We start from the raw sequence: 72,089 nt of genomic DNA on the forward strand, positions 1-72,089 counted from the left end.
AAATTCTACATTGCAGACAAGAAAGGAGGGAGTTGAGAAAATGAACCACCCAAATTTTTTGTGCAGTTCAACTGAAATGGAGCATCCCTGGCGTGCAAACTGATTAAGTGCCAGATGAATATACGCGTCAACCAACTTGTCTGGAATCTCTAGACTCCATGCCATACAGTTCGCTACCATATCTGCCGATAACCAAAAGGCACATGTTCGGACCAAAGACTGGACTGTGTTCTTCTGGGCTATGCGCCAAGCAATATTTTTGGCGTTCACTCTCCTAATACTTGGGAGAATATAGGCACTTCTTGTCAACTAGTTGACGCCGGTTGATACTCGAATGAATATAGGCACTTCTTGTCAACATCGTTGCTTATCTGAGTGAACTTTGGAGTACATGGCAGCAACATAAGTATTTGTCCATCTGATCATTTTGTGCAGTTCTACTGAAATCACCCATTGCAATGATTTGCCTGCGAGTTCAGGCTCCAAGTTACTCCTTTATAAAATTGGCAAACAGTAGTACAATACCAAATTACCAATACATGACAAGCACAATAATCACGATAAAGCCCAGTACCAACCTGTGTGAGGTAGCATATCAATTACTATTTCCTTTCACTGGAAGTCGAGATAAGCGACTGACAGGAAACGAAGGAAGCAAGCAAGCCGAGACAAAGCGACTGACATGAAGGGAAGGAAGCGGTCGAGGCAATGAAGCACCCAAAGTTTTTGTGCAGTTCCACCAAAATTGAGCATCCCTGTCGGCACATATATTGAGAGAGTGAGATTACTGTAATAGTGGGACTAGTTGATGAAACATACACTAACAAACAGAAGCACCCTCATTATCTTAATGGGTAAAGTTAGCAACATAGTAGTCTTGCTTAAAGAGAGGTATTAGTTTATTTAATCAGTGCCAATTAGCTCAACACTCAAAACATTGCCATGTATCATAGGTTGCAAAACTTTAACATGCAAAGATAAAGAAGTTTCTCATGACAGTAGCAACACAGTAGCACAATACATATATAGGTACAACAAACTAATATGGCTGAAGGCCTTAGGCTGGTACCAACCTGAGCAAAATATGCTTATTCAAGTAATTCCAGAAGAGATGATAAAGCACTCACTGGAATCACTCAATAGTATTTATTTTTGTGCACTTCAAATGTATGGTTGAAATAACTCTTGTTTACCAGTGGTGAGATTATATCGAAAGATTATCAAGAACTTCTAACAGAGTTAAAGCACTTGCTGGGATACAGTTCATTGTATTCTCTAGTGCAGTTCCACTAAAATGTACGATTGGCACAACATGATCCCTGTTTGCACAAGTAGGAAAAAGGTGAAACCTTCATTAGATTAGTGAGAAAGGATAGAAAGACAATAGCATTATTATGTCATGACACTACCAAGATTCCCTCCTTGCTCCACCACATGATTCACCTCCAGATACATATATATACACATACATGATTCAGCATAGGGTGCTACTAAAGATTTGTTTAACTCTGACGGGAAAATTAGGCAGCAATAAATTAGAGCTACTTAAGTACTCCTGATTAATTAAGTGACCTTGCAGGAGAGACGACAGAAGTGGAAGGGCTCCCTGGAGGATCGTCTCACATGTAAGGGAGACATTGCCGGATCCCTTGAATGGCCTCGACTGAGGCCTCGGCTTCAGCAAGATCAACTTGGCACTGGTTATCGTGTAGATCTGGGTCACACATGCATCGAGAATCCGGTTAATTAGTATGATGTGTCGTTAAGCCAAGTACTACTATGTTGCATTTCTCTATCTATCTCTACTCTATTATCTATTACTCTTATACTCTTACAAAAAATAGATTTGGTGATCTTGTTGTTAAGTGCATCTCGATGTTACGTGCAACGAACGAGCATCTTGCTAGTCTTCCAAGTAAATTAAGACTAGTAGCAACACAGCAATACAACACCACTAGCAAGATGTCAGGATAACATAGGACGGTACCATCGTGTGATCTTCTTCATTTCCTCCTCCTCCTCCTCCTCCTCCTTCTTCTTCCTCTTCATGCTCTGTTTCTCTTTCTCCTCACCAGTTGGTGAAACCAAGTACATGATTGGCCTTCTTGTTCAGAATTGGTTTTGTCAATGAGGGAGTACAAGTGTACTAGTAAAAAAATAGCATTATTTTCTCATGGCAGTCAGAAAATAGAGATGAACACATGCATTAAATATCATTCTTACCTAAAGGAAGGTTATGGCGCCAATATGGATGATGAGGATTGGAACACAGATCTCCCTTTGTGTAGTTCCACCGAAATGAACCAACTATTCCATTCTGACATTCCAGTTAAACAGCACAAAAGTCACTTCTTTTAAGAAGAGTTTTGTGTAGTGCACCAAAAGGTCACAACAGCAACCAGGTGAATTGGATATCCCTGTTTGCACAAAAAGGTACAGAGGAAACACTCAGAGTCTCAAACAATTACAGGCAAAAACATTTGGCTAAACTTGTCGTGGCTTATAACAGTGGCATGGCTTCATTTTTACCAGGGACATTAGATTAAGAACAACTAAATATTTGGTACAAGGGCATGGGACAGTGGATGCACCAGCAGTCCAGCACCATGTACGTAAATAGGGGCATAAAGTGGTGATTCATAGTTTGTTCCCCCGAGAAACAAACATCCAAGAAACATATCTGGGTTGGTCCCATTTTTGTTCACTCTAGCCACCTACTCCTATGTGTGGATAGCAAATCTAGTCCTGGTCATACCACTGTGTACAGCATTACCCCTATATTTCCCTTTTCGACCAACATACCGGTTGGATGACCAGTCTGTACTACTTTCACCGCCTTTCCTTCCTGTTTGTACCAAGTCCGATGTACATACTAAATTCCCCCACCCCCACTTTATTTCTTGTTTGAACCAAGTACTCCCTCCGTCCGGAATTACTTGTCATCAAAATGGATGTGTCTAGAACTAAAATACATCTAGATACATCCATTTCAATGACAAGTATTTTCGGACGGAGGGAGTACAAGATTCGACTCCATGAAGTAGCTTTACCTCTAACAATAGAAAAAAAAAATACTAGGTGACATTGGACCATCCGATTGAGAGGGGCTGAGAGGTAGAAAATGATGCACATGTAGCGACGTAGCAAGCTGGGGAGGTAGAGCTAAGGCGGTTTCAAATGAAGATATACCTGAAGGTCATCGGGGTGTGGATAGGTGGGCGGCGGGAGGCCGGATCCGCCCACAGGCAATGACGAAGGGATCGGAGGACCTCCCGTGCCGGCGCTCGGCCAGAGATAACGGTGCGGCTGGCAGTGTGTCTCCTCCCTCGCTGTCAATGATGGCCTAAACGCTTCCCCTCCTCCCCTTCACCGGTGGAGGGGGATACGGTCGGATCTGTAATCAGCGGTGAGGATAGAAAGCCAGTGTTTTTTGAAGGGAGAAAGACAATGCTACTACCCCTATCATGTTTAGATCTAGAGAGGATGAGAGTGTGTGAATAGAGCAACCCTAGCAAGCAAGCATGGAGGCTCCGGCCTCTATATACGTAGTGGGGTAGTTTTCCTTTTTCACTCCATCAAAACAATCGTTTAAAATTGTGTACTACTACATGCCAGGTCGCCATTTTTTTAGTTGTTGATTGTTTTTTGAGATAGCTACCCGCTTGTTCCAAGTGGTGTTATGGTGTGCTAGGTCGCACTTTGTATCGTTCAAGTCTGGTACTACAAGTCCCTCCATTAAATGAACAACCACCCCCTCGTAAAAATTGTGAACAAGCCCACGGCTAAAATTAGCGGAAACGTACGTGGGTTGCCCCAACATGCATTATTATTTATATTTTCTACTCCACATGTCATAGACACAAAATAATGTATCATAGACACAAAAATTCTGGCAAGATTCCCTTAGGCAAGCCAAAGTGTGTCTAACAATTTGAGCAACTTAGGTTAGGCAAGTGTAGGAAAAATAATGTGGCAACATAAGACAAACATAGTCACAATTCAAACAGCCCCGTAATTTTTTGTGACATGCATGAAAATTTGGTTAGTTAAATTTATAGTCAAAATTTGGCAAGGTGCATCAAATCAACACATGCAAGTATCAAAAGGAAAGTCACGACATGCATGCATGTGTTGTACTCCCTCCGTTTCCAAATATAAGTCTTTTTAGAGATTGCAACAAGTGACTACATATGAAGCAGAATATGTCTACATACGAAGTAGTCCATTTGAAATGTGTAAAAAGACTTAGGCTGGCCATAGTGGGGGTAACAAAAGTAGTATCATGCACTTCAGACTCGCATGCTTATGTGGCAGGCAATTAAAGAAGAGAGAGATGGTTATAGTAACATAGGTAGATACCGTAACAAAAAAAATGTGATGCTACTATGTGTCATGCATGTCAATAAATGAGACCACCTATGATACTAATCTATGATACTATGCACTATAGAGATAAGTAACATAGACTAGTAACATATGCATGTTACTAGTCTAAGTTACTCCCCACTATGACCAGCCTTATATCGAGTGCAGTGCTTTGATGTGTCGCGTTAACTCGTACAAGACTGAGAAATTTGATTACTACAACGCCCTCTCCCTCGCAGACTGAGCTCCAGTGCCTTAACTGCACCTGCCTTTGGCTGCATGATAGGAGGGCCAACCACCTATTGGGCCCACCAGTCATAGACGCAAAGGCAGGAGCAATAAGTAGAAGCTTTCGCTACATGCTATCCCTCCCGCATGAGGTGGACGGACATGCAACAGTGGATTCGATACTGTAGAAGCAGGAGTAACATCATTGTTCGTCTTCTCGAAGAGGCGAAGAGCCAAGTGCAACCCGAACGTGGCAGTTGCGAACGCTCGCGTGGTGCGGTGCCTTGGAGCACGCATATAGTAGCCAGGCTCTTGCATGAGACAAAATTGCTATTGTTTAAAAATTAAACTCCATCATCCATTGGTTGATACTCATTCTGGATAGGTCCACGCGCTTAGCACTGTTTCCTCCTGGGGTCACCAATGTTTATTTGCTAATTAATAGCATTGCTTGCAATGAACTAGCCATTGCAAGTCATTAAAAGCATGCACACCTCTCATCTCTTATTGGTTGATATGTCAAGAAACAAGAAACAAGGTCGAAGTTAATGCACCGCGCCTAAGTGTTTTGGGACTATTTGGTTTTGGTAAGATGACTTACACACCTAGACGGAGGGAGTAGTATAGCCCTGTAAACCAGAAAGGAGTATTTTCCTTTCTAGAGATTTCAACAAGTGACTAGACTACACCGCGTGCAGCCATGCAGTACTCCCTCCCTTCCGGTTTATAGGGCTCAAATCTCAAATCTCATGAACCAAGGCATTTTACGATTGGAGGAATGTACTACCTCCGTCTAGGTGAATAAGTCATTCACATAGTTCCAGGTTGACGATTTAACTATCTAAATATGTACTATATGTGACAAAAAATATATACTACATCCGTGTAGAAATCTAGTGATATACTTTTCATGACATATAACACATATTTAATTCCTCAAATTGATGACCTAGAACTACGTGAATGACTTATTCATCTAGACGGAGGTAGTATCTCGTACTACTTTACAAAACTACCCTAATTAAACTCATGCATTAATTACATAGTTCTCTCGTTTTCCTCTCCGCCTTGGTCGTGGTGCACAATATTGAGCACTCCTATATGACTAGCCGCTCTATCTACATGCGGGACATTTGAAAGAATCCGGGCCCGCGTGCCATCCACCAAATCATAGCGAGGTGCTACAGTCGAGACTCACCTGTCACCCCAGTGTGGCCGTCATGACCCGTCATATCACAAAACCCACACCTTTACCAGCAGTGGTAAGGTGGCCTCCAAGTTGGACTGGACGAAGCAACCATCATTTCATTGGAACGCTCGTTCAAGCCCTTTCTTCCCTTTCTTGAAAAAACCTCACTCCAGGCTACTCACTTCTGCCATTTTTCTTCTGTACCGACGAAGGAAAGGTGGGCGAATCAGTTATGCTACTATATTTTCATTCCAAGAATCTTCCTTTTGTGAAGCGCTGGCCGATTCTCACATCCTATTATTTTCACGTTTTCATTGTGATTGTGGTTTCCTTTCGATTGCTTTTTGTTTGTCAGTTCATTGATGGATCCTGGAGCACTAGGCAAAGAGTTGCCGGCGGACAACCTACTAGAGACAACGATCTCCAGGAAGCAAGCACCGACCAATGAGTTGACCATGTTGGCGGGCCAACCCATGGAGACGAAGAACTCCAAGAAACAAGCACTGGCCAAAGAGTTGAGGATGTTGGCGGACGAACTCCTCAAAGAAAGGTGGAAGAACAGCAAGGGCCCCACCATGCCTACCCCAGGAACTCTGTTTGCCACCTATGTGAGGCTCAAGACCGAGTTTGAGGAGATAGTCGCCGTTGAGAAGCAGTATTCCACTGTCAAGGTGATGGCCCCCATCGAGGACGAGGAGATGGCCCTCGGAGGGATGAGATTCCCCGATGAGTTGCACAAGGTAAAAATCATGGCTTATTACCATAGTTGTGGTTTTTGATTATTTGCAATGTGCTTGCTAATATGCTAGGGTTGTGCAGGTGCCGGTGGACGTCCTTGATGATTCCGATGTCGTGGCCCGTCCTGTTGGCATCGCCCTGGAGATTGATTCAAATGCCGTTGTCCATCCTTTGGACATCGCCCCAGAGATCGATTCTGATGTCGCGGTTAGTCCTGTGGACATCGCCCCAGAAATCGATTCCCATGCCGCTGTCCGTGCTGTGGTCATTGCCCGAGAGATCGATAACAAGAAATAGTTGGTCGCACTAATCCTTTAGGGTAGTTTGCATTGCCCTGTGTTTAGTTACCAGAACGATGCGTGTTATCAAACCATCTTAGGGCTAGTGCACTGTCTTGTGTGGGCGGATCTTGCTACTTTTGTTTGATAGTGAATCATGCGATGAATCATGCGAACCCTCTCTAAGTTATGGAAATAGATGTATCCTAACCAGCTTTTGATGTAATATATGGCATGCTTAGATGTAAGTTTGAACTGTTTATCATATCAGAAGGGCTTGTTTGATGATTCTTGGTGCTAGTAGGCTAGCTACTGTGCAAGCTATAGTACTTGCAAAACACTCACCGAAGAGAAACGTTGGGGCTGATGAGCTCGTGGTACGCTTATACTTATCCCCCGTCGATCGACCAATAGCCCTAGCTCCTAAAATTGTAGGCTTAGCGATCGATCAGACAATAGTCGACACAGATACATTCAGGCCTCATTTGGTTCATAGGGTAGGAAAATCGTAGCAAAAGTACAGATAACGTGCAACACAAAATCATAGCAGTGCAGAGACGTACTCCCTGCATTCTAAAATAGATGACCTAGGCGGGCTAGTTTGGCCTAGTGGGTTTCAGTGATATGACGTGGTACAGTGCTGTCCAGTCTTCGCGTGTGGTAGTAGTATTGCGGGTACAGTAAGTTTTCTTGAAGAAGCGGAATTCAACAAAGTCATGATGGTTCCTTCGTCTGAACAACTTACAGTGGGAAAGGTTGGGCCTGCGATATGACCAGGGTAGACCAGGATAATTTTGTGCATGGCAGGTGGACCAGGATGGTCGACGTCCCACATGTTAGCGAATGAAAGTATTCTTTCCTTTATAGAGGATGAGCAACGAGTATTCATTGTTTATTTTTTATGAAAGCTATTGTCTCCACTGTTACTCCTTGACTTTGTCAATGCCTCTCTCTCCTCCACATAAGCGGGGACTACTTGCTATGCATGCGACGGGCAGCTGGCGTCTTGAGGGGCCAGGGCGGTCAGAGCAGGCTACGGAAGCGGTCCGGACTCCGGCATGGCCCACCTCACATTATCACCATATATTTATTGGAGTTCGTGCGCGGCGGGCAGGCGATCGCTTCTCCCTCTCCCGTTTCTCTCTTCTTAGCCGACACCCGCCGAGCGATTAGATTTCGACTATCGCCGGTTTATTCAAGTACAGTCCCACATGTCAGTAAAATTCCAAGACAACGCGTGTCCCCTGTGGTGAGCGGCATGCGAGCCGGACTGTCGGGGGTGCGATGCGTACGAGTCGTAAGTGTGCCCCCCTTTTCCTTTAGAACTTGCGAAGCATAACATTTTCGCGCGATCGATCGATAAAATGAGGAGGGCGGTGCTTTCCCGCTTGTTAGGCAGGCTAGTTCGAGTGATATGACGTGCTACAGTGCCATCCATTTGCTCCATTTTTATGTAAGCAAGATAAAAATGGAGGACTGTTAGTGATTATAGCATGATAGTTAGGGCATCTCCAGCGCTGGCCCACAAATTTACACCGGCATCTATATGAACTAACCGGACGAAATTCGTGCAAACAAAGCAAATTTCAAATTAACCGGATGAAATTCATTACATTTCGAAAACTTTTCCTACAAACTAGATGAAATTCATTACATATTTCACACAAACCGTACTAAAACCTACTGTAAACCTAATCTAAAAGATCGCCGGCGCCCGACCACCATGTCCGGCCATGAACCCGAGAAAGCCGGCCATTGCCTTTGCCTCCTCCTCATCCGCCTCGATAACCTCCTCCTCCTGAGCACAAGGTTCTAAAGATTTCCGCCTCCACGTCTCCGTCAAGCGGCTAATTGGCCGCTGATGTTTACCCCACCAAGCTTGGCATCGACTGAGTGGAGTAGCTGTGGCCTTCCCGGGACTAGAGCGGCGGCGATCTACCATGTACTACTCTTCCTCGCTGCCGGCTACGCCCGCGCACGCGCGTCGGTTTTGTGGTCGTGGCGGCGGAGGGAGGCCGGGGGGTGCCGGCGATCTCCTTCGTTTGCTCATGCGAATGTACGTCGAAGAGAGCTTTGGAGCGCGCCCGGAGCAGAGCCGCCGATGTCCCTCGTCTGCTCCTGCGACAGTACATCCAAGAGAGCTTCGGAGCACCAGGAGGCCATGTTTGGAGTGGTGCCGACAGAAGGAAGGGACCGAAGGAGAATAAGTGTGGGTCTTTGGCTATGGCTGGGAGCTGGAGCTCAAGTTAATATAGCGGGCGAATGGCAATGAGCCGCGGCAGACGGATGGACAACTGGCGCCGGAGTAGGTTCGTCGGGCATGAATGCGGACGCTGCTTTAGTGACTTAACTGCAGATGCGTTGGGTTACTGACATGTGGGCCCAACGGGCATCTGGCCCGCATGTCAGTGATACACCAATTGCACCTGCAGTTAAGTCCGGTGAATGCGGCATTGACATTCTGGAGAGACGGTGACCGTTTCAGGAGGGAAGCGCGCGCTAGCGATGGAAGGGGTTTCGGTGTGTAGTGGCACTAAGAATGGTCGCTCACGATAGTACATACTCCGTACCATACTACCATAGTACCCTCTCTAGCTAGGCTGTTTTATAGATTGTCATTGTGATGGACGATATACATGAGCAAGGCGATCCGACTATGACCGTTGGTGCTGAGCCAGGTGAATACATGCTCGACGTTTGCGTAGCCTCCATCAAACGTCTAAACAGTAATGTCAGGCACCGTTGGGGCGCGCAGGTGATGGGCTTGCCGTTTGCGTTGCGCCATGAGCAGGACTTTGGTTTAGAGGGTGACGTGCATGCATTAGCATGCTTTGACAGCGTGAGCGTGAGTGTCTGACGCAAAGTATTTCATTTTCATTTGGCCGACCAGGGTGCGTTGCAGCGAGGAGTCCGTGGTTTGATTCCCCACATACGCATAATTTTGGTTTTTACATTATTTCTTTCTCCATTGATAGGTAGGCCCGCGTAGATAGATAAAGAACAAGAGCTGATGAGGCGCATGCAGACTGTTTGACTGGTCAACCAGACAAATACCGAGCTATATGCTGAGCCAGTGACCGTATAATCACCATATCTCGTATACAATGATCAAAGTGAGCTAGTATAAGACAAGTTCGATGACCGCCAATGCATTTTACTCGGTAATAAATGACCAGGATTGAAGGGGAATCCAAATTTGCTTCGTCTTCTGTCCTTGAGCTCTTGACAAACCAATGCACTATACGGTTGTTCGGCCACTCCACCCCAGAGCTCTCACCAAGCATCGTTCATGCCACCGTGCCACACACTAACCGGTAAGGCAGCGATGGCATCCCGCCGTGCCGAGTTCCTCACCACCCACGATCGCACACAAAATGGTAGGGAAGCGATGGCATCCCACCATGCCGAGTTCATCGCCGCTCGCGACCTCACAACTATGTGGGAGTAATTTGAAGATGCCAAGGCCGAATGTGCGGTAGATCAAGAGGTGGCCAAAGCCGCACAGAGGGAGCGGAAAAGTCAGAAAGCACTCAAGAAAAGAGAGGCCCGCCGCCGCCAGAAAGAAAAGGACGCACGCGCTGCTACGGAGAGGTCGGCGGAGATCCAAGCATGGTGGGGTGTCGCCAACAAAGCCGGGAAGGAGAACGATGATGTCTGGCCAGCATGTGAGAAGTAGTAGTACTAGTAGTCAGTGTGTGTGTCTGTGTCTGAGTACGAGCATGTACCAGTACTACTAGTTACTATTGTAGTTTTTCGAGCAAATTACCAGTACATTAGCCTAGACTAAATGGAAAACATCCTATCCTATGCATCAAATGGCATCTCTTTCTCTATAGGAATTGAGATGCATGTCATCTCACTTCCTATGATTTTCATATTCCTATAAAATTCCTATCCTATGAAAGGAGGCCTCTCTTGGAGTAACTACTGTAGCTAGCAGTACTGCTGGTACAATAGTTTTCTTCAAGAAGCGGAATTCAACGAAGTCATGATTGTTCCTTCGTCCGAGCAACTTCAAAGTGGGAAGTGGGCCTGTGATTTGACGGCTCATTAGTCATTGTTAGTGCGGTGCGACGACCTGGGTGACTCTCCCTTGGAGTTCTGCATGCATTGCAAGTGGACCAGGATGGTCGACGTCCCACATGTTGGCCCTGTTTGGATCCCTAAGTTAGAGTTAGTTTTAGTTAGTTGAGGCTCAAATAACCCAAAAGTATCCAAACATGATGGGTTAGTTTGGGTTAGTTGGATGTAACCCACCCCAAAAAACTAGCCCACACTAGAGGAGCTTATTTGGGTTAGTTCTCCTAGGCCCACTAGAAAAATTAGTAAAAAAAGTTACCCCTCCCATCCAAACAGGATCCAAAGTAGTCAAATGATTGAGAAAGAATTTTTCTTGTCAATCTAACCCTACCATCCAAACAGCTCTTTGGTTAGAGTTAGTTTAAGGTTAGTTCAAGGTTAGAATCTAATTCTAACCTCTAAATGAGTTAGAGTATCCAAATAGGGCCGTTGGCGAACGGAAGTATTCTTTCCAATATCGAGGAGCAATGAAACCGCGTGGTATAGTATCACTGCTGATTGGTTCGCAAAAAAATAGTATCACTGTTGATTTATAATTATTTTTTATTTCTGATGAATGCTAGCATTTCAACTCTTACGATGAAGGGTGCTAAACATGGCGTGTGCTGGATGTCCCACACGTCAATGAAAGGAGTGGGACATGAACAGCATGGTAGAGCCCAGCATCAAAAAACAAATAGCATGGTAGAGCGTCTCCACTTCTTCCACTTCTGCGTCGGAGACCACACGTAGTAGTACTTAGTGGTATGAACGATACAAAGTGCGACCTGGAGAGAAAGACACGTCTAGTTGGAAGGTCTCGGGGCATAGAAGTAAACAAATATAAAAGTTAATATGTGCCTCCAACTAATATAGTAGTAGTAGAGTACTTAGGCACGTATTCCATAACATCACCGTGCATTGCATGTACAACATTTAGTGGTAGTACGTAGTAAGAGATAAATGCCGCCCAAGAGTTCCCTTCTCGACCCACTTTTGGGTGTTTGGTAGAGTGTATGGAGGGTGCATGAGTCCACACTGGTTTAGCACAAATACACTATAAGCATGCATGAAGAGAGCATGCATGAAGAGGGGTGTTGAGTTGAGCATGCATGAAGAGGGGTGTTGAGTTGAGCATGCATGAAGAGGGAACAACTATGCTGAGACGAGAACGCAACCAAACACACCCTATATGCCACGAATGTTCATACCATTTGTGCCTTTCTACTTCACTTACTGCGCTACATTACTCAGGTTTGTACGTCCACTCCTGGGTACATGTCCGTCTCGTAGTTCCAGCCCCATGTGTTCTTCATATAGATGGAATGATCCTTGCATAACACGTGCACCTTGATGCTAGATATCTCGCGTGTTGGCAAAAGGATGAACAAAGCTCACGTAAAAAAAATAGAGTGGAAGAACATAGATTCCGGACGACCGAGAAGGAGCAAGGAACCTCGTGGTGGAGCGTCTGCACTCATAATATTTAATATTATTCAGCGATATAAAATTAACCAATCATCTCCACAGTGGACTGGAAGAGTACGAAACACGGCAGCCCAGTGTAGTTACATCATACTAGTACATGGCTAACCCACGCTGTCACCATATTTCTTGGCTTCCGTGCGACACCTATCTCTAGTAATCCAGCAGCCTGTATCGCTTCTCCCTCCTCGTCTCTATCAAAGTGCAGTGGGCTGGCGTTTTTGCCGTCTATTGAGGTCGGTTAACTCATCACATGTCAGCGACATGCCAAGAGCATTCTAAAAAAATTCCTTTCACGTTCTGTTTTCAAAAATAAAAAATCCTTTCACGTACGAATTTGCATGTATGCTTTGAGCAACTTGCATGTCCTATATTGCTCCTGTTTGATACTCTAACTTAGCTAGAGGTCAGACTAACTCATGACTAAGCCTGAACTAACTCTAGCCAAAGAGGTGTTTGGGTGACAGGGTTAGATTGACAATAAATGCACTTGATGGAGGGAGAAAAGTGATTTTTCAGTGGTCCCAATGAGAACTATCTCCAGTTAGCACCTCTTGGGTGGGATAGTATTTTTTGGTGGGTTTGGTGCATGTTGCTCCAATTTAAACCCTCATGCTTGGATACTTTAGGGCTATTTGAGCCCCAACTAGCTCAAACTAACCCTAACCCATGGATCCAAACAGGGCCTATGGCCAGTCTCGATGCGGAGCAGTCGCGTGCACCGGGAAGCGACGCTCTCTCGGCCGTCGCGCCACTTAAAAGCTGGCGCCAGTGAGAGGTCGCCTCCACTCTGGCCGGGTAATAATGCGGCACTGACGCTCCAGGGCGATGATGACCGTTTCACGCGGGAAGCGCGCGCTGGCAAGGGAGTATAGGTTTTGAACCGTTTCAGGTGTAGTACTGGTAGTTTGCAAAACTACTCAATTGTTGCACTTGGTTTCCTAAGAAATTGTGGTAAAAAACATTACTCCACAACCCGCTTCCCTTCTCCTTCCTCTTACACCGCCCGCGCACGTCCGCGGGAAGCGACCGGTCAACCCTTATATAGGAGTGCTAGCACAAAAAGATGCATGCATGACCACTAAAATTTCCATATTAAAGCGCCGCTCCGGCGGGAGTATGGCGTATGTTGTTACCTTCGGCCGGGCCATGGCTACCAGGAGACAGCGAACAGAGAAGAGGCGGCGGGAGGGGAATGAATGCAACTACTGTTTGGGTTCGCCTTCCGGCTTAAATAAATGCGCAACATCACGTGTACCCGTGGGTGCACAAATTGTAACATACGTGTCTGCTTAAGTGGGCGTCATGTAACTGGTGTGTGTGTGTGAGAGACATTCTGAGAGACAGAGTGCATGTGTGCGACTCTACTCTTCGGACATGTACTCAACCTTTTGCATCGGGATATAAGTATAATGGTATTTACTTTAGCTAGTGATTTACGTGGCTATGTTAACGTGGTTGTGTCATAAAAATGTCACTTCCTGCTCGTGATTTGTGTTATGCATTGCACGGAACATCAATATGTATGTTTTTACAAAACACCTGTTGTGATTGACCCATGCAGGAGTAATCCCATGTGTAAAAACTAATGATATCTCGAGAATTTTATCGGAAAACTGGTATCTCGAGAATTTCATCAAAAAAATGAAAGATGAGAGATAAGGCGAGGAGAAGTGGAGCATGGTGGTGACTGGTGGTCGGAATGGGCGGAGGCATGGGGATGGACGGCGCCGGCAGGCGGCAGCGGCCACCATGCATGCTAGATTGTTCCAGAGACTTATTCCTTTTTTAATTGCTGAGCAATGAGGTTGTGGGAGATAATGATGTGGAGAGAGGTGCGGGTATCTTTGGTAAAATTGTCATAGTTTGCTTTCTATCCGTCAGATATAGATCATACGTTGTGTATTACAAGATGGCAGGCACACCATCATCGCCAACTTGTTTTTTTATAAGGGTACATATGATAAGTTTGCTGACTACTAAAGTAAAGTGGAATTTGTCCAAGTTATGCAAGTAAATAAAGGCGATTCTTTATCATACGGGTAAGGTTGGATGAAGGGTGGTAGGAACAAATGCTCCGCCTAAAGCATGTGTGTGTGAGATGGAGTCTTAGTGTGTGTGTGGGGTGTGTGTGTGAGAGAGAGAGAGATGGAGTCTTAGTTTGTGTGTGGGGGGGGTGTGCGTGCGTGCGTGTGTGTAAGTGTGCATGGCTTCATCATAGAGAGGTGATGTGTATGGCAGAGGCCCGCAACGATGGGGTGCGAGAGAGAAAATGCCCGTAGAGAGGGAAGAGAAGGTGTGTGCGCGTGAGAGGAATCGATATCTAGAGAACGTGTTTGTCCAAGAGACACCGAGGAAGGCTACTATATATTGATGGTGCATGTAGGCGGGAATTAAACAAAGGGATGGTCTTATTGGTTTCGGGGATATATGGGAAGAGTGAGAGGCGGGGGGGGGGGTAGCTAGAAGGAGATTGTTAAGTGTGAGTGTGTGTTTTACCCATCCAGGCGGAAGTTATGTGCACAAAAGAGGAGAACGATTCGATGTGGCGTTAGGATTGAGGGTAATTAACTACGTATGGATACATAGAGACCTTGAATGTGCATGTGTGATAGGTATACATGTATATGTGGGATGTGTGTGTGTGTGCGCGCACATGATCGAGATAAAAGAAAGAAGACATAAGTCATAAGATCAACGACATGGGAGAGGATCGGTATGACAATATGCATGCATGTGAGAATGTAGGGAATAAGGCCCGACAATTGAGCATGTGTTTTTGTCTTTAAGAGATGGTGGCGTGGGCTGGAGCATGCATCTATGGCGAGCAGAGGGAGTGAGGCACAACGATTGTGCAAAAGAGATCAACTTATAAATGCATATGTATGGAGAGACATATATAGTGTGGGTGATAGGAAGCAAGACTCCGTGCGAGAAAGAAATGTTGACGGAGAAACTACAGATAGATACAGAGATGGAGATGCTAGCTAGAGGGACATCCGCTAGTTTGGGTGTTGGAGATGACCGTCGGGTGGTTCAGAGGGTGAAGTTATATATGTGTGTGAGAGGGCACTTGACTGCATGTAGAGAGAAACATATGTAGTGTGTGTGATAGGAATCAAGAGTGAGGGCGAGAAAGAAGGTTGATGGAGAAATAGATAAATAGAAAGATAAAGATGCTAGCTAGTGTGCGTTAGAGATAGGAGTCGAGTGGACCAGAAGGCTGAGTTATGTGTGTGGGTGTGAGAGAGATAGAGAGAGGGTGCATGTGAGTCACATACAAGTAGATATTAGAGAGAAATGAGATCCCGAGAGACGGAGTTTTGTGTCTGCGAGAGAGAAAAATATTTCACAACGAGAGTGATAGCTAGAGAGACATATGAGGGAACGCAAGATATATCTTGGGAGAGAGTGTGTGAGTGAGCGGCATACAAGAGAACAATGGAGAAATATGAGACCCTGGGAGACAGAGTTTGTGTTTGTGTGTGAGAAAGAGACATTTAAGAGGACGAGTCGTAGGTTCTCATATCTAAGGAGCGAAAGACATCTCTGTATGAGGGGTGTGTGAGTGGCACACATGGGAATAGAAGAGAGAAATGAGACCCCGGGAGACAAAGTTTTGTGTTTGTGTGAGAGAAAGAGATTCCACATGGAGAATCATAGTTAGAGACACATAGCAGGGAGCGAGATATACTTAGAGAGAGATAGAGTGATGAAGGTCGAGGGAGAGAGTACCGTCAGTGTGTTACGAAGATAAAATATCATTGTCGACATACAGGTAGCACGAGAGATACCTAAGAGACGATGAACGCGTATAGGTCCAGAGAGATAGTCCTATATAAGCATGAGTGATAGCTATATGATACGAATATCTGGATTAAAGGCGATTCAAATATTTAAACTGGAGATCAGGACATCGATAATATCATAACGCAAATTGGTGTATCAGACATGCATATTCATTTGAATCTGGGCACACGTGTAATGTTATATAGTTTATCAATATTGGTGATCCATAGATTCTTTAATTACAAACAATGCATGGTTTATATGCAAATAATGTCTAAACAGGATTACACTATATGTTGCGTGTGTGAAACACATTATACATGTTTGAGAAGTAAAAAAAACCCGCATGAAACACATTAATTGGAGACAATTAGCGAGGATTGCATACTTTGGATTTCAACATAAAGTGGTTTCAAATATTTGAAAATCCAAATTGATGGATACAACCTTATGAATCTGAGATCATGCCATTTGTAAACCATATTTTTGTATAAATGGTGTTGTTCTTTTGAAAGTATATATAAAAAATGATGTATATAGAATGTAATTCCAATTGAAAATGGATCCCGCCCGAAAAAAATAGAATACAAACGGGATTTGAATTGAGTTGGCATGAGCGTAAACGTGCACTGTGAAAAATTTGAACGAAGCGGGGAAAGTCACAGTAACCGCCCGAAACCAAAATCTGCGAGATGGAAATTACTACTGCCTATCCCTTCCACGCAAAGCCTATCTGCTGGATTTCTATAGGTTTCGACAGGGGTAGGTTTGTAATTTCACCCAAATGTGACGTAACCGCCTCTCACCCGGATTCATACACGACGGGCGCCAAAACACAATGTGTCCTCTGCCGAAATCGACTCCCTCCCTGATTCATATTCATATACACGGTGGGCGCCAAAAACAAATTCTCGTCGACAAATATTCGGTGTATGCGAGATTACCGTCCTATCCCCTACCGACTAATGTTGCTGTGATGTAGTAGAAATTTGAAAAGGGGGCTAAGTTTGTAAATTTCCTCGCATTTGAGACAAGCGCGCCCTGAATACATGTTTCCCCCTTCCTCTCTACCTCCCTTTTCCCCATTCGTACTCCGTGGGCGCCAAAACACCCTCTCCACCACACCCTCCTCCGTCCGCCGCCGCCCGCCACCCCATCCACCGCCGTCCTCATCCACCATACCGGAGCTGATACGCCGACACCGCCGTCCATTACAAGAGATCGACCTCTCTCATCCACGACTTCGGACCGGGATCCTTGCATCCTGCCCTCTCGCTTCATCCCCGCCGTCGTCCACCATGCCGGTGCCGCTCCTACGACCGTCTCATCCACCGCGCCCCGCCTCCACCGTCTACCCTCCTAGATATGGTTCCACGCCGCCGACAGCCATCGCTACTGCAACACCATCAAATTCTCAGCAGATGTGTACACGGTGCCGCACCAGAGGCGGTACTCTTTCGTATCTGCTCAACTTATTTATCGCAGCAAGAACATAGATCGCCACTGCTTTACTCTGATTTCTTGTCTTGGTTGCAAAGTTGCCTTTGTCCGGTTTGCACCTTCAGATCCGCCATGGCACGCTCAACACTATACTCCCAATGCTTATGGTTTCCCCCTTTTATATTCCACACTAGTTAAATCACAGTAGACTAAAATTTTCAGAGCTCACCGGAGTTCGCCGGTGCGAACGAAGGGGCTCGGGTTGTTGTGGGGCCTCACCGAATGAAGAAAACTCGACGCGGGTGGGGGTTGGGGAGGGGGTGGGGGTGGGGGTGGCAGAGGAACACGGGCGGCGGGTGCCGGTGGTCCGGTCGGCGGCCCGTGCGGTGTTCTGTATGGGAAGAATCAGAGACGAGGAAGAAGATGGGTTAGGAGATGTTGGATCTTCATCCAACCGCCTGAAATGGTCGAGAGACAGCTGGGAGTTGCATTCTTAATGCGCTCTGGTTCATCATGTGTGGGCACTGCGCAACCAACATTTTATTATCCAAAATCTGCTTGCTCTTCTTTACCATGTTCGTCTTCCGTTCTTCTTTAATATGTACTCTCTCCGTTCCTAAATACAAGTCTTTGTAAAGATTCCACCATGGACTACATATGGAGCAAAATGAGTGAATCTACACTCTAAAATGTATCTGGATACACCTGTATGTGATCCATAGTGGAAATCTCTACCAAGACTTATATTTTGGAACGGAGGGAGTTTGATAGTAGTACAGTATGTTCCTTGTACTGAAGATGAGCATGGACATTTGCAGTGTAGAGGTCTGTACGGTCGTTTGTGATGGACATTTGAGCCTCTTTGATTCGTAGGATCTTGTAAACATAGGAATAGGATTTGTAGTGGCCTGCCCACTTGAATCCTATAAGAACAACAAGGAAATGCGGGGAGCTGTGTCGCCTTTGAGAGTTACACTGATATTAACAGTACCGCACCTTCACTTGAAGAGAGCTGGTATCCGAAGCCTTTCTAGCCGTACTGGCAAACTAGCACATATATTCCAGCAAGTTCCACTTTGCTGATTTTACTCTGATGCTTAAGGTTTTCCCGTTATATCTACACTATGATCTGTGTAGCTGCTTTGTGTCGCACTAGCAGCAGTCCACTCTTGAAGCTAAACACTGCAATGACTCACAAAATTGGCACCAAGGCATTGGGTGCCATTCTGGATGCAATGAAACTCATATGCTCCCCACCTGTTGACTCTTGTTCAGAATATGATCCTAATGACTCTTTTTCAAAATTGCCACATATAGAGAGATAGCATGGAATTGCATTTCTTTGGGCGCTATGATTCATCATGAGTGGGCAACCAACATTGTATGCAACAAAGCAGAACTTCAAGAATATGCTTCCTCTTATGTTCTTTAACATGTTCCTCTTTGTTTATTCTGTATTTAGTACATACAGTATGTTCCTTGTCAGGAAGGGGCGCAGGGACATCTGCAGTCAACAGCTGATAGAGCTGGCCTGTACGTGATCGATAGGCTTTCAATTACTAGCAGCAATACAACACCGTATTTTCAAGCCAGTTCCACTTTCCCGATTTATATATCATGGTTATGGTGTACCCCTGTTATGTATACTATGATCTGCCTAGTTGCTCTGTGCTCTTGTTATCATGGTTTGGCAATAAACTCTCTATACAGTATATTATGAACCTGTCATCTGCCAGCTATCCTTACTTCTGGAGCTTGTTTTTTTGTGTACTTGTGCCAGATTATATAAATGCCTGCACCATATTACAGCACACATGAGCTCTCTCATCAGAATCTAGTGATAGCACACAAGTGTTTACAGGGGTGCCCCTATATTAGAATATCATCTGCATTACAAAGATAATCTCACAACTATTTATGTTTTCATGGTTCTCAGATATTATACAAAATTACAGTGAACATCAGAATCCGCGCATCAGAAGAATATTGTGGAACACTGCAATGACTTACAAAATTGGCACCAAGGCATTGAGTGCCATTCTGTAAGCAATGAAACTCATACGCTCCCCAGTTACTCCAGCAAGTAATGACTATTCTAACCTCGAGGAGTCAAAGGCAGATGGCATGTCCTGTTCACCCATCAAGGTGACTATTCTAATTTGGCAAGGTTTTATTGATTGCGCGTATCTTGCATATGTTGTCTTGCATTTCTTCTACTTTGTTGCACCGCCATCTGCTTAGTTTACTCATCATATAACTCGAGATGCTATGCCCATCCATTATCAATACATATTCCATCTGTCATCATATCATGTTTTTCCACTCAAATGCTGTTCTTGTGCATCAGACATCAAAAAGGAAGAGGGTGATTGTCGAACCCGAAGGAGCACCAGCAAAGTCCTTGAAAAACGTGGTGGTGCCGGAGAAATCAGATAGCGCCCCACTTATATTGGCTGTACGACCAATGACACAAAACAAAGGACCGACTCCAGCAGACTGTACCCATACTTCACTGGCCACACCACTAGCCCCACCACACAGGACCTGCACTCCAGCAAAGGGTATACCGATTTCATTTGCCATAGCACCAGCCGCACCACAGAAAAATCCCACTCCAGCAAAAAGTACAGCAAGTCCACCGGCCAAAGACCTATCCCAACTACAGAGACACACAATTCCTGCAGATTGGAACCCCATTCCATTTATTCCCAGATTAAAAGACAATGCTTTCAATGTTGTTAGGGACTATGTGCATATATTCCCATCATGGGAAGATCATAGTGAACACAAACACCATTTTCACATCTTCCTGTCCAACTTACGTGTAAGTGCTATTATTCATGGTTATTATTTTCCTGTTTTCTGCTGATCGAACACATCAATGATTTAGATTATATTGTTTTAACAAGGCGAGGGTCAATCTGGATAGTCCTGACGAGCAAAGCTTGTTTGTGCTTTTCAAGGAAGCATTGCAGCAGTATCAATGTTATCTGAGGAAATCACACTTTGATGGCAAGTCTATAAACGAATTTCCGGTGAACTCTCATGTGCTAAATTTAGAAGACATTGAATGGAAAAACCTTGTTATGCACTGGTCTCATTCCCAGGATGTGGTACTATCTTGAAATCACATGACAATTTGAACTTCTACTTTTCTGCATGTGCCTTACGGATCTTTTTTGCAGGAAATCTGCTCGAAGAAGAATTCCAGTTTGAAAAGAACGACAAGATATCGCAAATATGTTGCCCGCTGCTTTGCTCTTGTTAGTACCTGTTATCCTGTATCACTGTACTTGCATACATACCTGGTTCATTATGTGACAGCAGTATGCATGATAGCTTGCTTATCAATTGTTCACTCCAAATTATCTGATCTGGATGAATGGTTACGTTAGTGTAGAATATATCCTATGCCAATGATTTTTTAGCTCTGCATTGTTCTTGTAAGTACATGCTGTCCTTTATCAGTGTACTTATATTGACAAGTAGTTGTTCATGTACCATCATTCTGCAGCTTATTTTCCTTTGCCCTTAATTTTCTACACATCAGATCTATATTTACTCTTACCATAAGGTTGGTACTGAAGAAGTTTAGCTGTGCATTGCTCTTGGCTGTGCCTTTTGCCTGTATCGCTGCACATACATTTATAGCTACTTGGTTATGTAGCATCACTCTTCATCTTATCTTAAATATTCTCCATTTTTTCGTATATTATCACATCTATATATACTCTTAACAAAATGTAGAATAAAGGCAATGCTTATGAAGAAGATTCTGTGGTAAACTTCTTGAATTGCCCCCATTAGCATGGACAAGGGCTTTAGAGAGCCTATATTCACCAGTAATGTAAGTTTGTCCTTCTCAAGCATTCAAACTTTGTTGTGTATATTTGGTTAGGCATGACTACAACAATTGTTTATTTTTGGTGTTTGCATCAAATTGCATGTTTAAATTTTATTATGTAGTTCATAAACAAAAGTTTGTCCTTCTCAATTTAAGTTTTCAGTTGTATAACCAAGTTCCTTCTTCATACCATGTAAATTAAACTATACAGAGCAAGTGATCTTCTTTTGCACTGCATGTATGCTTCTGTTCTTCATCCGTAATCCAGTGGTGTGGTGAACCTACCCACTACAACACAATGTCATATTCTGCAAAGTCTTAACTATGAACAATGTCATATCATTCTACTATTATTTAAACCGTCTCTTTATTTGCCAATCTGAAATGTGATAAATTGACATCACACTAACCATTGATACTTATGAGTTCTTGATCTGTAATCTAGTGGTGTCGTGAAGCTGCCAACTCCTTCACAATGTCATTTCCTGCCATGTCTTGACGTGGACAATACCATATTGTGTTAATGCATTTTTAAACTGTGTCACTTTATTCCTCAGTAAGAAATGTGATGAATTGTCAGCACTGCTACTTTTATGTGCAAAACTTGTCATCTGTCTGCTTGTTTATCTTTCAGAGTGAGGAAGATATAAGTGTTGAACAAGCGCAGTCTCATCATCTTGCTCAGGTGCTTGCGCTGCAGCTCGCCAGCAGGGCTAACCTTTCTTGAACTCTATTGAAGTGCTGTCGGTTTTGTATATTATTTTGTCGGCGTGTTTATTTGCACTGATGGCGATCTTTGATGCCCAGTGTATGTAATCTGCTGTCTACTTGTGCTTTATTATCATAGTGGCAAACTTTGATGCCCAGTGGATGTAATATGCCGTAAATTCTTTATTGTATAGTCTAGGTTTTTTCTTATTCACGATGCTGTGGTTATTTTACTATATATATATCCTGTCTTCGCAGTAAAGCGGCCAAACCATAAAATTACGGTACATAATCGGGCCGTCATGCAATCACGATGTATGATCCACATCATGGGCCCCATCAAACTGGCCCACTAGTAGATTCGGGCCTTTAATAGGCCGAGTAACCCCCGACCCTCTTTTCGCAAGAAAACTCAATGTGCTTTTAGGAGGCAAAGAAGTAGGTTGGGCCTGAAACGTGTCGAACAGGTCACGGGCCGGCAGCAGCCCAAAATGGACCCCGGCCCATGATTGTGCGAATCAAATCACGGGCTTTTAACATGCCAAAATTGTCTTGGTCCTAGTTTGGATCAATCAGATATCGGCTGTGAGCAGGCCGGATGCAAACCGGGCCATAGTTAGGCCCAACTATATGACGGGCTTTTAACATGCCGAAATTAATATAGGGCCGAAATGTTAAACGGGCCCTTAATAGTCCGAAACTAATATCAGGCCGAATTACTAAATGGGCCTTTTGCAAGTGGGCCCAAAAGCATCGCGTTTGGTTAATGGGCCGAATCTGATATGGGCCATAATTGAGGCCGAAGCCTCTTAAAGGGCCGGACCTGATCTGGGCCGTGATTTGGCCCAAAACGTGGGAGGCTTTTAATGGGCCGGATCTCATATGGGCCATTATTAGGCCCGGAACATGGCAGGCCATTAATGGACCGGATCAAATATGGGCCGGCATTTGGCCCAAAACATGGTAGCCAGTTAATGGGCCGGCCTACTAGGGTCCTCAAAATCTTGTGGGCCTATAGCCGGGCCGGCCCATTAGTGTCGGTGAAATCTCGTGGGCCTTTAGCTGGGCCGACCCATTGTGATCCGCAAGAATGTTGTGGGCCTTTACCTGGGCCGGCCCATTATGGCACACAAAAATCTTGTGGGCCTTTACCTGGGCCGGCCCATTATGGCCCGCGAAATCTTGTGGGCCTTTAGCTGGGCCAACCCATTATGGTCCGCAAAATCTCGTGGGCCTTTAGCTGGGCCGGGCCATTATGGCCCGCAAAATCTTGTGGGCCTTTAGTTGGGCAGGCCCATTTAAACTTGATGGGCCGTGCCACGTGTCGACGTATCATAGGCGCCTTCTGTCCAATGAGTGGATGACATCTGTCCCAACAATGAGCCGACACGTGTTTCCTCCAGCCAATGATGATTTTACATGTGGAAAATCCCCATTGGTCGGGGCTGTTAACGGGTTATCGGATCCAAAACCCGACCCGATAGCTTAACGATGTTTCATTACGGTGGATGCCATGTGTCGGTCACCCTTGACGAAATCACTTCTGTGATGCGTGATTTATCGTCATGGAAGTGGACACTTCCGTGATAATAATTTTGGTAATGTCATGGAACACTTCTACGACAGCACATGTATGACTATCTTGATTCTGTCATAAATTTGTCATGGATGTACATGCGTGACAAAAAACACAACCTACTGTGAGAAACACGTATCATCACGGACGTGTATTTTTTGTAGTGATAGGACCGCGTGGTAGTAGAGGTCGTTGCCGCTGGATGAACAGGACCCCGATCGAGAGGAGTCCGCCAAACACCCGAACCGGTTTGGGCTGGATGAACAGGACCCTATGGAGGGCTAGTGGAACAGGACCCCATATGGATGGCTGGTTGAACAGTAGCCGGTGGAGGCTGGATGAACATGACCCCGTGGTGAACAGTATGTGGTGGAGGCTGGAGGAAGTTGGCGGTGGATGAACAATAGCAGATGGAGGCTGGAGGAAGTCGACGGTGGAGGAACAGTAGCAGGTGGAGGCTGGAGCGAGGCAGTAGACGGTGGATGAATAGTAGCCTGTGGAGTCCCGTTTTGCGGTACGCCACACCCCTCCCGATGAACGGGACCCCGTTTCGACCATAGGCGCTCCAACACAAGTCTTTTTTCTCAGTTTTGCGGTACGCCGCACCCCTCGTGATCAACAGCACCCTGTTTCGACCGTAGGAGCTCGAACACAAGTCTGTTTCCTTGGTTCTGCGGTATGCCAGACCCTTCCCAATGAACAGGACCCTGTTTCGACTGTACACAATCGAACAGAAGGCCGTTTTCCTCCGTTTTGCGGTACTCCAGACCTTGTTCCATCTGTTCCGTCCAAGCCAGTTGGCTCCTGATGAACATGATGCGTTCCGACCCAGTGGCTTCGCTCCCGATGAACAGGACGCCTTCTGACCCAGTGGCTTTGCTACCGATGAATAGACGCGTTTCGACCCAGTCACTTGGCTCTTGATGAAGACGATGTTGTTTCCTCCGTTTCGACCCAGCCGATTAGCTGCCGATAAATAGGACGACGTTGCTACTCTCCGTGGCCTCTCCATGTACACGAGCCCTGGCCGTACATATGTGCGAGTACACGTTTGAGACCCTGCCCGTATGTATGTACGTAGCTGTATTGACTTTCTTGTAGCGTGGCTATACGTACATGTACACGATATAGACGGGACTACCTGAATAGCTACCGCTCCTTACTGGGCCACGGTTCATCGTAGCAGAAAGACCGATGGACCAATATGTACATACACGTTTGTGAACAGAATGACAATGCTACATACGCTTCGACTGGGTGGGTCCCAGCTATCATGGAGGATAAGGAGGCACTTCCTTGTGTGTGAAGATATTGATGGTGGGTCCAAGCTAACAAGGGGATGATTCTTTTTTTTTTGCGTGTAATAAGGAGGCACTTCCTTGCGTGCAAAGATGTGGCTGGTGGGTCCATCTATCAGCCTCACCACGTACAGTCTTCCGATGGCTGTCGTTCATTGACCATGTTGACAACACCGCGCGGAAAGCACCAAGCGGTGGACAATGGTGACGCAGGGAACGACACGGATCCTAGGAACATGCGGAGGATAGTGTGAGGGTTGACTGGTTCTGGTGTGGTGTGAGGCTGCCACCGCCGCAGAATAATAGGGGTGCGGGTGATTAGAGGGATGGCCTGGCCAGCAGTGGGAGTATTAGGGGGCGGTGAGGCCTACGCGGCAGCATAGCTGGCCATGGGAGGCAGTTGCACGCAGTGGTTTGGATGGATGGAGCAAGCATTCAGAGGTTGATGAAGCAAGACGACCATTGGATGTTAACAATCCAACAGTCACTGGTGATAGAATCGTTTGTTGACTAAGTTGACAAAGCCCTGCGTATGCATCAACTTAGTAGGGCCACGAGTCAGCCTCCAAATCTGGTGGGCCCCAGATGTCATGGGGAGCACTCGTTATTTTTCACTTAATAAGGAGGCACTTCATTCCATGCCAAGATATAGCTGGTGGGTCCCAACTGTCATTGGGAGGATTCATTCTCTTTTGGCGTAATAAGGAGGTACTTTCTTGCATGCAGCCATGGACCATGTGGGTTCCAACTGTCAGCCTCTCCATGTATATCCCTCTTCCGATGTTGTTGTTTGTTGACAACGTTGGCCATGCTGTGCTGACAACACCAGCGCGATGGACGACGGCAATACCCAGGAAGGGAATGACCTAGAGGCAGTGAAGCCACAATAGTGGAGGGATGTGGGTGAGTTGAGGGATGGTCTGGCCAGCGGTGCGAGTAGTAGGGGGTGATGAGACCTACGCAGCAGCACAGCCGGCCACGGGAGGCGGGAGCAGGCGGTCCCGCCGGCGCTGGATTTGGCGGCTGGAGCAAGAAGATCAGAGGTTAAAGAAGCATGATGGCCGTAGGATTGACATCCAATGGCCACATCTTCTAGAATCATTTGTTGACGTATATAATAAGTAAAAAAAATCTTGCATACACGTCAACTTAATCTTGCATAAGCACGATAGCTATATGTTTGATCTCTCTCTCTCTCTCATGTTCTTGATATGGCACGTTCTTGATGTACCACGAGCTTTGCTATTATACTTGGATCTTATGATGTTTCTCCCCCTCTACTTCTTGTAATGGATAGAGTTTTCCCTTTGAAGTTATCTTATCAGATTGAGTCTTTAAGGATTTGAGAACACTTGATGTATGTCTTGCATGGGATACCCGCGGTGACAATGGGGTATTCTATTGATTCACTTGATGTATGTTTTGGTGATCAACTTGCGGGTTCCGTGACCTTGGGAATCTATGCATAGGGGTTGGCACACATTTTTGTCTTGACTCTCCAGTAGAAACTTTGGGGCACTCTTTGAAGTTCTTTGTGTTGGTTTGAATAGATGAATCTGAGATTGTGTGATGCATATCATACAATCATAGGCACGAGTACTTGAGGTGACATTGGAGTATCTAGGTGACATTAGGGTTTTGGTTGATGTGTGTCTTAAGGTGTTATTTTACTATGAACTCTAGGGCTGTATGTGACACTTATAGGAATAGCCCAATGGCTTGATCGGAAAGAATAACTTTGAGGTGGTTTCATACCCTACAATAATCTCTTCGTTTGTTCTCCGCTATTAGTGACTTTGGAGTGACTCTTTGTTGCACGTTGAGGGATTGTTATATGATCTAATTATGTTATTATTGTTGAGATAATTTGCACTAGTGAAAGTATAAACCCTAGGACTTGTTTCAAAGCATTGCAATACCGTTTTCGCTCACTTTTATCACTAGTTACCTTGCTGTTTTTATATTTTCAGATTATAAAAACCTATATCTACCATCCATATTGCACTTGTATCACCATCTCTTCGCTGAACTAGTGCACCTATACAATTTACCATTGTATTGGGTGTGTTGGGGACACAAGAGACTCTTTGTTATTTGGTTGCGGGGTTGTTTGAGAGAGACCATCTTCATCCTATGCCTCCCATGGATTGATAAACCTTAGGTCATCCACTTGAGGGAAATTTGCTACTGTCCTACAAACCTCTGCACTTGGAGGCCCAACAACGTCTACAAGAAGAAGGTTGTGTAGTAGACATCAATGTCATATTGAAAACGCAGCATGGACATACGATGACGGTTAGTGTAAAACTTGATAAAGATGGTCACTCCTATTTTAATGCGGGCCTTTGGTGAAAAATGTCAAAGTGTTATGAGCTGAAAGCTGGCAATAAAATTCTAGTGCGTGCACCACAACCTAGCCTAATTAACATGGATGTTTACTTCCCCAACGTCATCAGTCGATCAAAGTATGATCGAGGTTAGTGTCCTTTAAACTTTCTCCATGCTGTCATATTACTTAGCAAAATCAGGGTATTTATTCTGACTAATTGATCACTATTTAAGCAACCAACTGTTATTTCATTTTCTAACTCCGTTCCTAGGCAGTGACAAATTCTATTTACCAAATTATGTGCACTATATATTCTTCTTCCATGTTCGGAATAAATAATACCTTTTCACCTTTTAAGCAGGATATGTTGGATGCATAGTGAATGATCTGTATGTTAGTAAGCATACCAAATTTCACTGGAAGGACTTGAAGCATGTCATAAACTTTGTTGATAATCTGTCAGAGATAGAACAACGTATGAACGCTGGATTTTGGATGGGATTAATTATACCTATGGTGAAAATATTGAACAAGACCAATTGTGTGCACAAAATGCTGGTAAAAAGTCTTATTTTAATGTTGATGCTCATAAACTATATATATATATATCTTCAACGATATGTTACAATTGGTTTTTATTCTACATTTCAACAGAAATTGCCCGATGTAGCAGTTCCTGGTTCGATTTCCCGGCATGGTCTAATTACACTTGTGCCTGCTAATAACGCCAAAGTGACTGCAAGGTACTGCATTTCCCGCAGAAATGGAACCATTCAAATTAACAAGTTCTCACTTGTCGTGGCAATGCATCCATATTGGAAAATTGGAGACACTATTCTACTCATGCTCTACCAAGGAACAGGAGGGCTCTTCCTTTTCATTGACGGATGTCGAGTCGCGGTGATCAAGCTGCTTCCAGCGAATAGTTGTGGTTGTTGGCCCTCAGCCTCTTAAAATGTGCTAGCTGTTACTATGTTAAGTACGTAGATATGGACCATATGATTGTTGGCCATTAGCCTCTTAAAATGTGATAGTTGTTACTATGTTAAGTATCTAGATATGGACCATATGGTTGTCAAAACCGTGTTACGAAGATCCTCCTTTTGGTAAATAGTGTAACCACTATATATATGTTACTCAAATGATGTTAGCTAAGTTCTTAAATTTTCATGGAAAGTATTAGTATCGTACACAGTTCTTTGAGTTTAAGAGTGTGCCCGATGTCCAGAAAGGATTTTCATATTAACTGTCCATATTGCAAATACACACACATGCTAACATAAGGAAACGTATGTGTAACTTACTAATCATCGCACACGAGTACTCATAGACGCATCATGTGTGAAACTCCTAGCCACTGCAAGCAACTAGTTTGCATTTTTCAAAGTTTTTTGTACACGCAGAATCACACACGAACTTACTGTATTAACCGTCTGTGTTCTAATTTCTCATCGCAAACAGTTCATCTGAGTCGGCTATTTGCCACGTATCACACACATCTTGTTTACAGGTCTCATTCTTGTTCTTTTGGCTCATCGCAAATAGTTCATCCATGTGAAATGTTGCCGCATATCACACACATCTTGTTAAGTTGAACCGTTTTTGTTGTGTTTCTTAATCCAAAATAGTTCGTCTGAGTGAACCGTATGCCATATATCATACACACCTTGATTTGGCTAACCGTTTCTGTTGCACTCCCTAATAGAAAATAGTTCATCAGAGTGAACTATGTGCCGTATATCGCATACACATTGATATGGCCGCCCGTTTCTATTGTTTTGCCTCACCGTAAACAGTTCGAATGGACTAACCATGTGCCTACATCGCACACGTAACTAAAATCTGAACTGTGTTTGATAACTCCACCATCGCAAACGTTTTGCATCTTTTTTTACGGTTCTTTTACTCCACCGTCTGCGATTAATGCATCGCACATAGTTTCGTGAAAGGGTCTCTGATCCTAGTGTCACATTAGCAGCATCCTGCAATAGTGATATCTTATTTTCATCAAGATAAACATATTTAAAAGTATCAGGCAATTTCTTAAGGTCAAACACAGGATCACTCTTGTGTGGTAGGGGATCTCCAAGAGTCTCAACAGGCAAATTGTGTTTCAAAACAGGCATTTGTTTAAAGAATATTTCATCTAATTCCCTTCTTTCATTCATAAACATATCATTTTCATGGTGTAGCAAATATTGTTCTAAAGGATCAGTAGGAGGCACGGCAATAGAAGCTAGACCAATAATTTCATTTTTACTAGGCAATTCTTTATCATGGGGTTGTCTACAAAATTTGGAGAAAATAAACTCATGAGATACATCCCCAAAATTTACACTAACAGTACTTTCTCGCAATCTATCTTAGCATTGACAGTGTTCAAGAAAGTTCTACCAAATATAATGGGACAAAAATCATCTTGTGGGGAGCCAAGAACAAGAAAATCAGTAGGGTATTTTATTTTCCCACACAAGACTTCAACATCTCTAACAATCCCAATTGGTGAGATAGTGTATCTATTGGCAAGCTTAATAGTAACATCTATATCTTCTATCTCAGCAGGTGCAGTATCATTTATAATTTCATGATATAAAGTAAAGGGAATTGCACTCACACTAGCACCCAAATCACATAAGCCATGATAACAATGATCTCCTATTTTAACAGAAACAACAGGCATGCCAACAACAGGTCTATGTTTATCTTTATTATCAGGTATAGCAATTCTAGCAGCTTCATTACAGAAATAAGCAACATGCCCATCAATATTATCTACCAAGAGATCTTTAACCACACCAACACTAGGTTCAACTTTAATTTGTTCAGGGGGTGTAGGTGTTCTAGTATAACTCTTACGAACCACAGCTGAAGCTTTAGCATGATCCTTTATCCTAACAGGAAAAGGTGGCTTCTCAATATAAGCAGTAGGAACAACTGGATTATCGTTATAAGTAATAGTTTCTTCTATAGCATTAATAGGTTCTCCTACTTTTACTTCAACGGGAGGATGATTTTCAAATCACTTCTCCTTAGGGAGATCAACATGAGTAGCAAATGTGATAGAGGTGAAGGTATCCCAATGTTTCGATGAGATAGCTATGAACGTGTGAAGACATCGCGCCTTTGCAATCGCTAAACCAACTTCTGAGGCTTATTGACCATGCCGGAGCACGATCAACCTGACCACGTGGGTCTATTTCCTTCGAGTGAATGAAGAACAAGCAAGAAACTGAGATTGCAATCTGGATATTGTGAATATCAGAGGAAAGCTTTATTAATGAAGGTGGGGTTCTGTGACGTCTTGGCCTGGTCACTGAACACAAATGAAGTATGTGAAGTTGCAGCTATGTAAAATTTTAATCTAAAAAAAAACCAAAGTCTAAACGATGCCCTAAGGGTTGTATATATGGAGGAAGAGGGGGGAATTTCGTGACCCTTGGAAGAGGGTCCGAAACCAGCCCTAACTCTTGTTTCCCCACACATACGGATTCTAAAATAGCCTATGCTTAAGTATTTCGAAATTACATGGGCCTGGCCCAAAAATAAGGTGACGCAACACCTATAATAGCCTCTGGATGAAATTTATGAAGTGGCAACTTGTATATTTTGTCCAAGGCTTCATGAACTCATTATGGTGGCTTCAAAGTCTTGAGATCATCACTTGTAACTCCGTTCTTGTTCCCGTTGTGCATGCCATCATCTCCATGCTTGATCTTTCTCCAATGTTCATCCCTCTTGTTCCTGCTAGGCCCTTCATTTGTAAGCAAGACAAATGTATCCAATTTAGGCATTATCACATTCTCATGAAAATTAGAATCATTACCAAGAAATGAAAGTACCTGATAATTTAATTGGCGGGCGCGAGCTCTAGTAATTGGTCAAGTATGTATAGCAACAAGGATTGTGGGTGTAACAATGGTATTGATGTCCTTGTCATCCTCCCCTTCTTGAAATGAAGTCGTCCTCGATGGAAGCTCATCTTCCTCACCCAAATAAGGCTTCAAATCTGCAATGTTAAAAGTGGGACTAACCCCAAAATCTGCAGGCAGCTCAAGTTTATATGCGTTATCATTTATTTTCTGTAACATCTTAAAAGGACCATCAACACGTGGCATTAACTTTGATTTGCGCAAATCCGGAAATCTATCCTTACACAAATGTAACCAAACAAGACCTCCAGGTGCAAACACAACACATTTTCTACCCTTATCTCCGACAAGTTTATATTTAGCATTCATATGCTCAATGTTCTCCTTAGTTATCTCATGCATTTTTAAGATCAATTTAGCACATTGTTTAGCATCAAAATTAACCTTCTCCGAAGATTAAAGAGGCAACAAATCAATGGGTGCACGGGGAAGAAAACCATACACAATCTCAAAAGGGCACATCTAAGTAGTAGAATGCAATGAATGATTATAAGCAAATTCAATATGAGGCAAGCATTCTTCTCACATTTTCTTATTATCCTTCAAAACAGCCCTAAGCATAGTAGACAATGTTCTATTGACTACTTCAGTTTGTCCATCAATTTGGGGGTGACAAGTAGTACTAAAAAGTAGTTTAGTCCCCAACTTAGCCCATAAACATCTCCAAAAGTGGTTAAGAAATTTGGTATCACGATCTGAAACAATAGTATTTGGCACACCAAGCAAGCGAATAACTTCATGAAACCACAAATCAGCAACATTAACATCATCATCGCTTTTATGACATGGTATAAAGTGTGCAATTTTCGAGAATCTATCCACGACAACTAATATGCTATCCCTCCCCTTCTTTGTTCGAGGTAAACCTAAACCAAATTCCATAGATATGTCCTCCCAAGGAACACTAGGTATAGGCAAAGGCATATATAAACCATGAGGATTGAGTCGTGACTTAGCTTTTTGACATGTAGTGCAGCGAGCAACAAAACGCTCAACATCCCGTCTCATCTTTGGCAAAAAGAAATGTGTAGCAACTATATCCTCCGCCTTCTTCATGCCAAACTGTCGCATTAATCCTCCTCCATGCGCCTCCTACAACAACAAAAGACGACAGAGCTAGCTGGACTGCATAGCTTGTTAGCACGAAACACAAATCCATCGTTAACGACGAACTTGTTCCATGTTCTCCCTTCTTTACAATTCTGCAATACATCTTTTAATTCAGCATCATGCACATATTGATATTTGATGGTCTCCAAACCAAATATTTTAAAGTCAAGTTGTGAAAGCATAGTACAACGACGAGACAATGCATCAGCAATAACATTTTCTTTACCCTTCTTGTGTTTAATGACATAAGGGAACTCTCATGAGTTCAACCCATTTAGCATGTCTACGGTTCAGTTTTGTTTGACTTTTAGTGTGTTCCAAAGATTCATGATCAGAATGTATAACAAATTCTTTGGGCCAATAATAATGTTGCCATGTTTCTAAGGTCTGAAAAAGAGCATATAATTCTTCATCATAAGTAGAATAGTTCAGACTAGGCCCACTCAATTATTCATAAAAGTATGCAACAGGTTTGCCATCTTGTAATAACACACCTCCTAATCCAATCCCACTAGCATCACATTCAAGCTCAAAAGTCTTATTAAAAGCAGGAAGTTGGAGTAAAGGAGCATGTGTCAACTTATCTTTCAATACCGTGAAGGCTTCTTCCTGTGCGGTACCCCAAACAAAAGGCACATCCTTCTCTGTAAGCTCATTGAGAGGTGTAGCAATGGTGCTGAAGTCTCTCACAAAACACCTATAGAATCCAGCGAGGCCAAGAAAACTCCTCACTTGTGTGACCATTTTGGGTTGAGGCCAACTCTCAATAGCTTCAATCTTGGCTTTATCAAATTCAATTCCCTGTGGAGTAACAACATAGCCAAGAAAAGTACTCGGTCGGTGCAAAAGGTGCACTTCCCAAGGTTACGCAACAAACGTGCATCATGTAGAGCAATAAAAACAACACATAAATGTTCCAAATGTTCTACCAAAGATTTGCTATAAATCAGTATATCATCAAAATAGACTACCACAAATCATCCAATGAAAGCACGTAAAACTTCGTGCATTAATCTCACGAAAGTACTAGGTACAATAGTTAACCCAAAAGGCATGACTAACCACTCATATAAACCAAACTTAGTTTTAAATGTTGTTTTCCATTCATCTCCCAATTTCATATGAATTTGATGGTATCGACGACGCAAATCAAGTTTCGAGAATATTGTAGCGCCACTCAATTCATCAAGCATATCATCCTAGGAATAAGATGAAGATAACGAGTAGTAATATTATTAATGCCTCTACAATCAACACACATACGCGACGTACCATCCTTTTTGGCACTTGTATAAGAGGAACAACACAAGGACTAAGAGATTTGTGTCTATAACCTTTGTCGAGAAGCTCCTGTACTTGACGCATAATCTCCTTCGTCTCCTCTGGATTGGTACGGTATGGCGCACAGTTTGGAGCGAAGCACCGGGAATTAAGTCAATCTGATGCTCAATCCCGCGAATAGGTGGTAATCCTGGTGGCACGTCTTCTAGAAAGACATCAACGAACTCCTGCAAAATGTTAGTGATAGCAGGAGGCAAATAGGAAGGCACGTCCTCGAATGAAAATAATGCCTCTTTGCACACAAAAGCATAACAAACAGATTTGCTGAAATCTAGCTCATCAATATCAGATTTGGTGGCAAGTAAACATGCACTTTTCAATTTAATTTCAGAAACAACACTAGATAGTTTATTATTAGGATTCATTTGTTGCTCAAATTATTTTGCCACAATCTGATTTTCACTCTTATTTTTCTCCTGTTTTGCTTTGTTAGCTCTATTAGGAGTCGTAGGAAGAAAAGTAATATGTTTATCCTTATGAACAAGAGTATGCTAATTGTTTCTACCATGGTGTACATAATTTTTATCAAATTGCCATGGTCTACCAAGTAATAAGGAACATGCTTGCATGGGTACCACATCACAATCAACATAATCAGCATATGTAGCTATATTAAAATGCACACAAACAGTACATGTTACCTTAACCTTGCCGCTGTTGTTGAACCATTGGATGTAGTAAGGATGTGGATGTGGTATTGTGGTGAGAGATAGCTTCTCCACCATCTCCATGCTAGCCAAGCTGTTGCAGCTCCCTCCATCTATGATGACGCGAACAGAACATTCCTTCACAACTCCCTTTGTATGGAACAAATTATGCCTCTGATTTTGCTCAGCTTGTGTGACCTACACACTCAAAAAATGTTGAGCAACTAAACTTTCATAACTGTCAGCATCTTCAGCAGCCATGTATTGCGTCTCGTGATCAGAATCATCTCCACCGTGTTCTTCACTTGTAATAAGAGCCAAAGTCTCCTCATCATAGTCACTAGCGGACTCATACCCACCATCGTCAGTAGAAATCATAAAACGCGGAGATTGGTATTCTCTCTCATAATGACCTCTACCCTTACAGCGACGACAAATAATATCATGTGTGTGCCCTGTTGATGCCATGGATGAATAAGAGCTCTGTGCAGGCCCGGTAGGTGTGCTCTTGGCACATAGTGGTGGTAGTGCCTACTTTCTTGTATCATGGCTGGAGGTGGCGGCTGATGGAGGTGCCAGTGTAGCAGAACGTGTGGAAGTAGAAGGTGCATGCAGTGTCCATGATGAAGGTCGACCTGCAGAAAAGTTAGTACACTCCAATGCCTGTTGATCCTACACTTCACGTTCAGCTTTGCAAGCAAGATGGAATAAACAAGTGATATTATTCTATTCCTTATACTCTAAAATGGTCTGAATCTCTTTATTTAATCCACCCATAAAACGTGCAAGCATAGCTTCATTATCCTCAACAATACCACAGCTAATCATACAAGTTTGCAATTCCTGATAATATTCCTCTACAGATTTTTTCCTTGTCTTAAACGCTGCAATTTTTGGAGCAATTCACGTTGACAATATGGTGGAACCCAACAAGTACACATAGGGGTTTTCAAAGCAGCTCAAGTAGCTAGAATAGGATATAATATACAATGTTCAGACCACCAAACAGAAGCAAAGCTAGTGAATTCATAAACAGCAGCAACAACACGTCTATCCTCTGGTTATTGTAAGCATGTGAAACGTTGTTCAGTTTCTAACTCCCAAGTAAGATAGACATCAAGAATGTATCGACCCTCAAATGGTGGAATATTCAGTTTCAGTTTAGGAACATGGTCATAATCTCGTACCTGAGGTGGTGGTGCAGCCCTACCATTACAATTATAGGCATGAGGACGACCTGGTGGTGGTGGTGCTGGTGGTTGCACATAGCTCTGATTTTGATCAACCTCATCCTCGTAATAGTCCTCCACATCTGCAGTAGCAGCATGAGCAATAGAAGCATCAACAGCAATAGAAGCAGCACTAGAATTTTGACCAGGCTCAAGGGGAACGTGCAGTGCTCGTCCCACTTGATTTGGAAGGCAACTTTGTTGGTGCAGCCGGCGGTGGTTGTGGAAGACGCGCGAGCAATTCATTAAACTTGTTATCGAGCTTTGTTTCGAACGTCTTCTCGATGCCATCTATCTTCTCCATGGCCCCTTCATATCTGTTTAGCACATCTTGCACATGTCCACTCATCATTTGCTGAAATTTATCATGTAGCTGTTTGTTCATCATGTTCTCCCAATCAGTCTCATTGGCTTGTGATCCTACCATGGTTAGCAACAATAGAAACACACAGGAATATGATCCTACAGACTACTAGGAAGGGGTGGTGGTGGTGTGTCACAAATCTGTCAAGCGAACTCAAATTCTTACCAGTTCTTACCCAGCAGCAGGTGGTGATCGGCAACCATTGTAATCAAAACTCTCAAAGCTTGGACAGGGCGATTGCTAGGTAGTATCAAAGACACGATGTAGATGTATGTGGAGCTGGGAAGGCTTAATATATGGTAGTAAAAAGGGTCAGCAATAAACAATTCATAGATGCAAAGTTGAATAAACGCTCAACGACGATACTGTGCTAGTCCTAGGCTAGACTCTGCTAGAGATGTGAGTCTAGAACACTAACAAAATAACGGCGCTGCACAGAAACAAGGGAAAAGCCCAATCTGAATTCTTTTTCACTCTTATTTTGCGCTCCTCTTTTTTTTTGCCGAAAATCACTATAATGGCGAGTGTCTCAAAACTCCTCCCAACTCAAGATAACAGGATAGATACAAAAATTTTGCGACCAATTTTTTTCGACTGCCTGGGCCAAAAACTGGAAACGGCTCAAAAAAAACTTTCTATAATGGCACCTGTCTCAAAACGCTCGGAAACACCTAAAAAAATGATAGCCAGAATTTTTTTTACAAGTGCGCTTTCAGAATATTTGGGGCCTAAATGGAGGGTGGTTTCTAGACTCATTTTTTTAGAAACCAACCTCTTTTATGGAACGACAAAAGATTGATGGAATCTGAAACCTACTCAGATAAGGAAACACAAACTTGGAAACAGATGGATCTCGAAACTAAACCTAATATGAGATGGACTCGGAGTAGTGGTGGTATATGGATACGGATCGATGGTGGTATATGGACTCGGATCGGTGGTGGTATATGGACATGGGTCAATGGTGGTATATGGACTCAGATCGGTGTTGGTAGATGGACTTGGAGCGGTGGCGGGTAAGTAGTGATGGTAGATGGCAGGGGTGATGTATCCGGTGTGGTGGTGGTATATGACAGCGGATGATGATGGTGCGGCGGCGGCGTGAATACTCGTGAACAGAACTCAAAACTCTAAAAGACTAGACACTAAGAACAATAACTAGACACGACGATGCAACCGCAAATTCAACAATGCAAAACCCTAAAAAGATTATGCAAAGGCTCATATTGGTTCGAATATGATGAACTAACCCTAATTTTTTGTTTTGGCTTTTTCGTGGTATAGGTATGAAGAACATACTCGATCTAAACTACAAAAAACTGTAAAATCTCACTGAGCAACTTGGAAATCTGATACCACTTGATAGAGGCGAAGGTGTCCCAATGTTTCGATGAGATAGCTATCGTTTTCTGAGGGAGTCGACTTTGACGATTCAACTACGAACATGCGAAGTTATCGCGCCTTAGAAATCGCTAAACCAACTTCCGAGGGGTTATTGAACATGCCGGAGCATGATCAACCTGACCACGAGGGTCTATTTCCTACGAGAAAACGAAGAACAAGCAAGAAACTAAGATTGCAATCTGGATATTGTGAATATAAGAGGAAAGCTTTATTAATGAAAGGGGAGTTCTGTGATGTCTTGGTCTGGTCATTGAACACAAACAAAGTACGCGAAGTTGCAGCTATGGCAAACTTTTAATTCCAAGAAAAACCCAAAGTCTAAACGATGCCCTAAGGGTTGTATATATGGAGGAAGAGGGGGGAATTTCGTGACCCTTGCAAGAGGGGTCCTAAACCAGCCCTAACTCTTGTTTCCCCACACATACGGACTCTAATAACAGCCTATACTTAAGTATTTCGAAATTACATGGGCCTGTCCCAAAAATAAGGTGATGCAACACCTATAATAGCCTCTGGACGAAATTTATGAAGTGGCATCTTGTATATTCCGTCCAAGGCTTCATGCACTCATTATGGTGGCTTCAAAGTCCTAAAATCATCACTTGTAACTCCGTTATTGTTCCCATTGCGCATGCCATCATCTCCATGCTTGATCTTGCTCCAATGTTCATCCCTCTTGTCCTAGCTAGGCCCTTCATTTGTAAGCAAGACAAATGTATCCAATTTAGGCAGCATCATATTCTCATGAACATTAGAATCATTACCAAGAAACAGAAGTACCTGATAATTTAATTGGCTGGTGCGAGCTCTAGTAATTGGTCCAGTATGTATAGCAGCAGTGGCTGTGGGTGTAACAATGGTATTGATGTCCATATTTAGTGCTAAATTCACAAAAAGCATTGGTATCCATAAAAGACTTAACAATCAATCTTAAGGTTTATACCTGACTCCTTACCTTCGTCGAGCTCCCAATCTTTAGAGTTGCATTTAATTCTTTCCAATAAATCCTATTTTAATTCAATAGTCTTCTTCATAAAAGAGCCAATAAAAGAAGTATTGAGCATGGATTGATCATTACGAGAAAGCCGAGCATAAAAAATCTGAATTATAATTTCTCTTGAGGAGCTCATGATTGGGGAACGAATATAACATTGACTTAAGCCTCCCCCAAGCTTGAGCGATACTTTCTCCTTCACGAGGCCAAAAATTATATATATAATTCCGATCACGATGAACCAGATGCATAGGATAAAACTTCTGATGAAATTCCAATTTCAATCGGTTGTAGTTCCAAGTCCCAATATCAGTGCATAGCCTATACCATGTCAATGCCTTCTCCTTCAATGATAAAGGGAAGACCTTCTTCTTGAATTCATCCTTGGGAAAACCTGCAAGCTTAAATAATCCACAAACTTCATCAACATAGAGTTGATGCATATAAGGATGTAGTGTTCCCTCTCCTTCATAAGCATTAGCTAGCAGTTTCTCTATCATACCCGAAGGAATTTCAGAATAAATATTTTTAGTAGGTTAAGTAGGTTGAGAAGCAACTTCTTGCTCTACCGATCGAGGTGAAGATACCCCGAACAACCCCCTCAAAGGATGATTCTCCATAGTAACAAGTGACAGTAAATTTTAGCATATAATATAAAATTTTCCTTACCAAATTCCACTCACCAAAGGCGCTTGTCGGGGAAACTGATCCACGAACACCTATGGGGCCGGCGGACCGGGCCCCTTTCGGTTCGGCGGGGGGCGGAGATCGCACGAAGAGCAGATTGAGGCGAAACACACGAGCAGTTTACCCAGCTTCGGAGCTCTCCGGAGAGATAACACTCCTACTGCTGCTTGTCTGATTGTATTGTGTTCTTGCTCGGGAGCACTGAGTGCTACAGTATACAGGAGACCGAGCGTGAGTGTTCTCTGGTTCCTAACCGAAGCGAACCGAACCCCCTCTACGTTGCGCATGGGCCTCCTTTTATATGTTCAAAGGGGTCACCGACAGGTGGCAACGCAGAGAAGGGTAAAAATGAAAAAAAAGGGTTGCGGTTGGTACAACCACCTGCACAGTGCATCCTACCTAACCCTGATGGCAGGGGACAAAGGCATTAAATGCCCGTCCGCGTCGCTCAAACAGTGTAAAAAGGGACCGTCAGGGGCGCCACCGCTCGCCACGATGGCAGTCTTGTCAGCTTCGCATGCCACCGCGCACCGCTGGCTGCACAGCCTCCCACCACGCGCGCCTGGAAAGGCCCCCAGAGCGACACGTTGGTGGATGTGCTGGAGCGTGGGTACAGAGTGGTTGCCTGCCGCGTCAAGCGCCTTGCCACGGCTGTTGCCTTGTCGTGTCCGGAAGCTTGTCGCTCACCGGGCCTTGCCGGGACGCGTGGCGCGTCGCGGCAAGTTCCTCGAAATGCCTTGATTGGCCTTCCTGGCAAGCTCCTCTTGCCGGGGCCTTGTCTCCTGAGCTTAAATACTTTGTTCTTGAATGGCTCCAAAGGAACCATGGAGGGCCTTGACGGTCACCCGGCAAGCCTTGCCGCGGGGTGCTGCAACTGCCCGTGCACAAGTTCGGGATACTAGGGTACCCCTACTCTAGTACACCGACAGGAGCCCCCAGGCCTGGGCCACACACGGTGCCGAGCGCTGTTGGGCCAGGCCCAAAGCAGGGCACGGGCACGCGCGGCTTGGGTCACGCCGTATCTTGCTCCGTATCCACCGCGCCCTCCCCGAATGGCACGCGTTGAATGCGGCATCGTGGGAGAGATCGTGGGTGGTTTCTTTATTCGGAAGGGCGAAACGTCCGCCCCCTCCCTCTTTATAAGCAGGGGAAACAACGGCAGTTTTCCCACTTCGCCGGTTGCTACTCCATTCTCAAAAATCTCCACCATTCCCCCTTCTTCCCGAAGCTGAAAGAGAGCAGCGCTCCGCCCCCCATTGCCACCAGCACCACCAACGCCGTCGATCTCCCCCACCACCTCCGCCATGGCTCCAAAAGCCGAAAAGGGGAAGGGCGTGAAGTCGGCCGAGGCGCAGCGGCTCGCGGCGCTACGGAAGGAGCGGGCCCTCTTCTCCCCTCAGCTCGGTGCGAAGGAGCTGAGGGAGTACTACTACCTCTTCTGGTCGACGGAGACGCGAGCGCATCCGCACACGAGGGTACTCCCGGCCACCGCTTCGAGACTGGCTCCGAACGGGTATCCCTTTTTCGCGCTATTCTTCTACTGCGGGCTCTACCTGCCTTTCTCTGAATTCTTTTGCGACATCATGAACACCTACGGGTTCCGCCTCCTTGACTTCACCCCAATGCCGTTCTGACCATGGCAGTTTTTGCACATCTGTGCGAAAACTTTGTCAGAGTCCACCCAAACGTAGCCCTTTTCCGCCACTTCTTCATGCCACGGGTTGAGAGAGGAGAGCCTCTTGCCGGAGGGATCGCTTGGATCTCGAGAGTCGGCAAGAAGGAAGCATATCTGGAGGGTGAGCTCCGCAGCAAGTGGGAAGAGTGGAGAGCAGAGTGGTGCTGGAACGTCGGGGAGAACCCGCAGCCATTTACTGCCCTGTGACAAGCCCCAATAGCGCGCGGCAACGATTGGAGCAACGTGGCCCCGGAAGACGGCAGGCTGAAAATTGCCATCACCCGGATCCTTCGCCTCAGGCTTGCCGGGCTCACCGTAGGCGCTGTCGGTGCAGATTTTCTTCGCCGCCGCATCGCCCCCTGCAAGAGAGGGGGGGACTCGCCTGGGAGTTCAAGAACTCGGCGGATATCATGAGGCTGCGCCCGGGCCTCAACTTCAACTTCACCGTCCTGGAGCTGGATGCGATGCTCCTGGAGCTGTTCAAACGCGATCCTCAGCATCCATTCACGTTGCCGAGGACTGTTCTTCCGTTGTGCAACAATTCTTCGCTCTACCGGATCCGCGCAATGATGCCGTTGTGCGATTCGCACGGAATCGCCCCAACTTGGCAAGAACCTGCGGATGACGTCGTGCGGGCGTTCTTCGACGACTTGGTAGAAGTGCCGGTCCGCGCTGATGAACAGAAGATCCTCACCCGCGACACCACTAATGATGAGATGCAGCGCATCGCCACCAGGCTGGAAGAGGTGGCGGCAGCAGTTGCCGCGGGCGAGTTCGGGTTCACCATGGAGGAGGCAGAGGCAGCAGAGGCGGCAAGCCTTGCCGAGCGCGAGGAGTTTGCCGGCAAGGAAGATCTTGCCGGCCCTGAAGCTGAGCCGAGCGAGCCCGGCGAGGAAGAGCCCGAACCTTCAGACAGCTTGCCGCAGGCAGAGCCCCCGGCCCCGCCAAGAAGGCGTCTCCGAAAGGCCGCGGACGTAGCGGGGCGGCAGACGGGTCAACAGCCACCAAGCCGCGCGACACGCTCTACCGCGGCAAGCACCGTTGCCGCGGGAGCGCCTCACGCCGCTGCGGCAACTGGAGCAGGGTCTTCCCGGTCCACCGCTGCTGCTCCTGCCAAGCGGGCGAGGGAGCCTACTCCTCCGCCTCGTCGCACCGGAGGCGAGCCGGACTTCGATCTCTCCGCGCTCAGCTCCGACGAGGAAGAAGAAGAGTAAGATTCCTTGCTGTCCTCGTAGTTCTTCAATTCTTGCTATCTTGTTGCTTTCGTCTTGCATCTGACTTGCTTCGATCTGAATCCATTCCTTTTCAGGACGCTGGCCCAGAGAGCGGCGAAGAGAGCCAAGGCCCCGGTGATTGTCATCGAAGATGACCCCACCACGACGGCAGAGGACATGTCCGAGACCACCTTGTCGGACCCGGCAACCATTCCTCAAAGCAGCCCCCAGTGCAGCCCCCCACGTAAGTATATGGTTTACTTCATGCTGTCAGGCGCGCATGGGTGCTCTTCTTTTGCTGATATCTGTCTGTTGGTTTGTGTAGGAGCAGAGCAGCCTCACCAGGAGGACCCGGAGGCCGCTCCCGAAGTGCTATCTGCTCCGACTACACCGCCAAGGGAGGCTTTCCCGGCAAGGGAGAACTCTCAGGCAAGGGGCAGTTCTCCGGCAAGGGACAGCGCCAGTGATCCTCCGGTGGTTGAGACCATGACTGCAGATCCAAGCACAGGTAACCTTTTTGCCTGAAAACTCCCCTTCGGGTTCTTCTTCTTCTGATTTTCTTCTTGAACATTTGCTTGACCTTTCTCCCCTCTTCGGTCGTCAGATCCACCCGCAATGGAGCCAATGGAGACAGAGGCCGCCGGCGAGGAGGACGCGCGCGGCAACAACGACGACGCCGCCGCCACCGAAGAAGAGGCCGGTGCTGATGATCCCGCCGGCGAAGAGGCCGCCAAGGCTGCTGCCGCAGAAGCGGGCGAGGGATCCGGCGATCGCACTGACGGCCCCGAGGCCGCAGGAGCGCCAAGCGCTAAGCCGACCGCCGATCCCTCCACCGATGCTGCAGCGCCAGGGTCCGAAGAGCCCCAGTCCGGCGCCTACTTGAAGGCCGGCGACGGTATCTTCATCAAGCTCCCCTGGGCGTCAAGCTCCAGGGCGCCGGTCGAAGGAGAAATTTTGGAAGGAGAAGTGCTCGCCTCCGCTGGGCTGACACTGGTCGACGCGCCAAGCAGCAGCAGCGATGAGTCTGAGGAGGAGCGACTGCTGCAGATGCTGCTGTCACTCTACCGCGCTTGACAAGCCAAGCTGGCGTCCTGAGAAGCACTTTTCGCGAAGGCGGGAGTTGATATTGAGAAGCGCACGGAGGAGCTCCGAGGCCTCAGGCAGGAAGCTCTCCGGTCCTTGGTGGAGGAGCGGGAGCAACTTCTCGAGGAGCGGAAAGCCTACCTCCTCGAGAAGGCTGAAGCTGAAGAGAAGCAACGGCTTGTCGCCGAAAACTTATTTGCGCAGGAAGGAGAGTTGGCGCAGCGCAAGGTCAATCTTGACAGCCACGAGGAGGAGCTTGCCGCGTGCGAGCAAGCGATTGGCGGGGCTCTCAAGGAGGCAAGGGATGCTGCCGCAGCTGCTGAGGCCGCCAAGAAGGAGCTGGAGGCGAAGGTAGCGCAGCTGGAGGCTGATCTCCGGGCGAGCGGCGAGGAGCTCGCCGCGCTCAAGCGTGAGCGCGAGAAGGATGCTGCCGCTCATGGTGAGCTGCAAGGCCTTCTCGCAGAGAGGAGCAAGGAGCTCAGCGCCGCCAAGGATTCCAATGTGGATCTCGAGTTGAAGCTGGCCACCTTGACTCAGACGCTGGACGGCGCCAGGGAGCGGGAGGTGGCCTTGTCGGAGAAGATCAAGGTCGACGAGGCGCTGCTGGCGAATGCTGCTACCGCCCACGACGCCTTCAGGGAGACTGTGGAGCATTGGACTGAGGGTCTGGTGGATCTTACCGCCGCCATCGACAGGGAGCTGGCGCAGCTGGGGATGGAGGAGCTCGGGTACTCCTCCGACGAGCACCTCCAGCCCAGCGCCAAGCTCAGCTTATTCTTCAAAGGCGTGGCGACGGCCCTCCAGCGACTCTGGGAGAAGATCCCAAAGCAGCTGGCCGACGAGTCGCGCAAGATCTGCGCAGGAGCTCTCCAGAAGGTGCTGATGAAGGTGGCGTTCCGCAATCCAGGCCTCAACCTCACCAACGTCCTCAAATCCTTGCCGCCGGATGTTGATCTGGATGCGCTCAAGGCCCTTGTCGCACCCATTGTGGACAAGGTGAGCGAGATCAAGAGAGTTGAGGGCGATCGTGTAGATTAGGCCGCCCGTTTCTTTTTCTCTTTGTCGCTGCTGGTCATGTCACGAGAATAATCTGTTAGAGCTGCGACAAGCTATCTTGTAATATAACTCTATTTTGGGTAGAAATTTGCTATGCTATTCCCTTTACTTGATTCCTTCCTTTGTATGTTTTTGCCCTACGCTTCTAGGGAACTTGCCGGCGTAGGCACCTTAGCCGCGAGCGCTGAGTGCGGGACGTCAGCAGCCTGCTGGCGGTGCCGCTACCGACAAGAAACCTTGTCGCAACTAGTCGCAGCTCACTTAAGTTGTTGAGCAGACTCGAAACAAAGTAAGGGCGCCACTAGCTACGAGTTGGTTCCTCCGCGCACAGGTTTTCCATACAAAGTACGGTCGTTCAAGGAATATAACTCAAAAATTTAAAAACTGATTGCTCAAAATTTGGCAACTTAGCTTTTTTGTCATTTGCTTTCCGGCAAGGCGAAACTTGCTTGAACGATGCCTGGTCCACACCATTATCTTCTCCTTTCCCCCGGCAAACTTGTGTGCGAGGGAACCTTGCTTTCCTTTATTAGAAAAAGAAAGAAGAGAAAATAAAGATATGGTGCCTTCCGGCTCGTTATTGCTTACCGGGGGTTGCGCTGCACAAAGTGTCAGATAATGCATGCAAATATAAGGTAGAAAGCATGAAATTGACAAGATGTGCGGAGCACATGAGCTTTACTTATGCACGGGATCTGCCCTCGGCTTTGTACAAAGGATTACATGCAACATCGACAAGACTTGTACAAAAGGTGGTTGCCGGAACGGGGTCCGGCAACCGCGCCCTACGGGTAAAACTTACGAAGATGCTCAATGTTCCAGGAGTTGCTCACCGGAGTGCCATCTTCGGTCTCAAGGCGAACAGCACCGGGCCTAGTGACTCGTTTCACCCGGTAAGGGCCTTCCCACTTCGGCATCAACTTGTTGGAATTCTTGGCGGACTGAACGCGCCGAAGAACAAGGTCGCCTTCCTCGAAGCTTTTGGCATTAACTTTGCGGCTATGGTAGCGGCGCAAAGCTTGCTGGTATCGAGCAGCTCGTACAGCATCCTGAAGACGGTCCTCCTCAAGGAGCAGCACGTCATCTTGTCGCAGCTGCTCTTGCTCAAGCTCATCATAGGCGAGCACTCGAGGTGACCCGTATACGAGTTCCATGGGGAGAACTGCCTCTGCTCCATAGACTAGAGCGAAAGGTGTCTGGCTAGTGGCTCGATTTGGCGTCGTCCTGATCGACCAAAGAACCACCGGCAGCTCCTCGATCCAGTTCCTTCCGCACTTGTGCGGCCTGTCGAAAGTCCTGGTCTTGAGCCCGCGCAGCACTTCAGCATTTACCCTCTCCGCTTGACCGGTGCTTCTCGGATGAGCAACAGAAGCGAAGCAGACCTTGGCGCCAAGATCTTGGACGTACTGCATGAAGGTGTGGCTCGTGAATTGCGTGCCGTTCTCGGTGATGATCCTGTTAGCAATCCCGAAACGGCAAACAATCGACCTGAAGAACTTGACTGCTGACTGTGCTGTCACCTTCCTCACTGCTTCCACTTTCGGCCACTTTGTGAACTTGTCGATTGCAACGTACAAGTACTCAAAGCCCCCGATAGCTCGGGGAAAGGGCCCGAGGATGTCGAGCCCCCAGACCGAAAATGGCCAGGATAAAGGGATCGTCTGGAGAGGTTGAGCTGGCTGGTGTATCTGCTTGGAATGGAACTGGCACGCTTCACACTTTGTTACTTGTGCAGTTGCATCCTGGAGGGCTATCGTCCAAAAGAAACCTTGCCGGAAAGCTTTGCCGGCAAGTGCTCTTGCGCCAATGTGGTGACCACATATGCCTCCATGTATCTCTACCAACAGCTTTTGTCCATCTTCCCAGTGAATACACTTCAATTTCACACCGTTGAGTCTTCTTCTGTACAGTGTGTTGTCGACAAACTGGTACATACTTGACTGCCGGGCTACTCTTTCCGCTTCTTCTTGTTCTTCGGGAAGTTCTCCTGTCTGAAGGAAAAGGACAATCTGTTGTGCCCATGCTGGAGCTTGCGGCTCGACAACAAGGACCAAAGGCACATCTGCTGCTGCGGGAACATCCGCTTCTACGGCAAGGGCTTGTGTCTCTGCCGGAGCTGGGTGTTCCCCGGCAAGCTTGCTGGAGCAAAACTTGTCGGGAGCGTCTGTCGGAGCAGACTGCTCCTCAGCATCCTTGGTGTTGATCTTGGGGACCTTCTTGGCGGCGGCTTCGGGGAGCTATGCCGGAAAGTAGTCACCAGAAATCAACTTCCTCTTCTTGCTCTGTCCAGTTGATGGCGTTACGGATGGTTGAGTCAGCTTGAGCACAAAGATCCCTGGTTCCACAGGTAACTTTAGTGCGGCGCACTTTGACAGGCCATCGGCAATGTCGTTCTGAGCTCTTGGAACATGTTCCATCTGCAGGCCGTCAAAGTGCTCTTCTAGCTTTCTCACCTCATCAACATATGCTTCCATCAACGGACTATGATAATTCTTGTTCACTTGGCGGACGACAAGCTGTGAGTCACCCCTGACAATGAGCTTCTTGATCCCAAGGTCCGCGACGATCCTGAGACCGGCAAGCAATCCTTCATACTCTGTAGTATTGTTCGTTGCTTGCTCCTTGGGAAAGTGCATCTGGACTACATACTTGAGGTGCTCTCCGGTGGGTGCAACAAGTAGCACACCCACACCGGCGCCTTGCAGCAAGAAGGCACCATCAAAGTACACCAGCCACTCTTTGCTTGCTTCCTTGACGGGGATGCTCATTTCTGGAATTTCTTCATCTGGTGTTGGCGTCCACTCTGCTATGAATTCTGCCAATGCTCTGCTTTGGATAGTTGAAGTGCTCTCAAACTTGAGGCCAAAGCTTGACAGTTCCAGTGCCCACTCGACAATCCTGCCTGTCGCTTCTGGATTTTGCAGTATCCTCTTTAGTGGAAAACGAGTGACGACCGTGATATCATATGCTTGGAAGTAATGGCGCAGCTTTCTCGAGGCCATGAGGAGGCCGAAAAGCAATTTCTGCACACCAGAGTACCTTGACCTAGCCCCTTGCAGAAGGGAACTGACAAAGTAAACTGGGCGCTGCACCATTCTCTTCTGCATCTTGTCATGCTCCTGCGTAGATCCATCCTTGTCGGGACCAGAGCTTGCCGGTGAAGTCCTCTGCTTGTCGCTGGATGTGTCTGCCGTGGTTGGTGGCTCATCATCTGCCTCCCTCTCCGCTACTAACGCAGCACTAACCACTTGATTGGTCGCCGCTATATATAGCAGCAACTTCTCTTGTGGTTTAGGTGCGACAAGTGTTCGAGTGGAGGACATGTATCTCTTCAAGTCCTGCAGCGCAGCCTCCGCCTCCGGAGTCCATTTCATTGGACGTGCCTTTTTCAAAATTTTGAAAAATGGCAGGGCGCGCTCAGCAGACCTAGAGATAAACCTGCTGAGAGCAGCTATGCAACCGGCAAGTCTCCGCACATCCTTGACGCACCTTGGTGCTTCAATCTGCTCAATGGCCTTGATCTTGTCAGGATTGGCTTCAATTCCCCGCTGAGACACGAAGAACCCGAGAAGCTTGCCGGAAGGGACTCCAAACACACACTTCTTGTGGTTAAGCTTGAGGTTGATCTTGCACAGATTTGCAAAGGTTTCGTCTAAATCTTGAATCAGAGTTGCTTTGTCCTTGCTCTTGACCACTATGTCATCCATGTAGGCTTCCACATTTCTGTGCATTTGTGGTTCAAAAGCGTCATGGACTACCCTTGCAAATGTTGAACCAGCATTCTTCAAACCGAAAGGCATCCGTACGAAACAATATGTGCCACATGGGGTAATGAATGCGGTCTTCTCCTCATCCTCTTCTGCCATGAAGATCTGATGATATCCTGAGTATGCATCAAGAAATGAAAGCAAGTCACATCCTGCCGTGGAGTCAACAATCTGGTCGATGCGCGGCAAGGGAAATGGGTCTTTGGGACAAGCTTTATTAACGTCGGTAAAGTCAATACAAAGCCTCCATTTCCCGTTTGCCTTGCGCACGACTACAGGATTGGCCAACCACGTAGGATGGAGCACTCCTCTGACAAGGCCTGCTGCTTCCAATTTCTTGATCTCTTGTGCAATGAATTCTTGGCGCTCCAATGCTTGTTTCCTGACTTTCTGCTTGACGGGCCGCGCATGAGGACAGACGGCAAGATGGTGCTCGATTACCTTCCTGGGAACACCTGGGATGTCAGACGGCTGCCATGCAAACACGTCGACGTTCGCCCGCAGGAAAGCAACGAGCGTGCTTTCCTATTTAGGGTCGAGAGTGGCGCTGATGGTGAAGATACCACCAGTGCCGTCCTCCTTGGCGGACACCCTCTTGGTCTCTGGTGGAGCTTCCATTGTCTTCTTACACTTGCCGGTGGAGCTCGATGGTGCATCCTCGATGGTAGCGCAACACTCCGAAGAGGTGCGCTTGACGGAGTGGGCATCAGAACTCTTGCCGGACTTGGTCTTCTTCTTTGCCCCGGGAGCTTCAATGGCAAGTGATCTGCGATCAGCTGCGGCTGCTGCTTCCTGGTAGATCTTGTCGGTGCAGATAAGAGCATCCTTCTTGTCGCCAGGGACAGAGATGATACTTATCGGGCCTGGCATCTTCAGTACGTTGTATGCATAGTGAGAGGCTGCCATGAACTTGGCTAGTGCTGGACGGCCAAGTATCCCATTGTAAGGCAATGGATAGTCAGCAACGTCAAAAGTGACCCTCTCAGTCCTGAAGTTCAGCTCGCTGCCAAATGTCACTGGCAATGTGATTTTTCCCTTCGGCTTGCTCCTTCCCAGATTGATTCCTTGAAATGTGCCGGTCTCTTCGAGTTAGCCATCAGGGATCTGGAGTTTCTGGAGCACCGCGGAGGAGATCAGGTTCAAGCCGGCCCGGCCGTCAACTAGCATCTTAGTGACCTTGAGGTTGCGAATAGTTGGTGAAACCAACATCGGCAAGCACCCGACCGCAGTTATGCGATCTGGGTGGTCCTCAATATCAAAGATGATAGGCGTGCTAGACCATTTCAGAGGCCTGCATGACTCGACGGGTGGTTCTGCCGCATTGACTTCCTGCACCCATTGCTTGAGCTGGCGGTGTGAAGTATGCAGAGAAGCACCGCCGTCAACGCACAGGACGTCTGTGGCTTTCTGGAACTCCTGCTCATCGGTCTCATCTTCATCCATATCTTCATCATCATCATCATCTTCATCCTTGTCGCGGCCGCGGGGAGGTCTGTCTCCTTGCCGCTGCTTGGCCTTGCCGCGGCGTCCTCCTCGGCCGGGACGTTTCTTGCTGGCTCCTCCAGCACCTTCCTGGGCTTTCTCCTTGTCGCGCCGCTCGTATTCAGCCTTTTGCTGCTCAACAAGCTGCTCGACCTTCTTGCAGCTCTGGAGGTCATGGCCCTTAGTGCGGTGGATCTTGCAATACTGCTTGTTGGTGCTGTCCTGCTTGTCGGCGACCGCCACATCTACGACAACCTCCTTGCCGGAGCTACCAGCTTTGGGCTTCTTGCCGGACTGCTCAACTACCAGCACCTCTTTGCCTTTCTTCTTCCTGTTGTTCCGCCACCGGTTCTTCCTTGCTGGGGCAGTCTCCTCACTATCAGATCCTGCTGCTCCTGTATTCTCTCCGGGGAGTTTCCTCCCTTCCTCAGCACGTGCACACTTGTCGGCCAGGGCATATAGCTCACTGACGTCTCTGATCTTGCACATCGCCATCTCCTCCCGCACCCTGCGGTTCCGCACGTTCTGATGGAACGCGCTGATCACCGCGGCAGGGTGGACATCTGGGATGTTGTGCTGTACACGGCTGAATCTCTGAATGTACTTGCGCAGGGGCTCTCCTTCCTTCTGGGCGAGCAGATGAAGGTCACTCTCTTGGCCATGAGGCTTGTGGCCGCCTGTAAAGGCGCCGACAAACTGATGGCATAGATCTGCCCAGGAGGATATGTAGTTGTCCGGCAAGTGCATGAGCCAGGATCTGACATTGGGCTTGAGCACCAGCGGGAAGTAGTTGGCAAGGATCTTTTCGTCCCGCCCCCAGTAGCTTGCACCGCGATGGTGTAGATGCTGAGGAACTCCAACGGATGCGACTTGCCGTCGTACTTCTCTGGTACATCTGGCTTGAAATTCTTCGTACTGGGCCACTGGACTTGCCGCAGCTCACGAGTGAACGCAGGGCAACCTACCGCGTACGGCAAGTCGCCTGGTTCCCCTGGCGCATGAACGTCAACAGACGGCCCAGCGCGCTTGTCAGATTGACGCCGCGCTTCTGTTCGGCGCTCGATGCGAGTACGAGCGTCTTCTTGCTGTCGTTCGTGAAGAACTTGGCGCTGATCGCGATGAGCTCGTGGATCTGATGATGCGGTGGAGTCGCTGTCGAGGTGGATCTGACGAGTCGGGATGGAGAGTGCATGGTGGTTGCACCCCACCGGTTTCATCGCCACCGGCTCGTGCCTGGCAGTCCTGCCGCGGCTGCGATGCACTTGGCTGCTGCGGAGTGTCGCCGTTGGCAAAGCCGATGAGACTCTGAATGGTGGCCCTCCATTGGTCGATCTTGTCTTCCACTGGAGGGTAATCTAGGAGCAGTTGAGCTCGCGCCAAAGCTTCTGCTGGAGTGGTGGGCGGCAGTGGCGAACGGTGCGAGGAGCGGGATATGCTCGGACTTCTAACTATGTTAGAAGGAGCAGTATCCCGTCCAGGCGACCGTGCCTCGCTCGTGCCAGCATGTTGGCGCGCATGCTGGTCTTGAGCACCTCGAGATCCACTAGCTCGATCTTGGCCCAACAAACGTATGGTACTGTGAGTAGCATGACCCTATCGGTCTTGCGCCTCCTGGGATGGGCGCGGTACATGTACGGACGCCGAGGTTTGTGCAGCCTTGTCCTTGGACCTAGCAGCATCGTGAGCTTCCTCGTCGACGTCCGTTCTTCCGCCGGCGTCTACTCCACCACCCGTTTGCTCCAGTGCTGGTGGAAGTGACGTGGACGGAGTAGCTGCCGCCGAAGTTTTCTTCTTCGGTGGCATGTCGATGAAGAAAATGAAGATCTAGCTCGTGTGAACGCCGGATCAGGTTCACACAATCTCGATGCCCCCTACCTGGCGCGCCAAAGATGTCGGGGAAACTGATCCACAAACACCTATGGGGCCGGCGGACCGGGCCCCTTTCGGTTCGGCGGGGGGCGGAGATCGCACGAAGAGCAGATCGAGGCGAAACACACGAGCAGTTTACCCAGCTTCGGAGCTCTCCGAAGAGATAACACTCCTACTGCTGCTTGTCTGATTGTATTGGGTTCTTGCTCGGGAGCACTGAGTGCTACAGTACACACGAGACCGAGCGTGAGTGTTCTCTGGTTCCTAACTGAAGCGAACCGAACCCCCTCTACGTTGCGCATGGGCCTCCTTTTATATGTTCAAAGGGTCGCCGACAGGTGGCAACGCAGAGAAGGGTAAAAATGAAAAAAAAGGGTTGCGGTTGGTACAACCACCTGCACAGTGCATCCTACCTGACCCTGACGGCAGGGGACAAAGGCATTAAATGCCCGTCTGCGTCGCCCAAACAGTGTAAAAAGGGACAGTCAGGGGCGCCACCGCTCGCCATGATGGTAGTCTTGTCAGCTTCGCATGCCACCGTGCACCGCTGGCTGCACAGCCTCCCGCCACGCGCGCCTGGAAAGGCCCGCAGAGCGACACGTTGGTGGATGTGCTGGAGCGTGGCTACAGAGTGGTTGCCTGCCGCGGCAAGCGCCTTGCCGCGGCTGTTGCCTTGTCGCGTCCGGAAGCTTGTCGCTCACCGGGCCTTGCCGGGACGGGTGGCGCGTCGCGGCAAGTTCCTCGAAATGCCTTGATTGGACTTCTCGGCAAGCTCCTCTTGCCGGGGCCTTGTCTCCTGAGCTTAAATACTTTATTCTTGAATGGCTCCAAAGGACCATGGAGGACCTTGGCGGTCACCTGGCAAGCCTTGCCGCGGGGTGCTGCAACTGCCCGTGCACAAGTTCAGGATACTAGGGTACCCCTACTCTAGTACACCGACAGCGCTTCACTCCCCGGCAATGCCAGAAATGAGTCTTGATGACCCACAAGTATAGGGGATCTACCGTAGTCCTTTCGATAAGTAAGAGTGTCGAACCCAACGAGGAGCAGAAGGAAATGACAAGCGGTTTTCAGCAAGGTATTCTCTGCAAGCATTGAAATTGGCGGTAACTGATAGTTTGGTGATAAGATAATTCGTAATAGGTAGCAAGTAACAAATGTAACTAAGGTGCAACAAGGTGGCCCAATACTTTTTGTAGAAAAGGACAAGCTTGGAAAAACTCTTATATAAAGCAAAGCGCTCCCGAGAACACATGGGAATTATTGTCGAGTTAGTTTTCACCATGCTCATATGATTCGCGTTCGTTACTTTGATAATTTGATATGTGGGTGGACCGGTGCTTGGGTGTTGTCCTTACTTGGACAATCCTCCCACTTATGATTAACCCCTCTAGCAAGCATCCACAACTACGAAAGAAGAATTAAGATAAATTTAACCATAGCATGAAACATGTGGATCCAAATCAGCCCCTTATGAAGCAACACATAAACTAGGGTTTAAGCTTCTGTCACTGTAGCAACCCATCATCTACTTATTACTTCCAAATTCCTTCCCCTAGGGCCAAATCATGGCGAAGTGTCATGTAGCTGACATTCACATAACACCACTAGAGGAAAGACAATGTACATCTCATCAAAATATCGAATGAATACCAAATTCACATGATTACTTATAACAAGACTTCTCCCATGTCCTCAGGAACAAACATAACTACTCACAAAGCATATTCATGTTCATAATCATAGGGTTATTAATTATCATTAAGGATCTGAACATATGATCTTCTACCGAATAAACCAACTAGCATCAACTACCAGGAGTAGTCAACACTACTAGCAACCCACAGGTACCAATATGAGTTTTTGAGACAAAGATCGGATACAGGAGATGAACTAGGGTTTGATAGGAGATGGTGCTGGTGAAGATGTTGATGGAGATTGACTGCCTCATGATGAGAGGAACATTGGTGATGATGATGGCTTCGATTTCCCCCTCCGGGAGGGAAGTTTCCCCGGCAGAACAGCTCCGCTGGAGCCCTAGATTTCTTCTGCCCATGTTCTGCCTCGAGACGGCGGCGCTTCATCCCGAAAGCTTCCTTTTGATTTTTCCAGGTCAAAATACATCGTATAGAAGGAGATGGGCACTGGAGGCCTGCCAGGAGGCCCACAAGCCCTAGGAGCGCGCCAAGGGGGGTAGGCACGCCCCCCAGGCTTGTGGCCACCTGGTGGGTCCCCTATGGTATTTTCCTCGCCCAGTATTTTTTATATATTCCAATATAATTTTCCATAAATTTTCAGGACTTTGGGAGTTGTGCAGAATAGGTCTCTCAGATTTGCTCCTTTCCGGTCCAGAATTCTACCTGCCGGCATTCTCCCTCTTCATGTAAACCTTATAAAATAAGAGAGAAAAGTCATAATATTGTATAATGTGTAATAACAGCCCATAATGCAATAAGTATCAATATAAAAGCATGATGCAAAATGGACGTATCAACTCCCCCAAGCTTACACCTCGCTTGTCCTCAAGCGGAAGCCAAAATCAAAAAATATGTCCACACGTTTAGAGATAGAGGTGTTGATAAAATAAAATACGGACGTGAGGGCATCATGATCATCTTTAGAACAACAACATATATTGTCATATAATTGCTTATTCTAAAGTGACAATTCGTTCACAAGGTAAAGTATGAATGAGAAACTTTTATTGAAAACTAACAAACTATGATCTTAGTCATTGAAGCAATTGCAATTTATCATAATATCGGAAAGATTCAATATAATAGCTTTTCAGCAAGTTCACATACTCAACGATATTTTAGTCTTTCACAATTTCTAACACTCACGCGATACTAGTGAGTTCAAAGTTTTGGATGGACACGGAGAAAGATAGCGGCTTATAGTTTCGCCTCCCAACCTTTTACCTCAAGGGTAATGTCAACAATAATACTTTATGATAACCTACATCCGAGTGGATATATATATCTGGATCTTTCCCCAACATATAGTGCTTTCAAAAAGAAAAAGTGTAAAAAGGAAAGGTGAGGTTCACCTTGACTCTTGTATAAGGGTAGAAGGTAAGGTAAAAGATAGGCCCTTCGCAGGGAAGCAGAGGTTGTCATGCACTTTTATGGTTGGATACACAAAATCTTAATGCAAAAGAATGTCACTTTATATTGCCGCTTGTGATAAAGAATTTTCTTATGCAGTCCATCACTTTTATTTCTTCCATATCATAAGTTCGTATAAAGATTATTTTCCTCACACTAAAAGATCACACATATTTAGAGAGAAATTTTTATTGCTTGCACCGATGACAACTTACTTGAACGATCTTACTCAATCCATAGGTAGGTATAGTGGACTTTCATGGCAAAACTGGTTTAAGTGATTTTTGGATGCACACGTATTTTCTCTACTTGGTGCAAAAGATTTTGCTAGCAAGGGGTGAGAAACAAGCTCAACATGTTAGAGGATCCATGACAATATAACTTCTGTTTGGATATAAGAAAACATAACCCATTATGTTGTCTTCCTTGTCCAACATCAACTTTTTAGCATGTAATATTTTAATGAGTGATCACAATCACAAAAGATGTCCAAGATAATATATGTATATGTGAAACCTCTCTTTCTTTATTACTTCCTATTAATTTCAAAAATAACCAAAACTATGTTTGTCAACTCTCAGCAAATTTTATTCATCATACTCTTTATATGTCAAGTCATCACTCTTCATAAGATCATTATATGATCTTTTTACTTATTTTTATTCCTTATTTCTCCTTTCCCTCAAGATCATAGCAAGAAAGCAAAGCCCTCAACTCAAAACTACTCTTTATTATATAACTCACTGATTCAGTTACATAGATAGATCACAAAGCAAAATTCAAAGCTAGATCATACTAAAACTTTATTCTACTAAACCAAGATATAACCAAAAGTATCGAACTAAGAAAAACGATAAAGGTAAACATGTGATGCTGATACGATATCGGGACACCTCCCCCAAGCTTGGCACAAGCCAAGGGGAGTTCCCATACCCATGTATTTAGGTTTCTTTCTTCGAAGGTGGTGACGATGGTTTGATGATGTTGTAGGCCTGTCCTCCATCTTCCAGGGCATAGGCTCACCATTATAGAAAGATGAACGAGTCTTCGAGATCCTCAAATATGCAGCCAAACTCATCCTCTTAAATCGATATTCATACTCACAGTTTTGGTTTTGCAGGTCATAGATCTGGGCTTGGAGATGCTCGATTTTCTCGTGAAGCTTGAAGATGGCCTCTCCTATATTTTTGGCGTCCAATTTGTGGTCACGGGTAAATTCCATGATCATGGAGTGATTGGTGTTGAGTCCGCGTGCCACCATCCCTTGGCACTTGAAGACCTACTGCTCCATTGCTTCAAGCCTTGTCTCCACGCTTCCGGCCTTCCTTGGCCCTTGAACATCACGCATGTGTGGCACCCCCTCATGCATCTCGTTTGTTTGAGGGTTTCGCAGCACCTCCGCAAGGTAGGGGTCGATGACCTTCTCAAAGAACTTGTCCATCGGAGCACTTGGGGACGTCATAGCGATCTAGATCTGTCAGAAAACAGCTCGAAACAAGAATAATGGATTTTGTCGTGGTACGGTGGTCAAAACCTTTAGGAGATTATATAATGAATTTTTACCAATAAAAAATAGTGTACCACAAGAAAATGGAGTCTAGAGGGCACACGAGGTGGCCACAAGCCTGGGAGGCGCGCCCCAAGGGATTGTCGCCTCCTCGTGCACTTTTCGTACTACTTTTAATTTTCCTAATTTTTTAAATATTCCAAAATAGAGTAAAATTGTCATTGGAAAAGTTTTGGAGTCATTTTACTTACCATACTGCATACCTATACCTTTTCGGAGTCTGAAACGTTCTGGTGGATTTCCCTTATATACTCCTCCGGTGTTAAGGTGATGATAATATTGGTTTCAACATTTAAGGGAGTACCTGAGATATAATGTTTGATTCTTTGCCTGTTTACCACCTTCGGGTTGGTGCCTTCGGTGTTGTTGATCTTGATGGCACCGGAACGATAAACCTCCTCGATGATATAAGGACCTTCCCATTTAGAGAGAAGCTTTCCTACAAAAAAATCTTAAACGAGAGTTGTATAGCAAGACATGGTCACCTACATTGAATTCATGCTTTTGTATCCTTTTGTCGTGCCATCTTTCAACTTTTCTTTAAACAACTTGGCATTTTCATATGCTTGGGATCTCCATTCATCAAGTGAGCTAATATCAAATAACCTCTTCTCACCGGCAAGTTTGAAAATCATAGTTGACCTCTTTAATTGCCCAATAAGCTTTATGTTCTAGTTCAAGAGGTAAGTGACATGCTTTTCCATAAACCATTTTGTATGGAGACATACCCATAGGGTTTTTATAAGCAGTTCTATAAGCCCATAGTGCATCATCAAGTTTCTTAGACCAATTCTTTCTAGATCTACTAATAGTATTTTGTAAAATCAAATTTATTTCTCGGTTACTCAATTCTACTTGACCACGAGACTGAGGATGATAAGGAGATGCAATTCTTTTGTTGACATCGTATTTAGAAAGCAATTTACGGAAAGTGCCATGAATAAAGTGTGAACCACTATCAGTCATTAAATATCTAGGGACTTCAAACCTCAGAAAAATAACTTCTTTAAGCATTTTAATATGTTATGATCAACACTACTAGTTGAAATAGCTTCTAACCACTTAGTAACGTAATCAGCAGCAGCTAAAATATATGTATACCCATTAGAGGAAGGAGATGGTCACATATAATCAAAGCCCCAAACATCAAATGGTTCAATAACAAGAGAATAGTTCATAGGCATTTCCTGACATCTACTAATATTACCAATTCTTTGGCATTCATCACAAGACAAGACAAACTTACGACCATCTTTGAAAAGAGTGGACCTTAGATCTGAAGCGAGCACACACATATGCCTTGACCGAGAGGCCAGGGGAGAAGTCCCAATGGAGGAGGCCATCCATGGGAGAACACCGGAGGGGAGCCTAGAAGCTAGGATCGCTGAGGGAGTCGGCATGGGTGGGTGGGAGAGAGGGAGTCTTCATGGGTGGGTTCCTCTTGCGGAAGAAAAATACAAACTAGTGTCTGACCATATCCCCTGCATGGTAACCATTGAGTCAAAGATTCCCAAATCCAAAAAAATTGTTTTGAAAACTACTGGATTAAGCAAGTTGTTTTTTCTGAAACTGTTGCTCAATCATGGTCCAAGCCATGTTTTTCCCCAAATGTTGCTGCTCTGATCTGTAAAAAGCTTAAGATCCTCCGTTATGACCTCAAGCATTGGAGTAGAGGTATCTCCAAACTTAAATTGTTGATACAGAATAGCAATGAGGTGCTGGTTTTCTTGGATGATTTAGAGGATAAAAGAGGTCTCTTTTTGCCTGAAGCAAACTTCGGAAATATCCTCAAGCAACACCTTAACATGCTCTTAAGTCACCAAAATGATTACTAGAGGAAAACATGTACTATAAGGTACTTTAAGTTTGCTGATGAAAACACAGAGTTGTTTCAGGCACTCGCAACTGAAAGGTTCAGGCATAACTCCATTGAGTCTCTGCGTCATGGTGATTCCGTAGTGTTGGATCATGCAGGCAAGGAGGGGATTCTCTATTCTACTTACAAACAGAGACTTGGGGTCTCAAAGCCAACCACCATGAAGTTTGATCTCAACAGAATGATCCGCAGGGTGGATGGACTTTGAGAACTTTTGGCCCCTTTCTCTCATGCGGAAATTGATGCAGTAGTGAAGGAGATGCCATCTGATCGTGCGCCTGGCCCAGATGGTTTTAATGGCTGTTTTCTCAAGAGCTGTTGGCACATTATAAAGGAGGAATTTTATAGTATCTGCGATTTGTTTTATGAAGGAAATCTTGACATCAACAACATCAATGAGGGTTTTATCACTCTAATCCCCAAGATTTCTTCACTGAAACTGCTAATGATTACAGACCGATCATGGTACTGAATTGCTGCCTCAAAATTATCACGAAATTGCTTGCCAACCATCTGCAAAAAGTGATCTCGCGTATCATCCATAAAAATCAATATGGGTTCATCAAGGGGAAGACCATCCAGGATTGCCTTGCATGGGCCTTTGAGTACATTCACTAGTGTTAATCCTCTTTGCAGAGATAATTCTGGTCAAACTGGAGTTTGCTAAGGCTTTTGACATTATTGAGCATAAACCTATGATGGATATTATGAGAAACATCGGTTTTGATGACAAATGGTTTGGTTGGATGAATTCAATCTTTGGCTCGGGTGTGTCCTCGGTGTTATTGAATGGCACCCGCGGTAGGAAGTTCAAATGCAAATGCGGTGTGCGCCAAGGAGACCCCCTGTCACCCTTGATATTTGTTCCCGCTGTAGATCTCCTTCAAGCGTCGATTAATGTTTCCTTTGCCTCTTGTTTGATCCAGCTTCCCTTCCCCTCCACCCGACCTGTTGATTTATCGGTCGTGCAGTACATGGATGATACGATTCTGATCATGCCCGCTTGCGATGATCAGGCTACTACTATGAAATCTATCCTTGTGGACTATGCTGAATCGGTGGGCCTCAAAATCAATTTCAATAAGTCCACTCTGATCCCTATCAACCTCTCCTAATCTAAAACGGATGAGTTGGCTCAAATCTTTGGTTGCCCTGTTGGCTCCCTACCGTTCACTTACCTCGGTCTCCCCATGGGAACCGCCAGACCCTCTGTGCTCGAGCTCATGCCACTGGTTCATAACATGGAGAGGAATCTATCCACAACCCTAGCCTTGATGTCGATCGGTGGAAAACTAACCCTAGTTAACTCGACGGTCACGTCGATGATCATATATGCCATGTGCTCAATCAAACTGCATCCTTGTGTGATTGAGCACCTCGACAAGCTATGTAGGTAATGTCTCTGGGCCAAAAACTCGAACAAGGGGGCTAGAGCTAGCTCTCTGGCTACTTGGGATCTGGTCTGTCGACCCAAGAAGAAGGGTGGCCTGGGTGTCATTGACTTAAAAACACAAAACGTGGACCTTCTTCTCAAGCACCTGTTAAAGTTCTACAACAGAGAGGACGTCCCCTGGGTCATGCTCATTTGGGATGCTTATTACTCTGGCAAGGTGCCACATGCTTGCGAGGCGGTGGGTTTGTTTTGGTGGAAGGATATTATGCAACTCAATGATATTTTCAGAGGTGTGACCATGGTCTCGATCAGGGATGGGTCCTCGTCTTTGTTCTGGAAAGACTCCTGGTTGGGCAACCACGATTATAGCCCTCTATTAAACCATTGCCCGAGGGCCTTCTCCTTCTGCACTGGAGAAGACATGTCGGTTGCCTCGGTGCTGCATGCCACCAACCCAAGTGATCTGTTTCATCTGTCTCTATCTTCTCAAGCTAGAGAGGAGATCGGAGAAATCTAGGGGGAGTCTGCTCATGTTCTACTCAATGCTGATAGTCATGATGAGTGGATCTGCTCTATTGGGAATCATTACACTTCTAGCAATTTCTATGAGCATTGCTTTAGGGAGGTAGCGGCTGACACTTCCTTTTCCTGGATTTGGCGAGCTTAAATTCAAAGTCTTCTGTTGGCTCCTGATGGTTGATCGTCTCAACAGAAGGAATATGCTCCAACGACGTCACTACACCGTAGCTGACAACAATTTCACCTGCTTGCTCTACAACAACGAGACGGTCGAGCATCTGTTCTTCCATTGCCCTTTTAGCAAGCTATATGTTGGGCTAGACTGGGGATCAATTGGCCCTCTTGCGACAATAGGATCTTGCTAGTCCGAGGGGGCAAGGAGAGATGGAGGCAACCCTTTTTATGGATGTGTTCATGTTGTCTACCTAGAGCATATGGGTGGAGAGAAACAATAAGCACTTCAGGGGAAAGTCACACTCTATTGACTCTTGGTTGAAAGGTTTAAAAGGGTTGCTTGAGCTCCTAACGCATAGTTGTAAACAGAAGTTGCACCCCTTCATCTCCACGCTCCTCTACTCCTTGTAACTTTCTGCTTGTAGCCTTACACATACCTCTTGGGTGCCTGTTCACCCCCTCCCCTTGTAAATATGTAGCTTTGTAAGTTTATATTAATGAAAATATAGGTCAATGGGAGCCTCTCCCAGTGTCATTTTCCCTCAAAAAAAGTGTAGGCCAATAAAACCAGATTGTAATACCTTGTGTGTAGTTCTATCTCCAGCATGGTGTCCTCCATAGGCCTCGAAGTGACACTTGTGTAGGTTTTTTTCATATTCATGCTCAGGTACACAAAGTCTAATAACACCATCTACTCCTTTATAAAAGGTGTCGGTCATCCCAAAAGTAATGTCTTAAATCATAGAAAAACTTTTCTTTTGCTGGTATGTGAAACTAGGTGATATAAATTTAGCAACAATGTAATTAGCATAATCAGCATACCATGGAGCACTACGAGAAGCATTTAGCTAATTGTTCATCAAGAAATCTATCATCGATAGGTAGTGGGTCATCAAGAACATTTTCTAACCCAGACAAGTTATCTGCTACGGGGTTCTCAACACCCTTTCTATCAATAATATGCAAATAAAATTCTTGTAGCAATAGAACCCACCTAATGAGTCAATAATATGCAAATAAAATTCTTGTAGAAATATAACACATCTTTCTTTTCCATAAGATATTTAATAGCACCATGATTGATGTGAACAGTTACTTTGGAATCAACAATATAAGATCTGAACTTATCACAAGCAAATACAACTTCTAAAAATTCTTTTTCAGTAGTAGCATAATTTATTTGAGCATTGTCTAGAGTTTTACGAGCATAAATGAATAACATTTAATTCTTATCAACTCTTTGTCCTAGAACAACACCAACAACATAATCACTAGCATCACACATAATTTCAAAGGGTAGGTTCCAATCAGGTAGTTGAACAATAGGTGCAGAAATTAAGGCTTTCTTAAGTATTTCAAAGGCTTCTACACAATCATCATCAAAGACAAATGGAACATCTTTTTGCAAGATATTAGTAAGAGGCCTAGAAATTTTAGAGAAGTCTTTAATAAATCTCCTATAGAAACCAACATGACCCAGGAAACTTCTTATACCTTTGATATCTTTAGGACACAGAATTTTTTCAATAGCATCAACTTTAGCTTTATCGACTTCAATACCTCTTTTGGAGATTTTATGCCCCAAGACAATACCTTCATTAACCATAAAGTGGCACTTCTCCCTATTCAAGACAAGATTTGTTTCTTCACATTTCTGCAAAACTCAGTCAAGGTTGCTTAAGCAATCATCAAAAGAAGTTCCGTAAACAGAGAAATCATCCATGAAAACCTTGGCAATCTTTTCACAATAGTCAGACAATATAGCAGTCATACATCTTTGAAAGGTAGCAGGTGCATTGCATAAACCAAAAGGCATGCATCTATAAGCAAAGGCACCGAAAGGGCAAGTAAAAGTAGTCTTTTCTTGATCCTCTTGTGACACTGGTATTTCAGAAAAGCCAGAATAACCATCTGGAAAGCAAAAGTGTGTATGTTTGGCTAGTCTTTCTAGCATTTGATCAATAAAAGGTAGAGGGTAATGATCTTTCCCAGTAGCTTTATTCAATTTTCTAAAAATCAATTACCATTCTATAACTTGTAACAATTCTTTGTGGGATCAATTCATTCTTATTATTTGGAACAACAGTAATACCTCCCTTCTTAGGGACGCAATGAACATAACTTAACCATCTACTATCAACAATAGGATAAATTCTACCTGCTTCTAGAAGCTTTAATATTTCATTTCTTACCACTTCTTTCATCTTGGGATTTAATCATCGTTGATGATCAACAATTGGTTTAGCATCAGGCTCCATATTAATTTTGGGCTGACATAGAGTGGGACTAATGCCCTTAATATCATCAAGAGTATACCCAATAGCGGCACGGTGCTTCTTCAGAGTTTTCAATAATTTCTTTTCTTCATGTTCTGAAACGTTAGCACTAATAATAACACAATATATCTTATTTTCATCAAGATAAGCATATTTCAAAGTATCAGGCAATTGCTGGTCAAACATATGATCACTCTTATGTGGTAGGGTATCTCCAAGAGTCTCAACAGGCAAATTGTGTTTCAAAACAGGCATTTGTTTAAAGAATATTTCATCTAATTCCCTTCTTTCATTCATAAACATATCATTTTCATGGTCTAGCAAATATTGCTCTAAACGAACAGTAGGAGGCACGACAATAGAAGCTAGACCAATCATTTCATATTTACTAGGAAATTCTTTATCAAGGGGTTGTCTATGAAATTTGGAGAAATTAAACTCATGAGATACATCCCCAAAATTTACACTAACTGTTTCTTTCTCGTAATCTATCTTAGCATTGACAGAGTTCAAGAAAGGTCTACCAAATATAATGGGACAAAAATCATCTTGTGGGGAGCCAAGAACAAGAAAATCAGTAGGGTATTTTATTTTCCCACACAAGACTTCAACATCTCTAACAATTCCAATTGGTGAGATAGTGTATCTATTGGCAAGCTTAATAGTAACATCTATATCTTCTATCTCGGCAGGTGCAATATCATTTATAGTTTCTTGATATAAAGTAAAGGGAATTGCACCCACACTAGCACCCAAATCACATAAGCCATGATAACAGTGATCTCCTATTTTAACAGAAACAACAGGCATGCCAACAACAGGTCTATGTTATCTTTATTATCGGGTCTAGCAACTCTAGAAGCTTCATTATAGAAATAGATAACATGCCCATCAATATTATCGACCAAGAGATCTTTAACCATGACAACACTAGGTTCAACTTTAACTTGTTCAGGGGGTGTAGGTGTTCTAGTATAACTCTTATGAACCAAAGCTGAAGCTTTAGCGTGATCCTTTATCCTAACAGGAAAATGTGGTTTGTCAATATAAGTAGTAGGAACAACTGGATTATCATTATAACTAATAGTTTCTTCTACAGCTTTAATAGGTTCTACTCCTTTTACTTCAATGGGAGGATGATATTTAAACGACTTCTCCTTAGGGAGGTCAACATGAGTAGCAAATGATTCACAGAAAGAATCTACTATCTTAGAGTCAAGTCCATATTTAGTGCTAAATTCCTGAAAAGCATTGGTATCTATAAAAGATTTAACACAATCGAACTTAAGGTTTATACCTGTCTCCTTAACTTCATTGCTCCCAATCTTAGTTGCATTTAATTATTTCCAATAAATCCCATATGAATTCAATAGTCTTCTTCATAAAAGAACCGGTACAAGATGAAGTATCAAGCATGGATTGATCATTACGAGAAAGCCGAGCATAAAAATTCTGAATAATAATTTCTCTTGAGGATCTCATGATTGGGGCATGAATATAACATTGACTTAAGCCTCCCCCAAGCTTGAGCGATACTTTCTCCTTTACGAGGCCAAAAAATATGTATATAATTCTGATTATGATGAGCCAGATGCATAGGATAAAACTTCTGATGAAGTTCCAATTTCAATCGGTTGTGGTTCCAAGTCCCAATATCATCGCATAGCCTATACCATGTCAATGGTTTCTCCTTCAAATATAAAGGTAAGACCTTCATCATGACTTCATCCTCGGGCAAACCTGCAAGCTTAAATATTCCACAAACTTCATCCACATAGAGTAGATGCATATAGGGATGTAGTGTTCCATCTCCTGCATAAGGATTAGCTAGCAGCTTCTCTATCATACCCAAAGGAATTTCATAATAAATATTTTCAGTAGGTTCAGCAGGTTGAGAAGCAACTTCTTGCTCTACCGGTCAAAGTGAACATACCCCAAACAAGCCCCTCAAAGGATGATTCTCCATAGTAACAAGTGATAGTAAATTTCAGCACGTAATATAAATTTTTCCATACCAAATTCCACTCACCAAAGGCGCTTCACTCCCCGACAATGGCGCCAAAAAGGAGTCTTGATGACCCACAAGTATAGGGGATCTATCATAGTCCTTTCGATAAGTAAGAGTGTCAAACCCAACAAGGAGCAGAAGGAAATGACAAGAGGTTTTTGATACGTCTCCAATGTATCTATAATTTTTGATTGCTCCATGCTATTATATTACCCGTTTTGGATGTGTATGGTCTTTGCTTTACACTTTTTATCATTTTTGGGACTAACCTACTAACCGGAGGCCCAGCCCAGATTGCTATTTTTTGCCTATTTCAGTGTTTCGAAGAAAAGGAATATCAAACGGAGTCCAAATGGAATGAAACCTTTGGGTGCTATCTTTTTGGAACAAACGCAATCCAGGAGACTTGGAGTGGATGTCAAGAAGCAGCCGAGGCAGCCACGAGGGTGCAGGGTGCGCCTTAGGGGGGTGGGCACGCCCCCACCCTCGTGGGCCCCTCGTGGCTCCACCGACCTACTTCGTCCTCCTATATATATCTACGTACCCTGAAAACATCCAGGAGTACCATGAAAACCTATTTCCACCGCCGCAACCTTTTGTACCCGTGAGATCCCATCTTGGAGCCTTTTCCGGCGCTCCGCCAGAGGGGGAATCGATCGCGGAGGGCCTCTACATCATCTCCAAGGCCTCTCCTATGAGTTGTGAGTAGTTTACCACATACCTTCGGGTCCATAGTTATTAGCTAGATGGCTTCTTCTCTCTCTTTGAATCTCAATACAAAGTTCTCCTTGATCTTCTTGGAGATCTATCCGATGTAACTCTTTTTGCGGTGTGTTTGACGAGATCTGATGAATTGTGGGTTTAGGATCAAGTTTATCTATGAGAAATATTTGAATCTCCTCTGAATTCTTTTACGTATGATTGGTTATCTCTACAAGTCTCTTCGAATTATCAGTTTGGTTTGGCGTACTAAATTGAACTTTCTTCCAATGGGAGAAGTGTTTAGCTTTGGGTTCAATCTTATGGTGTCCTTTCCCAGTGACAGTAGGGGCAGCAAGGCACGTATTGTATTGTTTCCATCGAGGATAAAAAGATGGGGTTTATATCATATTGCTTGAGTTTATCCCTCTACATCATGTCATCTTGCCTAATGCGTTACTCTGTTCTTATGAACTTAATACTCTAGATGCATGCTGGATAGCGGTCGATGTGTGGAGTAATAGTAGTAGATGCAGAATCATTTTGATCTACTTGTCATGGACATGATGCCTATATACATGATCATGCTTAGATATTCTCATAACTATGCACTTCTCTATCAATTTCTCGACAGTAATTTGTTCATCCACCATAATACTTATGCTATCTTGAGAGAAGCCACTAGTTAAACCTATGGCCCCCGGGTCTATCTTCCATCATATAAGTTTCCAATCTACTTTATTTTGCAATCTTTACTTTCCAATCTATATCATAAAAATACCAAAATATTTATCTTATCTTATTATCTCTATCATATCTCACTTTCGCAAGTGGCCGTGAAGGGATTGACAACCCCTTTATCGCGTTGGTTGCGAGGTTCTTGTTTGTTTGTGTAGGTACGTGGGACTTGCGTGGAGCCTCCTACTGGATTGATACCTTGGTTCCCAAAAACTGAGGAAAATACTTACGATACTTTGTTGCATCACCCTTTCCTCTTCAAGGGGAAACCAACGCAGTGCTCAAGAGGTAGCAAGAAGGATTTCTGGCACCATTGCCGGGGAGGTCTTCGCACAAATCAAGACATACCAAGTACCCATCCGAAACTCATCTCCCTCGCATTACATTATTTGCCATTTGCCTCTCGTTTTCCTCTCCCCCACTTCACCCTTGCCGTTTTATTCGCCCTCTCTTTTCTGTTCGCCTCTCTTTTTCGCTTGCCTCTTGTGTGCTTGTGTGGTGGGTCCCCTGGTATTTTCTTCACCCAGTATTTTTTATATATTCAATATAATTCTCCTTAAAGTTTAAGGACTTTTGGAGTTGTGCAGAATAGGTCTCTTAGATTTGCACCTTTCCGGTCTAGAATTCCAGCTGTTGGCATTCTCCCTCTTCATGTAAACCTTGTAAAAATAAGAGAGAAAAGGCATAAATATTGTACCATAATGTGTAATAACAGCCCATAATGCAATAAATCAAAAGAAAAGCATGATGCAAAATTGACGTATCAATTGACAACCCTCTTGCCCGTGTTGGGTGCAAGTATTTGCTCTTGTGTGTGTAGGTGCTACTTATTAGGCATTCGCTTGCTTCTCCTATTGGTTCGATAACCTTGGTTCTCACTGAGGGAAATACTGACCACTACTATATTGCTTCACCCTTCCTCTTCGGGGAGAATCCCAATGTAGCTCACAAGTAGCACGTCCTGAAGGAGTAGCACGCAAATTAGCGAGGGAGGACCATGGCGAAGGAGAGGAGAACTGGAAGCAGAGCAGCCGAGGCCAACGGCGCAACCCGCAGTAGCAATGAGCCTCCACCGCCCCACCACTGCCCACATGGCCAGTAGGGACGACTAGCACCGGTAGTGCGATTTGTTGGACGAGATCGATGCCACCCTTGCTAATCAGGGCCGCCTCCTGGAGATCCAGAGCCCTCTACGATGCAGTGCAGTGGAGCCTCGCCGCCACCTTCACCAGCAGACATGCGACAGCACTGGTGGGAGCCTCGGGTGGCGGCAGGGAGGTGAGGAGGGAGGGGTAGTGGCGGGGCTAGGGTTTGGTTGCTCTCATGTCGTCCATGAGGGGCGACGCGAGAGCCAGGGGTGTTTTTTTGTGTCATAAACCTTGGTTCTTAACTGAGGAAAATACTATCTACTACTATCCTACATCACCCTTCCTCTTGAAGTAAATCCCAACGTCTATTGCAAGTAGCATAAAGCACCTGTGAAGTTTAAGCAACAACTAGAGATTGCAGTTCAGCATAAAGAACATCCAGTCAAGCTCCTCTTAACATTAATTAGACCAAATACATATTGTACTAATAAGAATGAAAATTACGCTCTCTACGTTGGTGCTAGTAGAAGGTGATGACTCAAAGTAAAAATAAAAAATAGAAGAAAAACAAAATATAAGGACCCTTCGCGGAGGGAATGAGAGATTAACATGTGCCCAGGGACGGCACCAATTTTCAAGAAGTACTACCTTATGTCATCAACTGAGCTAGTGGAGCTGAGGAAATAGTTGGACGAACTATAGTAGAAAGGATACATTCGTCCAGGTTTATCACCTTAGGGGTCACCAATACTCTTCATTAGGAAAAGGGACGACAACATGAGAATGTTTGTGGACTACTGAAAGGTGCCCCCATGTTTGGTTTTGGTAGATGACAATCCCTATGGACTAATGGATGCCTTGAGTTATATTTGAAGGGTTTGTCCATAGGGATTTCTTGAGTCCATTTGTTGGTTTCAAGGAGATTGTGCAATGATGGAGGTTCTATTCAAGGAATTATCCAATGATTGGTCATAGAGAAGATATGATTCAAGGTTAATCAAGACTAAGTCAAAGAGTGAATAAAGTTGATCAACACACAAATCATAGAATATGTACCGAGTGGGATCAAGTGATCCCATGGTATGGTGAGAATTGTCCATTGCGCTTTGTGTACTAACACATTGTCTATGTGATAGTTCTTTATGGGGTTAGGTATGTTTCCATGGGCGTGCATCAAAAGGAAGATATCATATTACCCATGGAGGATAAGATCAAGTGGTGATCGTCATCAAGGTTTCATTGTGCAAGTTCAAGTGGAGCACCACAAAGAGATCACATGCATGAAGCTTGACATCGATTGTGGTGACAATGAACTTGAGAAGATGTGTGAAGAGTGGATCACCCATAGTGGAGTATGGGGGAGCAATCTACTAGTCTTCATTGAGCGTGCGCAATCAAGAAAGGTGGTCCAACTTGAGGATGACAAGATCGTCATCATCTAGATCAAGTGGATTATGCGCAAGGCAAAGGTTTTGTTCTTGATAGATTTTCTATTTTACCGATCTCATGGTGTTAGTCGGGAGGCTGGGTAGTTATAGGATCGATAGCCATACTATCAAGGGGGGCTCTCAAGTGAGTAGCTTGATCGTATCATTCGTAGAGAGCTCAAAACCATTGCATCCTTGCATCATATTTATTGGTTCTTGTTTGGTGTTTCTCTTTGTGAGTTTTGGAGCTTATGGTCGTTCTCATGACAAGCTCAAGTTCACGAAAACAGATTTCGTATGCATCATCTATTGCATTTTTTATGTCGGAGTTTATGTTGGTTCTTAAATAGTAGAGTTTTCACATCTCTGTATCTTAGGCATATCTTAGGCATGGTTTACGTGATTTGATAGCTTTCCATCAAGCTTGAGTTCATCGAAATCGGAGTTCATTTGCAAAAGTTCAGGTAGTTTTGGTCTTCCTGCATCCTGCTGTTTTGCTTGGGCTATTTTGAAGCTCACTAGCGTTAGTACTTAGTACCACCCTGCGTAGCGGTACTTCCGCAATCCAGTGCCGCGGGCACTACCGCTTGTTTCTGGGCTACTGATCTCTTTTTTGCTTCGGTGGCAGTAGGGCATGATAGTACCGCTCCTACCTAGCGGCAGTACCACTTGACGTGGTACTTCTGCCGCCTACTACTGTCACACTTCTGCTTATCTTTTTGCTTCTGCAATCCCTCACAACTTTCATGGTACTAGGGCGGTAGTACTGCCCGGTAGTACCACTACAAAAAAAGACACATATGTGACATTTTGGGCTGAACATTTTTTTCCTGTCATACTTATGACACTTTTATGAAGATAATTATGACAAAACCCGGTATCATCATAGATGTGGTGGGCTCCTACTTCTATGACAAAAAATCATGACAGAAAATGGGCTTTTTGTCTTGGGCGGGCCGGAGACGCACCTGCATGACATTCTTTGGGCCATCAATGATGGAAAAAATCGTGGTAACAATGAGGGCGAGGAAAATTTCGAGGAGTTCTCGGTTACGGCGGGTGGTCGGGGCCGAGCGATGCATGCAGGTTTCCGCGTTTCTCTCATGTACGCGCGTATGTGCGAGGCATTGGCTAACTAAACCTGAGCGATTGCACTCTACTGAAGCCGAGCGATCGATCCCTTGGCTGTTAACTGAAACCGAGCGATTCGCTGCTGACTGAACCCGAGTGATTCCTTCGCTGCTCCTCCTAACTGAACCCATGCGATTGATCACTATTGCTGCTTACTGAAGCCGATCGATCCCCCGTGCAAGACATAGCCAGCCGGTGTTGGGTTTCCTCTCGATGGACAGTGACCATTGCTACCATGCACGCGATACGTAGAACGAGTCGAGACGTGGTGAGTCGAGCTGGTTGGTTGGCTGTGGATGAACAGTTCCCAGTGGGGGTTGGATGAATAGGACCCCGTGGTAGTAGGCCATTGCCGCTGGATGAACAGGACCCCGAGGAGGCCGCCGCACCCTAGCCGGTTGGGGGTGGAGGCTCTATGAACAGCAGCCGGTGGAGGCTGGATGAACAGTAGTCATGGATGAATAGTAGCCTGTGGAGGCTGGAGGAGGTCGAAGGTGGATGAATAGTAGCCTGTGGAAGATGGACCGAGGCAGTAGACGGTGGATGAACAGGACCCCGTTTCGACCGTAGGCACTCCAACACAAGTCTGTCTCCTCCGTTTTGTGGTAGGCCACAACCCTCCCGATAAACAGGACCCCGTTTCGACTGCAGGCACTCGACAGAAGTCCGTTTCCTACATTTTGTGGTATGCCAGACCCTTACCAATGAACAGGACCCCATATCGACCGTACGCGGTCAAATAGAAGGCCCGTTTCCTTTGTTCTGCAGTACGCCGAACCTTGCTTCGGCTCTTCCGTCCAAGCCGGTTGGCTCCCGATGAACACGACATATTTCGACCCAATCGGTTGCCTCCCAATGAACACGACGTTGTTTCCTCCGTTTTGACCCAACCGGTTGGCTGCCAATGAACAAGACGACGTTGACGTACGCCTTCCAGACCATGTCCGTATGTACGTACGTAGCCGTATTTACTTTCTTGCAGCATGGTTGTACGTATGTGTACACGTTATAGACAGGGATTGCGTGACATGCTACGTCCACTGCTCTACTACGACATGTGCTACTCCTTACTTGGCCATAGTTCATCACTGCAGAGAGAGACCGATTGACCAGTATGTACATACACGTTCGTGACCAAACAGACAACACTACGTACGCTTCGACCGGGTGGGTCCCAGCTATCAGGGAGGATAAGTACGCACTTCCTTGCGTGCGAAGATATAGTTGTTGGGTCCCAGCTGTGAGGGACGAATCTTTTTTACATAGTATGGACGCACTTCCTTGCGTGCAAAGATGTAGCTGGTGGGTCCCAGCTGTTAGGGGGGAAAACATTTTTTTTGTGAAATATGGTGGCCCGTCCGGTGGGTCCCTACTATCAGGTGGAGGAATCATTTTTTTGCACGTAATAAGGAGGCACTTCCTTGCTACAGCCGTGGACCCAGCTGTCATCCTCTCCACGTACAGTACTCTTCTGATGGAAGTCGTTCCTTGACCACATTGACCACGTCGTGCCGAGAGCACCAAGGCGGTGGACAACGGCGATGCCTAGGAAGGGGACGACGCGGAGCCAGGGAAGACGCGGTAGTGGTTGCCCGCGCAGAGAGGAGTACGAGGGTTGAATGGTTCAACTGCGGTGTGAGGCTGCCGTCACCTCAGGATAACAGGGGTTGTGGGTTACTAGAGGGATGGCCTGGCTAGAGGTTGGAGTAGGAGGGGGCAGTGAGGCCTGCTCGGCAACACAGCCATCCACAGGAGGTAGGAGCAGGCGGCATGACCCGCGATGGTTTGGGCGACTGGAGCAAGAAGACCAGAGGTTGAAGAAGCATGACAGCCGTTGGATCGCCATCATACGGTCACTGCAGCTAGAATCATTTATATTGACTAAGTTAAAAAAGCCCTGCATGCGCGTCAACTTAGTAAGCCCACAAGTCAGCCTCCAAGTATGGTGGGTCCCACCTAGCAGCGTGGGTCTTCATTTTTTGTGTGCGTAATAAGGAGGCACTTGCATGCGAAGAGATATAGTTGGTGGGTCCGAGCAGTCAGCGATGAGGAATGTTTTTTCGCGAAATACAGAGGCCCTTCCGGTGGGTCCCTGCTGTCAGGTGGAGGAATCGCTATTTTGCACGTAATAAGGAGGCACTTCCTTGCCATGGCCGTGGACCCAGCTGTCAGCCTCTCAACCTACAGTCCTCTTCCGATGGAAGTCGTTCCTTGACCACGTTGAGCACACTGCATCGAGAGCACCAAGGCGGGGATGGCGGCGAGGCCTAGGAAGGGAATGACCAGGAGTCGGGGAAGACTCGGCGGTTGTTTCCCATGCGGAGGGGACTACAAGTGTTTACTGCTTTGGCTGCAGTGTGAGGCTTTCATCGCTAGAGAATAATAGGGGGTGTGGGTGAGTAGAGGGAAGGTCTGGCCAGTCATAGTATGGTCGGTCTGTGAGGCCTGCGCGGCAGCACAGACGACCACAGGAGGCTGGAGCAGGCGGTACGACGGGACTGGTTTGGGTGGCTGGAGCAAGAAGACCAGAGGTTGAAGACGCAGGACGGCTGTTGATTTAACATCCAACGGTCAGTGCAGCTAGAATCGTTTTGACTAAGTTGACAAAGCCCGTACGCATCAATTTAGTTGGCCCATAAGTTAGCCTCCAAATCTGGTGAGTCCCAGCTAGCAGGGGGAATCATTTTTGCTCGTAATAAGGTGGCACTTCCTTGCGTGCGAAGATGTTTTTTGTGTTTTTTAATTTTTTCTTTTCGAGTTAGAATAAAAAGAAAACAATTTAGCATCTTTGGTACAATCTATATTTTTGCAAAATGGATCATAATAAAGCTAGTGGGTCCCAGCTGTCAGGCAGAGGTAACTTTTTTCCACGTAATAAAGGAAACACTTCCCTGCGTGCAAAGATGTAG

The sequence above is a fragment of the Triticum aestivum genome, chromosome 1B (genome assembly GCF_018294505.1).
Source record: "Triticum aestivum cultivar Chinese Spring chromosome 1B, IWGSC CS RefSeq v2.1, whole genome shotgun sequence".
Lineage (NCBI taxonomy): Eukaryota > Viridiplantae > Streptophyta > Magnoliopsida > Poales > Poaceae > Triticum > Triticum aestivum.